Source organism: Calliphora vicina, chromosome 4 (assembly GCF_958450345.1).
Source record: "Calliphora vicina chromosome 4, idCalVici1.1, whole genome shotgun sequence".
In the NCBI taxonomy this organism is placed as follows: domain Eukaryota; kingdom Metazoa; phylum Arthropoda; class Insecta; order Diptera; family Calliphoridae; genus Calliphora; species Calliphora vicina.
In genome coordinates, this window is record NC_088783.1 from 81,974,158 (window position 1) to 82,046,246 (window position 72,089).

At 29.6% G+C, this 72,089-nt stretch overlaps 2 protein-coding genes across 5 annotated transcripts in view; one reads left to right on the forward strand and one right to left on the reverse strand.

Moving 5' to 3' along the window:
• Window positions 1-3,978: 3,978 nt before the first annotated feature.
• Window positions 3,979-43,305, forward strand: LOC135958523 (muscle segmentation homeobox). The gene is made up of 7 exons (XM_065509426.1): window positions 3,979-4,048; window positions 8,258-9,352; window positions 17,696-17,874; window positions 22,797-22,904; window positions 39,838-40,014; window positions 40,098-40,203; window positions 43,073-43,305. Exons 1-7 carry the CDS (start codon window positions 3,979-3,981, stop codon window positions 43,177-43,179), a joined length of 1,842 nt encoding a protein of 613 aa, XP_065365498.1. The 3' UTR covers window positions 43,180-43,305.
• A 10,386-nt stretch (window positions 43,306-53,691) lies between these two features.
• The window catches only part of CoRest, a 24,547-nt gene continuing 6,149 nt past the window's right edge, over window positions 53,692-72,089 (reverse strand). For 2 of the 4 annotated variants that reach the window (XM_065507282.1, XM_065507281.1), the window contains exons 5-11: window positions 71,060-71,274; window positions 70,808-70,981; window positions 64,873-65,240; window positions 64,582-64,783; window positions 62,883-63,047; window positions 62,326-62,808; window positions 53,692-54,754 (exon numbers count right to left, since the gene is read on the reverse strand). In XM_065507282.1, the coding sequence (XP_065363354.1) occupies window positions 54,653-54,754; window positions 62,326-62,808; window positions 62,883-63,047; window positions 64,582-64,783; window positions 64,873-65,240; window positions 70,808-70,981; window positions 71,060-71,274 (1,709 nt within the window). In that variant the 3' untranslated portion in view covers window positions 53,692-54,652. Of the gene's footprint in view, window positions 54,755-62,325; window positions 62,809-62,882; window positions 63,048-64,581; window positions 64,784-64,872; window positions 65,241-70,419; window positions 70,561-70,807; window positions 70,982-71,059; window positions 71,275-72,089 lie in introns of those variants that run through there. The other 2 variants (XM_065507283.1, XM_065507284.1) reach the window with 2 other exon arrangements.

Sequence of the window (72,089 nt, forward strand, 5' to 3'; positions counted from 1 at the left end):
AATATGCAGTTGCGGCAAAAGAAGCCAAACATTTGTTACAAAGGGCTTTATAAATACCGAAATTTACATCAAGGAATGCTTACAAAAGATGATGCTTCCATTCATAAGACTTCTTAATGTGTCCACTTATTTTTGGCCTGATTTGGTATCAGTCACCATGGTAAGCAAGGTCTTGAGTGGTAAAAGAACAATAATGTGGCATTCGTACCAGGAGAGGCCAATCCCCCAAACTGCATGGAGCTAAGGGCAGTGGAGAGATATTGGGCCCTTGTTAAAAGAGAATTGAAGAGTACAGAAAAGGTGTCCAAAAGTGTGGTAGATTTTAAACGGAGATGGACTACCTGTTCGAACAAAGTGGCAGAAAGCATCGGAAAAGTTTCGAAAATTCATCACTAGTGATTAGAACTATACAAATTTTTTTTTTGTAAATTGTACAACACAAGCAAAAATTACAAGGTCCGACCAATAAATTTTTATAGAGACAAAAAAAAATGACACGTGTATCGGCGTTTTGAAAGTTTACATCTGAATTTCATTTGAGGAGGGTTAAATTTGCCCAACTCTGGCACATTCTTATTGTTAATCGGCATAAGAAACCATGTGATTCTTGTGTTCCGGAAAAATATTATACGTGAAATTTTACTATAAGTCCCTGAATACACCAAAATGGAAAATTCAATCAGAAATACAGAAATAAGACACAACAAAAGAGAGCCTAGGGTTAATTTCGCATTTATTAAGAATTTTTTTTAAAGTACCCCAAAAATTTAGCATGAAAGAAAATAGTTCAAATTTAACTAGAAATCACTAATATCTCTATTATTTTACCTTCGATAGCAAATTTGGATAGAAAGTATTCATTAATTAAATTTTTTAGCTCTGTGTAATTCCACTTTATTACCATAGAATGTCCAGCATATTTCAATCCTCCTCTATCAAATTTTATTGGTCGGACCTTGTAATTTTGGAAAAAATTTGATTTTGTTGAATAGTGTAATTTCAATCAAATAAAAAAATTAAAACTATTAATGTTATGTGTGACCCTAACATGACAAATATTTGACGAAAAAGACGTAATTAATAAATAAAATATATTTAAATTCTTTAATTTATTTCAAAAACTTATTTTAGGATGATTCAAAACCAAAATTTTAGTTTTATTTGATGCTGTTTGATCTTACAAAACAATTGTAAGAGTAAACACGTCAAACAAATTTGTGCTAAAAAAAAGTGGTTTCGCTTTTTTGAGCAAATAATTGCCATGTGTGACCCTACCTTAAGTGTAGTGGTTTGATTTTTATTAACAATTATGTATGTTAAGAATTTTTCTATCTCAGTCCTTAAGTGTGTCTGTCATCCACAAAACAATTAGTCTTTAAATGCACATAACTTTGACTCAGTACTTATAAATTTGCTGTTTATTCCAAAAAATATTTAAAAAACACATAAATTTTATTTATTGATTATTCATGATTTTCTAAAAGTATAGAATACAGTGAATTCGCAGAAAATAAAACGTCAAAATTGTTAAATGCAAACAGAATTTTTAGTTTTTTATTTACACTGAAAGAAAAACCTTCGTAAAGACAACGTTTTTCTACGTTATATTAATGATTTTGTTCTTGAAATCAGTCCGATTACCGGTGTCATTGCATTAACGAAAAATGTTTCATTAATCTCAAAATTTTCGTAAATATAATGAAATAATGTCATTAATATAGAATATATAAATAACGTCACCATACGTGTTTACAATGTCAAATATCATTAAACCAATGATACAATTTCGTCAATATAATGAAAGGGTTTCATTAAATTAATGAATCTCTTTCAATACTAATATGAAAAAAATCATTAATTTAACGATTTTGCATTAATAGTATAACGAAACATGTCATTGATGTTAAGAAACTTTATCATATATGCAATGAATGTTGATATTGCTTCACTAATATAATTATATCCTACATTAATGGAACGATGTTTTTACATTTCAAAAATGAATTTTGTCATTGATTTTCCTACATTGTTTCGTAAATAGAATGTGCTCCTTCATTAATGAAATGAAATATATCATAAATATAATGATTATAAGACATTATATTAACAATATTAATCATTATTTTAATAAAAGGTTTCATTCCAAAAACGATTCCTTTCATAATAATAATGAACAAAAATTTTCTATAGAAAATATCCCGGATTTTCTATAGAAAATCGGGGATATTTATAAATTATAATACACTAGGATCCTTTTTAAACACTTTTAGCACTTTTATGGAAATTTCTTTTTAATATTTTTTATATTGTGCACATCTAGAGAAAAATAACCTTTTAAACCATACATGTTTTATCAATATTGGTGGACAATAACATACTTAAAAGTGTACCACAAAAAAACGTGTGTCCTATTTATATATAAAGATATTCTAGATTTTTAAACTTTAATGTTTTAACAAAAATCATGTTTTTTGAATGTTATAATACTATTTAAAATATTCAATGTTTTTCCAATTTTAATACAAAATATTTATAAAAAATTGTCTAGTTTCTATACGTACTTTTAGTTAAACTCCACTCTTCGTAGGATACCGCTAACCTATTCGCAGGTATAACCAACAAAATTTAATTTTTTACGGCAGTTTTAAATCTCCAATTTAAAATTTTTAAAAATGTTGTTAAACTAATTTTAGAATATTTTGATCATCACACAAGGATTTGTTGAGGTTATAATAGGAAATACAAATATGAAAAAATGATGTCAATACCTCCTACAGTTTTTCCGTACCTGCGATTTAAATTTTGCGATTTTCGGGAAAAACTAATTTTTTGGCCACATTTTGGCGAATGATTTCCTTACTGTAGTGAATTTTAAGTAAAGCCTATAATCTTATAAGCAAGATAATTCTAAATACGCTCTGAAAGTTTTACTAAAATCGGACAACGTTAACCCTTAAATCGTAAAACTTGCGAAAACTATACCTTAAGGTCTAAAATTTACAATAACATCACAAAATGGAAATTAACTCTTAATAGCACTTGGGGTCCAAATTACACTCATATTTTAAAATTACTAGAAACTCCGGGGTTTTCATACAAATGATAGGTATTTTCTTTTTTTAAAAAATGAATACCGTTATTTTACTAAAACAAATACTAAACGAAATATCGAGAAAAACTATAAGTATATCCTATGGACTCTATGAACTCCAATGACTGTGTAGTTATACGACCTACATACTTAAAAATTTAGTAAATGATGTTCAACAAAACTTCACTGTTCACACCACAATCATGCACTTATACCTACCACCCGTACAGTTTTACCTAAATTATAATTTGTCAATTACTTTTTCGAAAATAAAAGGAAACTATGCTAATTTAAGTAGAATATTTTAATTCTTTACACAATTTTATAACATAACTTTCACTGGACACAAACAATTGAAATAAGAAATTAAAACGAGATGCTAAAAAAAATACCTAAGTATTTCAAGTTATTTATTGTATGTGCAACTCTTGCTTGCATACATATTTTGTATATTTATTTACATACATATTTACCCCGCAATACAATATTTTTCTCAATTTGATAAGAGAAATAAATATAAAATTGAAGAAAATTTAAATTGCAAGCATGTGGCGCACATACTTTCGTATACTATATTCAGAATGCAGCAACAAAAACAAAATTTAACAAACGGAAAAAGTGTGTCAGACATTTTATATTAACATTCAATAGTATTTTACGCTTGTATTCCCTTTTTCCATATTTTTGTTTTTTGTTCGCTTTTCAAATCTATGCTTTTTTCTTTCTACTATAAAAAACTTGAAAAATGAAACTAAATATTGCAAATATTAACACAGATACAAATGTACCAGCTAACACCCCCCTTTTACACACACACACACACACAAGTATACACAAATTTGACATTTGCTTTTGCAAACTGTCTAAAAAGCAGACAGTTATCAATCATGTGTTTATTTTCGTATGAAAATGAAAAAGAGGAAGAGACAAACAAAGCAAGTGCATTTGTATGTTTGGGTGTGTAATCAATTCAATTCCTTTTGGGGGTTTAATATTTTGTATTTGTACAACAATACAACAACATTAACAATATAAACGATGGCTACACTACTGGTTTTACAACTACAACAAGGACTATGCAAAACATATGAGAAGAAAAAAACCAAAACAAATTGTTATTAAATTAAGGGTGGTTAGAAAGAGACAACAACTCTATACACAGAAGCTTAAAAGAAATATGCAAGAGAAAATAAGCCAGATAGAGAGTAGTGTGTTTCTATCTTGTTTATACAATTAATGTTCTCTTTTTTTTCCATTAGTATGTAGTTTATAAAATCGTATAAGGAGAATTAACATTTGCCACCCTCAACCAGGCTAGAATACTGCAACAGTAGGATGATGTTATAGTGAGGTGAGATGGTGGTGATTTATTTTACGAAAACTTAACCATGTGCAAATCCGCTTGTTACCACCATTAGGCGAAAAAGTTGTCAATATTGTTAATGCTGCTGGCTGCTATGCCGCCACTGCTGCTGACGTTTCCTCAATGCTTATGATCCTTAATTTCGTTAAATGTTTTTTTGTTGTTGTTGTCGTCGTCTTGCTTGTCTTTGGCTGCTTTCCTTGTTTGCATTCATTCATCATCATTTTAAATTTGATCGGCTGCGTATTCGTACAACATTTTTCAACTGCTCACGTTCCAAAAGTGCAATAACAAAACAAATGTGCCAGCCTGCCTGACAAACGAGACCGGATTTTTAACAAATTAATTGTGTTACATTCCGCCTATTTCGTTGTTGTGTCGGTCGTGCAGCGTTGCCAACACTTTGACGTCGACGCTAACGTAAACGCAAGCATTATAGGAAAATTGCTCTTCTGCTGCTGTTGTATTTGATTTTTTTCTGCTTTTTTTGCCTTCGTTATGTCACAATAGTCCATACAACGAAGTTTTGGGCCACGTCCGAAGTTGGCATATGTCGAACTTACAAATGTTGTGTATTTTTTTTTTGTGTTGTGTGTATTCCTTTGCCGCAGTCTATCATCATTAGTTGATGCTGGATCGAGTTAAATGAAAAACGCAAATTTCATTATTCGCCAAACAGTCGGTGTCATCGTATTTATACACACACAGTATATTGTTGTTGGCTTTTTTTGTTGTTGTTATTAAAATTAACTCTTGTCGTTCTCAACTACCCAACCAACAACAACAACCAACGGCTCGTCCGTCTAATACCTGTGATGAAACTTTTCCAAACAACCAACACACACTCTCAGTAAACTCACATACAAAAAACTTTGTCTCGCTGTTTAAACGGAAATCAAATTTTCATTATTTGTAAACATTAGAAAGTATTGGCAAGACTACTCTACTCCTAACTACTACTAGTCTTCTTCTATTACCACTATCAACAAACTACAACGGTTTATAGATTATAACCGTTAGATGCTAATAACGTAACGCCAGTAATACACACGTTCACTACGTTATAATACTCAAGACGCTAAGGCAATTTAACGTAGTCATGTGCATAAATATTTGAAATTATTTTTATCTAATTAAGCCACAAAAAAAAAATATATAAAAATAAAATAAAACAATAACAAAGTTTTCAAATAGTAATTAAAACAAACAGCAACAAGAAAAAAAGTGCAGCTATTTATTTCTAAAAATTAAATAACTAAGTGGCAATTTTATAGAAAATTAAAAAGGAAATAAGATATAATAGAAAAAAGTTTAACAATTTAAAAAAAATTCAAAAATTAAAGAAAAGTGTGAAGTGCAAGAAACTTAAAAAAATAGTTATAAAATTAATAAAATACACAGTTAACCCAAATATCTAAATAAATTACTTAAGTAATTAATAAAATCTAAAAAGAAAAATTCACAACAAATATTCCGGCGGTTGTTAAAAATCTTGCAATAATTAAAAAAAAGCTTAGCGACGGTAATTGAAGAAAAAAAATTTAATTGTGAAAAAAAACTTAAATAAATTTTACCAATACAGAAACAGAACATTAAAAAAAGTCAAACAAAAAATTTTAAAACAAATATATAAATTGGAGTGTCCCGTAGAACAACATTGTAGGAATATCACTCAAACTGAGGAGCTGAATACGGGATAAAGCTGAACAAATTATTAATAATAAGATCTTCCTTCTTCAGTTTCATATTAGAAATTGGAAATCTTGACATCTCAAAATACAAAATTTTATCAAGAAAATGTTTATCAATAAAATGTGATAATTTTATCAAGAAAATGTGAAAATGTTTTTCTTTATAAAAGATATTTTTGTTATCCAATGGAACAAAAACTTTTATTCCCGGAAATATGTTTTTTTAAATTTCTGATTAAAACTACAGTATTATTTATTTCTGCACAGATAAAACAGATTCATTGTGATTTGTTGCCAATCGAATGATTCTATTAAATCCATAGATTTATTCGATACTAGTAACTGAAAATCAATTCACAAGAAGAATACTTACGATTTAAATAACCATATTTTTGCCACCCCAAATAAAATTTGTCATTCATAATATAAAAATTTGGTTATCACAACCAAAACTATTTTCTCTGTGTAAGAAAAACAGAGGAATGTTTATTTTAAATTAACTTTTCTAGTAGGTCGTTTTAATACAAATTAAAATTTTAAGTTCTTAAAAGAATTTTTAAGATACTTCACATTAAAACCTCTATGGATATTCATATTTACATAAAATAATGACAATAATATTGGTTTAAATTTGTTTATATATCGCACTGGTTCCTCTAAAGAGAGTCAACTCTAAAGATAAAAACTATTTTTTTAATGCATTACAATGAAACAACTGTACGGATACAACTGCATTTTTTGACGAAATAGTAGAGAAAATGATAGGAGGTTTTTACAGTTGGTAGATTGACCACTGCACATCTATTTCTTGCAAAAATTTAAAAATTTTGAGTTGACGCTCTTTAGAGGAACCAGTTCGATATTTTAAAAATTTATATTTTTACGGAAGAAAATTTGGAAAATCCCTCCGGAAAAGTCGGAATATTGAGTTTTTGTATGAAATTATTATTCCTTAATGGCTTTTCAAATCAAACAATAGAAAGTTCTTAGTGTAAATCATGGAAATTTGCGGAAAATGCGAAATGTTGTATTATTACTCTAAAGTTTGTCTGAAGGCTTTAAATTGGGGGAGGCGAATTTCGCCGGGTCCGCTAGTTTAATATTACAAATTTCCCGGGAATTCTCGTGGACAAACCCATTTTTTTTAATTAGGACTAAAATGATAATTTTGAACATACTAGTTATTATTGTTCCCACAGACAGTATAAATAAAAAAAAAATTTATAAAATTTTTTTCCTCATTCAGCATATTAATACACATAGTTCCTACAACATATTCCTAAACAAACTGTTCATCGAGACACTCTAATGGACATTAAGGTGGTTTTATATTGTGACACTTGTTTAATACACCAGTGCTGAAAATTTGAGTCAAATCGGCTAATGTTAACCCGTGACGAATTGGCTCTTAAGTTTGGAAATACAATTACAAGGGGAAACATTTAATTTTATCTTTTTAAAAAGATATAATAGTAAAAGATCGGTTAGAAAATGTTCCATTGATTAAAAATTCTCCTGACCAATATCTGTCCTAAGCCACATGCAAAGATAAATTATAAATACAAGTTACCCGTTTTGGGAAATTAAATAATGAAAGACGATGAGCAAAAGCTCTGTTATGAATTTTGTTCTAACTAAAGACATTATCATCTGAAGCCAAAGAAAGTCTATAATGACATTATTCGATAACAAGTGCCGCACACCTCGACGAAGTTAAAAAGCCACCCTAATGTAATTTGTTATTGCCAAATAAACCAATAAATTTACAAAAGAAATCTCATAAAATATTTATTAATAGTTTTTTAAAAAAAGTGATAAGAAAATACCGAAGTCCTAATAAAAATTTTAATAATTTTTTATAAAAACTACAAATTATTAACCCTATAAAAGTAAAACATTACAGTGTTAAAAGTAATTAAAAAATTCCAAATAAAATAATTAAAAGTAAAGTGAACAAAGCATTAAACTAAATTCTCACAGCTTTTAAAAAAATATTCCAAAAGAACCTATTTCCAAAAAAAGAAAAAAAAAAACACATCAAACAACTGTTCAACTAGTTCCCAGTAGTTTTTTTTCGGAAACTTTAAAAATCTCTTTGAACACGATACAAAGTCAAAAGATTTTGTTGTAAATTTCCTCGCGCCTTTGTTTCATTGGATTGTACGATTGATTTTTTCAAAACGTATATCGATTCGCGATTTTACGCCGGCCACAAATTGGATTTCAAACAACAAAATTGTGCCGGCGGCCCTGGTTCAGGTGGTGGAGTCGTCGGCAATACCAACAGCCATCAAACACATTTGACAGCACCTCTGCATGGCCTGGCCACACATCCATCGGCTCATCAAACGACCAGCCATCATTCCCATCTAAATTCGCATCATACAAATTCATCGGCGGCTCTACAGCAACACCTAGCCAACCAGCAACAACAACAGCAGCAACAACAACAACAGCAGCAGCAACAACAGCAAAGTACGCCTGGACCTGCGGTACCGTCTCAATCGCAGTTGCACTCCGTCGGCGGTACTAACGGCCTAAGTTCCACGCCCAACGGTAACACTGTTAATACCGCCGGCTCTATAGGCAACTCTTCTCCCTCGGCAGTGCATCATAGTAACGATACACACTCGGCTTCCTCTGCAGCCGTTCCTACCTCCCTTAGTGCCCCTTCGTTGCCACACATTGCCCCGCCCAGTCTGGGCCTAAGTCCACAATCATCAGCCGATTCACAACAATTTAATATATTTCCTGCCATCTTTAGTCGCCAATTGAATTTCTCAGCTGCCGGTGGCTGTGGTCAAACCAAACTAAGCATGGATGAGTTAAGACCCAATTTGGTGGGTGGCCTATTGGGGCTGCAGCAAGGCTTGCTGGAGGATCATGCCGCCAATATGCAACACGGTGGCGTACCTCAAGACACCAAATTCATGTCGTTTCAAGATAATCGCCTCATGGGCATAAGTTCCTCTCATGAAAATCGCCTTCTGGGACTTGCCTCATCTGTACAAGACAGCCGTTCACCCGCCATCCATAACTCCTCCATCGATAAGAACTCGCTCAATCATCAGCGCAAATGCAGCAGTACGCCGGAGGACTTTAGTTCGCTGTATTCGGGACTACCAACACCTGGCATCGATACATCGTCGCATCATCATACACCCGCTCACACACCGCCAACAAGGCTGTCTGACCACACGATATCCGGTAATTATCCAGCTTATTTAACCTTTTTTTAATCTCTTAAATTCCCTTTAAGTACTTTAGCACGTTCTCTATGGTCCTCTCCAAATGACCATTCACTTACTATTCATTCATTCAATCCTTTCGTTTGTTGTAGGTGTCCTTTTGTTTTCGCTAGTGATTTCTATAGAAAGTTAATCTCCCAATAGGATAATTATGATGCACCCCCTTTGTTTGATCGTTCAATTGTTCTTCATGTCCTCCTGGTTTATTGTGAGTTCGTGTAGTAGGTCGCAATGAACACCAGAAGCAAAGTATTTGAGTGAGAACACGCTTTAGGGATTATCATCATCTGTGTAATGTTTGTATGACTCTGCGTATTTATGTTCATTTTTCTCTCGCTTCTTTTTCATTGATGAAATTTGAAACTTTATTGTTAAGATATGGAAACAAAGAGCTGGTAAAAGGTGTAAAAGATTTGCACTATTTGTGAATTATTGATAAATGTTGCTTAGTTGTTATAAAACATAAATAGTTTAATTGAAGTGTTGACCCTAATGCCTCATTAGTTAGTTTAAGGATTTTCGATACAGCTGTTGTTTGAGCACATATGAAACTTTTTTCAAAGGGTTTTCAATTGAAATGGTTGGTAAAATTACAACTTCATTTCGCAAATAACGTTTGGGCAAACGTATGTTAATAGCAACAACATTTTTCAGAAAATATAATACCATTATCAGGTTGTTTATTAAAAAAAAACTAATCATACGTAAACAAAATTTAAAACTGGATCCAATTTCATAGTAAAAGTTAATAAATTAACGGAAAGTTATATCCTTTATTCTTCTAAATGAATCGTTCATTTCAAAAACCAGTCAAACAACCTAAAAATTACTTTTACAAAATTTAGAAATGAACTTTTTAAACTGCGCCACTTTTTTTTGAGGCGTTCTCAAATAAAAACCACAATACATATTCTTACATTTTTTTCTTGTTTCGGATACTTAGATATGTTGTTATGATCATTTCAATCTTGCCTATCTCATCTTAATATAGAGTAAGTTCGGGTAATGTGGTATACCTATTCTTTATTTGACTATAATTTTTAGAATCTTAATTCGATTGGAACAGTTTTCAGCTGGTGTTTTACTACAAGTGTTTACATCCATGAAAGTAGAAAAGTCTTTTAAGTTCAAGTTTCAGAGAAATTTGGGAAAAAGAGAAAACACCCATAAACAAGCCATTGAAAAAATTGGCGGGTAATGTGGTACACCATGTTCTTTTAATATTGTATACCAAACCGGATAAACGATACATAGTATTTTAATTTGTAAATGAGTTGCGTTTTATTTAAATCATCTTTAATGGATGCGGTTAAAGTTGGTGGCTAACCAAGCTTACCAAGCTTACCAGAAGCTCCTCAATACATTCTTCGATTCGTAGGAGACATTGAATGACTGATGCGAAAAAAATTTCCATTTGTTGTTTCTAATAGCTCAGATAGCGTTCTTCAAATCTTCCGCTGCCCATTTTCATACTTCACATTTCTTTGGCATATTATATACCACATTAGCCGACCACGTGTTTTATTGAAATTATTATAAAATTAAACATATACACTAATGCCCAGTTTTTGACTTGTTATTTTAATACGTATTTAGTTAATTTTAACTTAAAATTAAGTTGTATTTAAATACAGTTTGAGTTTTTCAGTGCTACATAATTTGTCTTATTTAAATAAGATAAAAGTATGGTAGCACTACTAAATATCAAAAATTTATCGATAGTTTTGCTTAAAACAGCTGTTCAACCAAAACAAAAATTGATACATTTTGCCCAATATGAAATAAAAGTTTATTAAACAATAAAATTATTGGTAGGAAAATGCACAAAAGAAGCTCCAATTGCCCCGCATCGGAATTGTAGTTTTAGCAAGACGCTTTTTTTAGCAAGACGCTGTTGTTTGTTTTTTTTTTACTACAATAGAGTGAAAAAAAAACCAAACAACAAAAGTCAGCTGTCAAAAACATATGGTAGTTTATGAAACTTAAATAGAATTTAAATGACCAACGTCGGCCATTTAAGTATCATTTAAAAAAGCACTGAGAAACTCATTTTCGCATTTAAATAGAACTTAAATATAATTCATATTTAAATACGAAGTCAAAAACTGGCTCTAAATATACTATATTGTTGAATGTGTTCTTCAATAGAAAAATATTCCCATTTGACTTTAAAATTAAATTAATAAAGTTTAAAACACGTGATTGTAGAAAAAAAATAATTTTTAACAGATCACAAAAAAAAGTCCACCATAAGATAATGCTGATTTTTTACAACTGACTATTTCTATGACCTGCAAAAATTATGTACACTCACGCAATGTGAATTTTCTGAAATCATAAAACTCTTAAGCTTGGTACCGCTACTCCTATGCTCTTAGTTTTAGAGAAAAGCAGCTATACCACATTACCCGCCTATACCACATTAACCGAACTTACTCTACATATTTTTTTAACATTTCTAGACTGATGAAACCACCCACCCATTTGGTAAATACGCCATAGGGATGTGATTTGTAAAATAAGACAAAAAAATTAAAAAATATAAACTTATTTTACTGTTTTATACCTTAATTCACAAAACAACGTATAATAAACTGTATATTTATTGTTTATTTCACATAACTTAGCAAAAAAAAATTTAAACAAATTGTGACTGATTTTTTCTATATTTTAGCAACATTTTGCACTACATTCCATTTATCTGGCATATGTGGAGGAGTTTTGAGGCTTAATATAAAGTTTATTCATACTTCAAATTAAATGAAGTATGATAGAATGTCACTACAATTGACATTCTATCACCAACCAATATAGTTTTTGTATCACAAAGACTAAAGAAGTTAGCACAAAAAATTCGCACGCTGAAATATTTTCACAGCTTGTTGAAAAACTATTAATCGCGTCTGGGATGATAAATAATCGATAAACGATTACATAACTTGATAATGTAACAAAATCGATTACTTGGCTTTTAAGTTATTTGTTTAAAAAAGTTTATGATGATCAAGGCTAGGATTTCCATGCACTAAAAAATTAAAAATATGCGCTTATAACATGCACTATAAAGAGAGAAAATATGCACTAAAAATTACAAAAATATGCAATAAAGACAAGTTTTTTATTTGAAATATATTTATTAATAAACAAAAAAATATAAATTTCACTAATCGCAAATAACTTATATGGGGGCTAGGAGAAATAATGGACCGATTCTAACCAAATTCAATATGCAGGTGTTATCGAATTACTTCGTTAGCAAAAGTTTAATGATTTCTTGCAAGAATTCATTTTCTGACATTAGGGTGGTACATTAGGGTGGATAAATACTAGAACGGAATACTTGAGGTACATTGGACTTCCCGAGACAAAAATATTGATATATCATATTTTAAGATCTGACTGTAAATGGCAAAGATATAACGAAAAATGTAAAAAGGCGACCCTACGTTCGGCAAAAAAAAAAAAATCGTTCGTACCTGTCTTGCAGAAATACATTATTTTTGAGGTACGTTCTAATGTACAGTGTACACTGATATAAAAATATATCCAAAAGAAAATTAAATATGCAATTAAATGGAAAAATATACTTAATATATGCATTTAAAAGACAAATATGCAAAATATGCATTTATAACAAAATATGCAAAAATATGCAACAACAAATCGATGCCAGTTTGTTGCAAATTCTTCGATTCAGAGAGATATATTGTCAAAAGTGATTTTGAGTTACTGACTACACAGAGAAAACAGATTCGTAATGGCAACCGAATTTGTTGCCAATCGAATGATTCGGTTACATACATAGAATTTTTAGGTTTTAGCAACTGAAAATCAATTGATAAAGAAGAATTTCAGTTGAAGCAACCAAATTTTTGTTACAAGTTCTAAAATTTTGTATCCACAACGATAGAATTCGGTCACCAAGGCAGAATCATTCGATTGGCAACAAATTCGGTTGTCATTACGAATCTGTTTTCTCTGTGTACAAACATGCATTTGCATAGAAATCCTTGCCCTGATAATGAATATTGTAATCCAAAAATTTATAAAAATTATCATACAAATTATAAAATAATTTGTTGGCCAGTTTTAACAATGACGCACTTCGTCAAACAACAATTAACTATTTGAATTGCAAATTCAAAGTTCCAGAACATAGGTTCAGAAACTAAAAATAAATAAAAGAGATATAAACCAACGATACAAAGGGTATACAAAAATCAATGGCTGAATTATGGAATAATATGGAAAGGCAAAGTTATATAGTTTATCTGATATGTGTGAAATGGTAGGCTTTGCGAAAGTTCCTAAAAAACATATCGATTTCGGAGTTAACATTAGTATGTGTTTTTCTCAAATCTTTACCCATAGACATGAGCGTAGCTAGATTATTATTCTGGAGTGGGCAAGTACACCCCCTTCCCACCCCAGCCCTCCTCTATCTACGTCAATGCCCATAGATAATGATCTGAAGCAGCTAAATGTGAAATATTTTATGTGCCAATTTATCGAATTTTGTTGTTGTCAACGAGTTTGATATTAAATCTTTGTTAGTAATTAATTTAGGTTCATTTGTTAGTTCTTAACGAAAAATAAAGTCAGAATCAAATCTAAAAAAGCGCTTGATTAGGAAGACAAATTATTAAACTTCTGATAGTCCGCTAGGGATATTGGAGGTCAACGCTCGGTATTATGCATATAATTAAATTTTTATGTACTATAAGTATAAGAGTTATTCGAAAATGTTTAAATAAAATATTTAACATTTATAAAATTTCTCAATGTATTTATCTCATCAAATTTGTTTGACCCTTGTCCTATTTTACGTAGCGGACAGTAAAAACCTTAAACAAATAATGTATTAAAGTACATATTTAATTCATTTTGTACACATAAATATTTGAGATAAATTAAATGCAAACAAATTTAATTTCATTCCGGAATAGTTGCTGAAAATACCATGATAACACTCTAACCGTAATTTTACTGTTCTACTACATTTTTGGTTATAGCAACTCATAGCTAGTTAGTTTTCCAAAACATTCAGTTATTTTGTCCACTAAAAAACTCTTAAATTTAAAAAACAATTTTTAAATATTTTTATTAAAAATATGAGAAATTTCCTAGTAAGTTCTGGAAAAGTTCACGTAAATAACTACTAAACAAATACGTATTAATTCAACAACTACGAAACAATAGGAATGTTTTGTGATGTTTTTTTTTTGGTGAATATCCTGGAGTTTTGTTTTAAAAATTCATTAAGCTATTAAAAGATTATTTAACAAAAATTATATGATTTAGCAATATTCGCTGAATATATCAGACTTAACAAGTTTGTTTTAAATTCAGATAAGACCACACAGAGAAAACAGATTCGTGGTAGCAACCGAATTGTTTCCAATCGAATGATTCTGCCAATCGAATGATTCTACCTTAGTGACCGAATTTTACAGTTGCGTTCACAAAATTTTAGAAGGGCTAAGTTTGGTTGCTTCCACCGAAATTCTTCTTTACCAACTGACTTTCTGTTGATAGAACTGAAAAATTCTATGTGTGCAAACGAATCATTCGATTGGCAACAAATTCGGTTGCTACTACGAATCTGTGTAGATGTCGCCTTAAATTGTCAAAGCAGCGGATTTGTTTTGCTGATCCAAATGAATACATGTAATGATTTACCAAATTTTTTGAAAACCATTGTATTGCTGTCAACATTTAAAAGAGTATTAAAAAAATGTTTGCTAACCAATCTCGAAACACTTCTTGAGTAATTTTTTGTAATATAAATTTTATTTTCATTGTAAAATAATAAAAACCCGTAACTAATGAATATTTGAATTTAAACAGTTAATAATGAATTAACACTAGTTGCCTTTTACCTTCTTGAATGCCAATATTGGTGCTGAAGCTCTAAACTATTTTTTGTAATATAAATATATTTGAAATAAATAATATAATAATAAAAAAAACTTAAGTTTTCAGAAGAGTAAAATCACTGTTTATTTTGTTAATTCATAAGGAATATTAAGTTCCAAAAAAACATACTTTTTCGAAGATTCTATTTCTAATACAGAATTAGAGGAGATGTACAAGAGATTGGCAACATAACAGATCTCCTGCTGCTAAACAGAGGCTGTCCACTGCAAGTAAGAAACTAAAATAAAGCCTTTAATTTGGTATAGGATCGCAGAAATTGAAAATATATTGAAAGTTTAACCAGTACCAAGCAAACAAACATCTCTCCTTTGGAAGGCAGCTAAGAACATTAAGCCTCCGGTAAAGGGTCAAAGTCCGATAAGATGGTATGATGGGCACGTAGCTCAAAGTATAAGGCCATTGTTTTCGCTAAACTTTTAACCCCTCCCCCCTCCACAAATAATTTTGTATTGATAATTTTGTTCAGAGTCTATTCGCATAGAAATAGACTCTGAACTAATCAATGTTAGTCTAGAAGATGTACAGAAAATTATAAAATATAATCTTCAAAAATCCCCAGGTTATAATTTAATTACACCTTCCATGATTGGAAACCTACTAGATGTGACAATTATTGTGCTCACAGTATTATTCAATGCGATTTTGTCTCAGGAGTTTTTCCGAATGTTTGGAAAATTTCCCAAATTATAATGATATCCAAGCCGGGAAAGGATTTGACATTGGCATCATCCTATATACCGATTAGCTTATTGCCTTGTTTGTCTAAACTATTTGAGAAAATAATCCAATTGAGCAAGTTAACTGCAACTAGAGAGATACGAAAATCATTCGAACTAAAAAAGTTCTGTTCGGCAATATTTCTAGATGTTGCCCAGGCTTTTGGCAAGGTTTGTCATAAAGGTCTTTTACACAAGATAAAATGGCTACTGCCTTCTAGTACACACGAAATACTACACGCACAGAAAAAATATAGTTGGGCATGGTTACTATAAACATTTAAATAGTATTACAAGTTTTTTAACAATATTATAGTTACAGTAACTATTTACATGATTGTGGTAACCATAATATGGTTAATTTATGATTCACATGATTGTATCAACCATATATATGGTTACAGTAAACATGTATATGTTTGTGACAGATAGGTTTTTATATACTACATTTGATATTTCCATAAATGTATGTAAATAAACTTTAGTACAAATTCACGCATGAAAACTTAAAGAGTATTTGGTTAACTTAACGATATGTAAATATTTGAAATATAGTAAGGACATCTAACCGTTTGTATTTTAAAATTATATAAATGTATGTAAATGCAAGACTGTCCAGTTGAAAATTACACTATTTAACAGATTTAACTGTTTTTGGCGTAAACACATTTTATATTCATATAATAATTTGTATGTATTACAAAATTTCTTGCTATTTAGCCATTTAAATTGTTGAACAAATTTCAATTTGCATAAAATCAAGGTTAGAAAAAATTAAACCAACAACAGAAACAAACGAACAAACCTTATAAACATTTGACTAAATACCTGAATGTTGTAATAAAATGTTACCTCGATTAATGAAAAACATTTGCATAAATTATCCCAAATTGCATTGAATATTCATGTAAAAGATTCATTCTAATACCTTTGCCTGTCTGCTCTGCGCTGTCCGTCTTTCCGTCCGTCCGTCCATCCAACCAGCCATTATGGAATTTAAAAAGTCAACAAATCTTTTGCGCAGGACTAAGGATAATAAACCTTTTTACTAATTTATTGTACATAGTTACACGTGTATCCAGCTAAACTTTCTTTCTTAGAGCAGACGTTAAAAAGGAAGACTGCAGCAGCAGCAGCAATAGCAACAACAAAAACAAGAAACCAGTACAGAAGTTAATTTTAGCAAAATGGCTGCGTGCTAAATGTTAAATAGTAAAACGTTTCGGAAAAAAAGAAGACCATCATCATCATCATCAGCAGAGGCCACCAAAACTCATCTTGTGGCCGCAGTGTGGTTGACGCTTTTTACTAATTATTCATCATTTTTAATAGATTCATGTTGCCTTTTCTCACAGGGTCACCCAGTGAGAAGCATTTCAACATGCCAAATGAATAATAAAAAGTTAACTTTCCTCAAGTTTAGAATAATATTGAGGTGAAAAACCCAGTCAGACAGACATACAGACACAGTACATAGGTATTTGCTCTTGAATCATTTTCACTTTTCATCAACTGTGTCGTCAGATGTACATATTTGAATATTTATTTAGCTTGATTATGTTATTTTATGATTATAGCAAAATTAATTATAATATTTAAACTAATTTGTTGTTTATTTGTCTTTCTCGCACACAAAACATGCAAAATAGCGGAAGGAGCCTTTAAGAAGCTGAAACCTGAACCTAATTCGGGTCTTTCAAATGTTTCTGCCGGTGTGACATCACCAGGAAGTGGTTTGTCATCATTAAGTCAACATGCCGGCCACACTCCAACCACAGCATCATGTCCCACACCAGCGAGACGAAGACATCGAACGACATTTACACAGGTCAGTAACACATCGAAATATTTATATTTACACTCGCATGCAGATAGATAGATAGTTGTAAGACATACTACATAAACTTTATCTGAAGTTGGAACACAAACCTAAAACTAAAGAAATAGTTGTACTCGTAGAAGATGAAGAAAGGTGCACGAACGTGCCTCTCCATAATTAGTTCAATTTTAATATAAAACTTTTGTATACGAATCCAAACTAAACTATGGCTACGTGCAACGTACCAAACATGTTGCCAAAAAACTGTCTACACAGCGAAATAAGTAGTTTATTTTGAAAGTGTTTTTGGTACTTGAGTGGACTAGGATTTTTGGGTTTTGGTAGTGGGGGTGTTTATATTTACGTACAAGTTTTAATACTAGTTGTTATACTGCAAACACATCTGTATATCCGTACATGTCCTTACAACATGTGCGAGTGGTCTTTGAAAACTTTTTTTAAAGTTTTCATTTAAAATTTAGAATAATTTTAAGCAATATGTACAAAAGAATATGATAGAAAATAAGTCAAACAAAAATAATACTGAGCCCAAATATATGGGGATTTCCACGATCCCGAATGCGATATACGTGCTCCATTGAAGTGAAAAAAATCTTAAAAATAGTTTTTATGTACATTTGCAACAGATAGGTTTTGTCGATTAGTTCCAATAAACATGGGATCTCAAACGAGACATAAAATACAACTGATTTTCGACTGACCCTAGAAAAGTTAAAAAAGGCGATTTTTTAAATTAAAATGGAATACTGTATAGCTATCTATTGAAAGTTGTCGTGTTGAAATATTTGCATTGATTTTAATTTTACAACTTTTTGTATGGTTTAGCACGCGACATTTACAATGTGACTTATAGTGTTTTCACACTGAGTGGTTTTAATGCAAAAGTTGGTTTTATCGGTAAAACCATTATTAAAACCTGGTTATTATGATAAACCATCTTAAAACCTTTTTTGAATTGGTTTTAAGTAGGTTTTATGAAATAAATTCAGAGCTACCAACATTAAAATGTTGAAAACGGCTGATAAAAGAAAACAAAACAAATATAAAAACGAAGAAAGCCGATGACAAAGTTTAAAAATTAATAAAATTAAATAATAAACTCAAGAGCAACCATAAAAAAATACAAAAGAAAAAGAGCCTTTTGGACAGAAAATAATGAAAATGATTTTATTGAAATGTGGGAGGAAAAAAACAAACAAAAACAGCTGTTGTACAGTTTGTCCAATAAGTGTTAAAACCAGATTTATGAAAACTTACAGTGTGAACGCAAAATTAGCTAATTAAGGTTTTAACGTTAAAACCAGGTTTTAAGATTAGGTGTGAAAACACTATTATGTTTCCGACACGTTTGTAATAAGGATCATTTCAAGTAATTTAAACTTTAAAGACCTTATTCCTTTTTTTTTGTTAAATTTTAATTTTTTTTTGTTTTTTCAATTTTTTTTTTAATATTTAGCGAAAAAAAACTTTTGGTGAAAAAAAAAATTCTGGTTAAAAAATCTTTTTTTCCGATTTTGACCCATTGTAGGTCCAGGTTACTATGGTCTTATATACGTCGTTGCAAAGGTCTTTTAAATATCTATCATTAGATATCCATATTGTCTATATTAATGACTTAGTAATCCAGATATAGGTCAAAAATTGGTCAAAAATCGAGGTTGTCCCGGTTTTTCCTTATATCTCAGCCATTTGTGGACCGATTTTCTCGATTTTAAATAGCAACTGAGCTGGAAGAATTCCGGAGATATTGATGTATGAATCGTGTATGTAAGTTATTTGAGGGCTTCGGCAAGTTGATTTCAACAGACAGACGGACATGGCTTAATCGATTCCGCTATCTATAAGGATCCATATATCCAACTTTATAGAGTCGGAAAATTATATTGTAGAAATTACAAACGGAATGACAAACTTATATATACCCTTCGCATTAAAATTGATTATGAATAAGGCGGTAAGTCTTTTCTGGCTTATTTACTACTATTCCAAATGTTTGGTTGCAGATATAATGCTCAAACGTCTATTTTTCTTCAGCATAAATTTAGTAAAAAACTTTTTCTTCAATAATATTCAATTTATTCCTTCAGCAGCTTGCTGTTTAATTTTGGCAATTTTGATTGCACTTATCTTTATAGAAGTATTCTTTGTTCTTTAGTAACGCATCGCTGCTTCCCTCCTTCTTAAAATAATAAAAACTATTGTTTTTGAAAGAAGATACACTTACGATCGCGAACGAGACACACTTTTAAAATCCAAAAAAATTGTTTCGTGAGATTATTATATGCAGTAAGTCACTAAATTTTGATATGAATTAAAATTTTCAGCCATCTGATTCATATGATCGCGGAATACTGATAGCTAACGATGATTTAAGTACCGGAACGCGACACTGCAATATGAACAAAATCAAATTAAAAGTTTACCGTTAAGCGAGGCCTTTCGGCCTCTTTTAATTTGTTTACATTTGTTTGTCATGATATATGTTAATATGTGAACAATAAATACTAAAGAGAAAATCTCATTGAAAGTAGCTAGGAGCAAGACAAAATATATTTTCAGTTTTCAGGCCAAATTTGTATATGATAACAACTAAAATTAGCTGAAATAATATAAAAAATCATTTGTTATTAATATTTTTAATTTCTATGGTTTTTCCATATGGAATTACAAACTGCTGGAGGGTATACAAATAAATATTTTCCGAAAATGCTTCAAATCTTATTTATACTAAACGCGAGGTTACCAGGTGGTTTTATTAGCTGCCCCCAAACGGAATTAAAAATATGCCCAACTATTGTTTTTCTTTAAGAAAATTTTAAAATCTAATTTTCTTGAAATAGCAAAAGCAAAACCATTTTTATAATTTTCAAATCAGTAAACATTAAAAATTTCTATTGCTTTCATTACACTAGTAATTTGAAAATTTTAAATGTATGTATTTTGTATGTTAAATTCTCAATTAGAATTTTCTCAATTTCGATTAGTTTTTTCTCAATATTAATTTGGATTTCTTGATTTCAATATAAGGGCCTGATTCAGAAACACGACTGGAAAACGATTTTCAATTTTTTGTATGAAAAACACTCAAAGATTATTGTACAAATGAGTGATTTTCATACAAAAATTTAAAAATAGTTTTACGGTAGTGTTTCTGAATATAGAGAAATATACATACATAGAGCGGAAACTAGAATCATAGAGAAACAACAAGAACGGAAACTAGAAAGAAATTCAAACTTTGACATTTCTTTTTGTTTGTTTGTTTTCAATTTCCATATTACTGGCACCTGCTGATTCATATCTGTGGCAAACTAGATCCAAAATAACTTCGTGGAACCAATTTAAAGACTTTTAGTTTTGTTTCGGAAAAATATTAAAATTTATTTGTCAAACAATTCTAATTAAAAAGCAAGTAAGAGAGCTATATTCCGTGCCGAATCTTATATACCCTTCATTAAATTATACTTATAAAAATTAAAATTATAAAATTTTTGAGGTAAACAAAATTTAAAAAAAAAAAATTTTTTCGAATTGTTTTTTTTAAATTTTAAAAACCCATTGTAGGTCCAACTTACTATGGTCTTATATACGTCATTGCAAAGGTCTTTGAAATATCTATCATTAGATAGCCATATTGTCTATATTAATGACTTAATAATCCAGATATAGGTCAAAAATCGAGGTTGTCCTGATTTTTTCCTCATATCTCAGCCATTTGTGGACCGATTATGGGGTCTTCAGAAAATTGATTTCGAAAGACAGACGGACAAAAACATATAAAATCCATACCTAAAATGGAATATATGACAGTTCTTGTCGGATTTGGAATGAATTAATCTATGCATCAACAAGTACGTCAAAAAACATTAATATTGAGTTTCTGAACAAAATGGCATCGTGGAATTTTTTTAGTGGAATTCAAGGAATTGAAGTGTAATTCAAGACTTGAATTACAAGACTTGAATATCACACTTTATTTGAATAGCATTCTCCAGTAAAAAGGAAACATAAATTCAAGCAAAATGTTTTTTTGTTTGAAAACATTTAATTTTTCAAATATTTTCCAACAAAATGTTCAAGTGCTTGAATTTTTAGGACTTTGGTGCTTTTTTCCAAGCATTTTTCAACAGGAATTTTTAATGGATTTTAAACAGATTTATGTAAATAGATTCAGGAATTTTCCAGTAAATATTAATCTTCCAAAGTTTGTATGTGAAATAATGAAATAAAGATTCAAATTTCATAAATTCAGAACTAGTCCCATGTTTGACAATTTCGAACAAAAAAGCATTGATTGAAGAAATAGTTATAGTTATAGGATTTGCATGCATTATTATTGGAAAAAATCACTTATTTGCTCTGAATCGCTGAATGTCCAAATATTATACAATAGAGTTCTCAGCAGATATGACTCTTTAAATTATACTAACAATTAAATAGTTAACAACGTTTTAAAATCCAAATTTGTATGGAAATTTTGCTTTAAAACATTTGGGGTATTCACACGGTCTGTCTATAGTTGTTGTTGTGTTTTAAACAAACAAAAAAAGTATTATATTATGACAAAACAATAAACATAGTTCAAATAGTCTTATTAGATTAGAACTTTTTTGTTTGAAAGATAACAAAAATTTTATTAAACTATCAAAATATATTAGGACATTATGACAATATGTTTTAATTTAAATTTTATTTTATATGAATGAAGTTTTAAAATTATAATTGTTCTTCTAAGGCAACGCAGAATGTTTATAGTCTTTCATATTAAATTTAATAAAAAGAGACTTAACACATTTGCATTCTAAGCTAACGTATAGTACATATAATGATTTTCTGTATGTATGTTTACATTTATAATTAAGACTAACTTTTTGTTATCCTTTTTTTTAAATTAATTTTTAATATTTCAGGAACAATTAGCCGAATTAGAAGCAGCTTTTGCCAAATCTCATTATCCTGATATTTATTGTAGAGAGGAATTAGCGCGAACGACAAAACTAAATGAAGCTAGAATACAAGTAAGTAAACAAACCATTTGCATATACATTTGCTTATACTTATAGATGTTTTATTAACAAATTAAATAGTAATAAATGGATAAATATTTACACAAATACAAAATACATATAAATCCTTAAACAAGAACAATTTGAACATATCGTTGACGTTTTAGCAAACTGATTACTGCGATTAAAAAGCGATTATAACGATTCAGTGACTTCACGCCTGGGTGTCGCTGTAAAGTGCATGTGTCAACACAATCAACAACAACAAAAAACTGGGCCAATATTCTGAAATACTTAATCCACAATAAAACACACACGCACGAACAATCGACTTTGATGTTAAAGGACTTTTGTGCTCATTCGTATTAAATATGAACTGCTGAAATACTCTTGGTTAAGGGATGATTTCGTTGCTCTAATCCCTGTTGGCTTTTTATTTCGATTGTGCTTTGAAAGACTGACAAAAAAAGATGTGCTTTTTGTTCAACTCCATCTACCTATTTCGCTAACTGTTCTCCCAAAAGTAAAAGTCCCGCAGTGCTAATTAATTTATAGTTTTATCGTAAAATTCAAACATACTTTGGGTTGACGACAAAATAATAAGCATTCTTTCATTCATTCTCCTCAAAGAATCAGATTGTCAGATTAAAATCTTAAATACTCTCGTACTTTTATTCCAGTTCATTCACGCTTTTTATTTTTGTTCACATTAACTGGTAGAACTTTTCTATATGAAGGAGTATGATGAGTGGTATGACCCTCCTGGCTGGCATACGGCTTGGTCTGGCTGGTTTGTTAGTTTGGTTGGCTTTTGTGGTGTTCGATTACAGTGACATTTGTGGATGGGTGGGTACGCTGAAGTGAATGTAATTCCTTTCTTTGGCAACTTGTTTTACTGATTTTGAAACTTGTTTCGTTTTCAAAACAGATGTACTAATAGACGGTGGTGTTGTTCACTGAAAATTGCAATACACATTTATTTTTTCCCATCTAGAAACAGTGGTCTAAAGAGTATAAAATGATTTGTGGAAAGTACAGATTTTTAATTTAAATTAATGTTGAGAATAAACAAATTGTGCTGAATTTTGTTTGGATATCTATATAACTAAGAGAAATAATGGACCGATTCTAACCAAATTGAAATCTCGTACTTGAGTCAATAAAGAAGTTTGTGCCAAATTATCTTTGAAAATTGCGACCTGTAGTTTGATTACATGGTAAAATGTACGGAAATCGCTTACAGATATGAAAACAGAGTTAAAACGATAAACTGCGATTATTTATCATTATAAATCACACTAAGGGCCATTATTACAACTTGCCGTTATAGTTAAAGTTACTTTTAAGGGTACCTTTTTCTATTGCTTAAAGTTAGTTACCTTTAACTATAACGGTAAGTTGTAATAATGGCCCTAAGTAATAAAACTGCAATAAAATATTTAATAAAATATTTAAACAGAAGATTTTATAATGTTTTATGTCCTCCTGTAAAATTTCTAAAAATATCTGAAATCCAATTTAATCTAAACAATAAGCAAAAATCTATAACTGATACATTTTTATCAAGATAAATGTGAAAATCGTTGTAAAGATAAAAAATTATCAGATATGAAAATTATCCATTTATTAGTATTATTGCTTCGTTATGACAAAATTGTTAGTGCTTTTTCTCAGGCAACTTTGTTTTGACAACAAACGTCATTAACTGTTATGATAAATATTTGTCAAGTATAAACAGGGGGTAAGAAAATAAAAATGGATGACGAGAAATTGAAATTTTGTAAGACATTTTTTTAAATTTTTTTTATAAAATACGTTGTCTTACGAATTTCTTATTTCTTTAAATCTAATCGAGTTTTAATACCAGTTTAAGTTGTATTTTCTCAATTTCAAATTTAATTTTGTGAATATTAATTTCGATTTCCCAATTTTATTTGGTTTTTTCTTAACATTAATTTGGATTTCTTAACCCCCTGGTTATACTTGATAAATTTGTATCATGATAAACTTCAAAATGATTGTCCAAATAAAAAATTATTAGGTATAGTCTCCATTTATTAGTATTATTGCTTCGTTATAATAAAATTGTTAGTGCTTTTGCTTAGACAACTTTGTTTTGACAACAAATGTCATTTATTGTTATGATGAATATTTGTCAAGTATAGACAGGGGGTAATTTCAATTTGTTATTTTTTTTTAATTTCTCATTTTTATACCCTTCACCTTCGTGAGAAGGGTATATATTAGGGTGGCCCCGTTTGTATGGAGAAAAAATAAGGTATCGATGTTCCCGCCTAAAATGAAAATTTGATTCATTCTAAGACTACGTTTTGAAATTTTTTCGTCCTGGGGTCAATATTTGGCGAGCTGGATCAAAGGATAAAAAGGTCCTTTTTTGAGGTTTTTTACATTTTTTCCATATTTCTTCCAAAGGAAGTATATGTAAATTTGGTATCATATGAAAGGTCTTTGAGAGACGCATTGAATTAGTTAAAAGAAATTTAAAAAAAAAAATTTTTAATTAAAAAATTTTAAAAATTTTCGACAAAATTTTAGTTTTTTTTAATTTTTTCATAGAATTTATTCAAATACATAGATGAAATTTCTTGATCATAAACATCATGTAATTTCACCGAAATGGTTTTTCTCGTTTTTTAAAATTCAATCCAGTTCAATGTTTATTCAACTTTGTTTAAACCTAATTTCATCCCTATCTGACAATCTCTGTACTCAATTCATAGTATATGTATGGGCATCAAAATAACTCAAATTTTATAAGCTTTCCATCGATGTATAAATTCTTATACTTTTCTTTTGTTACACTACGAATATTTAAATTTAAGCTAAAACATTTCCTATACATCGCGCTATAATGATTATTTTAATGTTATTCCTTTGGAATGTTGTTGTTAATTTTAAGTAACATGTGAAAAACTGCTTAACAGATAGGGATGAAATTGGGTTTAAACAAATTTGAATAAACATTGAACTGGACTGAATTTTAAAAAACGAGAAAAACCATTTCGGTGAAATTACATGATGTTTATGATCAAGAAATTTCATCTATGTATTTGAATAAATTCTATGAAAAAATTAAAAAAAACTAAAATTTTGTCGAAAATTTTTAAAATTTTTTAATTAAAATTATTTTTTTTTAAATTTCTTTTAACCAATTGAATGCGTCTCTCAAAGACCTTTCATATGATACCAAATTTACATATACTTCCTTTGAAAGAAATATGGAAAAAATTTAAAAAACCTCAAAAAAGGACCTTTTTATCCTTCGATCCAGCTCGCCAAATATTGACCCCAGGACGAAAAAAATTCAAAACGTAGTCTTAGAATGAATCAAATTTTCATTTTAGGTGGGAACATCCGCAACTAAAATTTTGGGGCCACCCTAGTATATATATATAAGTTTATCATTCCATTTGCAATTTCCACAATATAATTTTCCGACCCTATAAAGTATATATATTCTGGATCCTTATAAATAGCGGAATTGATTAAGCCATGGCCGTCTCTATGTCTGTTGAAATCAACTTTCCGAAGCCCTCAAATAACTTACATACACGATTCGTACATCAATAAATTCGTACATCGAGAAAATCGGTCCATAAATGGCTGAGATATAAGGAAAAAACCAGGATAACCTCGATTTTTGACCTATATCTGGTCATTAATATAGACAATACCGATATCTAATGATAGATATTTCAAAGACCTTTGCAACGATGTATATAAGACCATAGTAAGTTGGACCTACAATGGGTCAAAATCGGAAAAAATATTTTTAACCCGAATTTTTTCTTTTACCAAGTTTTTTTTCGCTAAATATTAAAAAAAAAAATTTAAAAAAACAACTTTGGAAAAAAAAATAATTTGGTTTACTTAAAAATATTTAAAATTTTTATTTTGAAGTATAATATGGTGAAGGGTATATAAGAATCGGCACAGCCGAATATAGCTCTCTTACTTGTTTATTATTTATCTTTCTTTTAAGACATTTCAATTTGTATTTTCTCAACATTAATTTGGATTTCTTAATTTCAATTTATCAATTTAAAAATGTACATATTAAAAAGTGTGAAAAAATTTTTAATTTCAATTGAGTTTTTCTCAATATTAAATTTCTATTCTGAACTTCAATTTAATTGGATTTCTTTCTCATCTTCAATTTTTAAAATAGGTATTTTTATCATTTCCAATTATTTATACGAGTAGAATATCGGTAACGGTATTTAGATTATATTGGTAACGACAATTGCAGTTATTTCGGTAAAAGTTAGGTGAAAGGGTATTTTAGGGATAACGGTAGCTTAGCGGTAACGGTATACAACCTTAATATTTATTATTAATTAATAAATTTGGATTTCTCAATTTCAATTTGTTTTCCTCAATACCAATTTGCTTTTCTAAATAACAATTTGTATTTTCTCAATATTAAATTGATTTTCTCAATTTGAATTTGATTTTTATTACCATATTAATTTGCTTTTATGAATTTCAATTTTTTATGTCCCAATATTAATTTGGATTTCTTGATTTCAATATGTATTTTCTCAACTTGAAATGGTAAAAATGATAAGGCGTCTTTTTTTCATTTTACAGAATTCTTCATTTCAAGACTAAGAAAAATTACCCGCATAAATTTAGTATTACTTTTTATTGCTGAACAACTAAATTTTAAATGATCTGCATTACTTGTAACTAACTCGGTAATGACTAACATATAATCTGATATATAAGTACATGTTTACGCAATTCAGAATGAAGTCATAACAAAATTCATTCAACCTTTAAATGGTTACATTTTTGTTAATTCAATTATAATCCAAATAAATTTAAAATAATTTTTTAAGACAATTGGTAATAGATTTAATAGTACTAAATTATTTAAGTTTCTATTTGTAAGCGAACGTAGTAATGACTTATTGAACTCCATATTTGTAAGCCTCCAATTACATCACCGTATTAAAATAATGACTTAAAATGCCAATGTATAAATAGTGATTAGTAATTATATTAGCATTTATGAGTTAAACTTTGTTATATACGTTTTTGTTAGGGACTCAACGAACAAAAGTTAAAAGCTTCAAATCTTTTTTCCATGTTATCGAATTCGTATCTTCAAGAATAAGAGAAATTATATAAATAAAGTTTGAATTTCGTCATAGGAATTAAAGAAGTGTCAAATTGTTAACTCTTACTTTTTCCTATATTCTTAACGGAATTTGAATGAAATTGCTTTTGTTTTGAATTTCAAATAAACTACGATTCAAAACACTGTGCAACTTAGGGTAGACTGCATTAAGATTCTGCCACACATACAGAAAACAAATTGAAACCTAAATAAAACAATATTTCTAGTAAATTAAAATACAATAATAATCATAGAGGTTGAGTTGTCAAATTACAGGGGTTGTCACTTGATTATTCTATTTGTTTTTATTGAGTCTAGTAGTGTGTTTCACTTCATTTCAGCCTTTGTTGGTCTATTTAAAATATTTGAACATTTGTCAAATGAAAAAAAAGTCGAAATATGTTTTATGCTTGTTAATGATGACGTTGATAATCATAATGATGTTGTTATACTACATGTGAAAATAAAAGGGAGTGATGTTTTCTTCTTTTTTTGTTCGTTTTTGGTACTTTGTCATTTGCTACAAAGTGTTGACAAGTATCACAGCATTTGTTATTTGATAGAGAGATGTTGTTTGTTGAATGTATGTATGTACATATGTATGTAACAAAAGTAGTCCTTTAAAGCATAATTACATACCAAACACATGCATAAATTCCTAGTGATATTTATGCACTTTTTCTAGCTTTTTGAAAATATTTTATATCAGATGTTTAATCTGTGATTATGGTATTGATGATGATAAGATTACATTTATTAATGTCTATGTACTTTAATAAATATTATTACCCTCTTCATATATACATATTATGTAGGTACATTAAACAAAATAGCAGAAGATTTAAAATAACATTTGTTGTAATGAAATGAAATAATGTTAACAAGTGTTTGTTGTTCATCTTTTTTTTATAAATTTTAAAGGGGTTTTTCAACACATTGTTTACAGTATGTATATAAAAGTCGATATTGGATGAAATTTCTACAATAAAGTGGATAATGTTTTTAATAGAGTCGTTGTTAATATTGAATTGCACTGTTCGCAAAATAAATTTTATTAAATTTTGGACTTCTAAACTACTTAAAACATCAATAAAATAGAGTTGTGATACTCAATACTGTGTTTTTACATGTTATTTTTATATGATTATATCATTGTGGCAATCATAATATGTTAGTTAAATTACGATGACGATATAGTCATCTAAAAGCCTTTCAAAGAAGCTGAATAATTTGTTTTATTGAATAAATTGCTGACACTGATGATCTTTGTTTGCCACAGTGCTGATCCGTTTTGGTCATTAGTTAAAAGCATAAAATACAGTGAGCCTCAGAAGTGAGTATGCACCAAAAATTATTTGATTTTTTTTAAGATAATGAAAATCCTAAAATTTATTCATCGATTAAAATTTTAATGTTTAGGTTTGTTGGAGATTGAGTTGAATAATAGATTCGGTTGTGAAAAAAAAAGATTTAAGTCGGACTATAATGTTATTCATGATCCTAAAAAAATCAAAAAAATCGCGGGTGTTTACTCACTTTTGATGCTCACTGTATAATGGTAGTTGCTCAATTCATACCCTAATCTTAAGTCAGGCGCGGATCCAGGTCAACCATTTGCGGGGGGGGGGGGTTGGTATATTAAAATTTGTTCTACATTTTTCTTTTTATTCCTTTTTTATATGAAAACTTTTCGGTTTTTAGGATGAAAATTTCCTATTTCACCCCCTCTGGATCCGCGCCTGTCTTAAGTGATGGCCAACCATTCACTGACCCGATCGATAATGTTAAACTTTTGTCTGAATTATTTGAATATTGTCTGAATTCGATCTTACCGGAATGCAATGAACCGCTACCCGAGCTTGAAATAGTATCAATAAATATACCGAATGTATACTTTGTCTATACATATATAGTTTAGATATCGCAAAATTTTTACATATCTACCCACTGTAAAAATCTTAGATCATTTTCTCTAAAGTCTTCAACTTTCATTGTAATGTATTAAAAAAAACAGTTTTTTTGCCTCTACAGAAAATTTTAAAATTTTGATTTTAAAGGATCCAGTGCGATATGTATATTTCCAAGGAGTTTGATAGAGTTTTGCTTTTTGTTATTGGTATTGGCGATAACTTCTCTCGATTTATATCAAGCTTTCTCAGATGGGATTTTATCGATTATTTCTTATTTTTCTAAAAGACCGATGATAGCAACATTTGCCACTCATATTCATTTAATTTAATTATATACGAAGATTGGAGCAATGAGGCTTAGAAGTATATTTTGGAGTTACTCGACAGTGTAAAGAGGAGGGCGAAGATGGTTATCGATGACAGTAGGGTATCCAAATCTATTATTCTCTGGAGCATCGTTGCAGTGTCTGTATCTATGTTTTATCGATACTACAATGTAATGTGTTACGCAATATATGTACCAGTAATTATCCATTCATGGTCCAATGTACAGTGGATCATACAAAACATTACAGGGAAAAATAGTTCTTTAGCTGTACCGTATTACCTATATTCCTAGTTCGAACACAACACATTGCATGAGTAGAGGTCTTATCCACCCCTTTGCGCGAAATTATCGTATGTTACTAAAAACAAATTTTACAGGATAGCTTTATTATTAAATTTCTTTACTTTGGCTGGTATCATCAATACCAAATTTTAAATGCGATTTAGGCCGGGTAACTTATAAAAATTTTAAACATAGTTAAGGCTTAATCAATGTTTAAATAAATTTTTTCCATACCAAAAATATATTTAAACATTGATTAAGCCTTAACTATGTTTAAAATAATGATAAGTTATCCGCCCTTAGTAAATTAAATTTCACATAAGTTAAAATTAACTTAAGTAGTAATATTTCCATAAATATAGCGAATATTGATATAATATTTTATGATGTATAAATGTAACATACGATAATTTCACGCAATTAGGACGATATCCTTAGTGCTGGTCCAAGAAACAAATTGTGTAAATTGAAAACAACTTTTTTGGGTGGTTAATTTAATTTTAATTTAGGATTAATTTCCGGCATATTCAGCAAATTATGCATCCTATAAGAATTTATTATCAGGAATGTAATTTCCGTTGAACACAACAGATCTGGCTGTGTACTGACAATGAAAAATTGTTAGCAAAAGGTAATGACGATATCCAGACAATACATTTATCTGCCAACGAAAATTGTCAGTTCACACGGTTGTCAGATTGTTGTATGGCAAAAATTGCCAGATTCGTTGTTGGACTTTGCCAGAACTGTCAAATAAACAATATGAAATTGTTCATCAGTGCCTTGGTCTAACTTTTTTCTTCTGAATTTTTCCAAATTGCAATTGAATGAGGTGCAGCGATTTGCCCATTTTCCTTTGCGATCGTTCAGACTTACCTGGATGGCATCTGATACCTCTTGTCATAAAATATATTTGGGAAGCATCCCATAAACTTCGCCGTCAACATCCTTGATAAGTTTTATAATATTTTCGTGTGACCACAAGAGCCTTCAGAGCCTCTTGGCGACTGGATAAGAAAAGTGAAGTCAATTCGCTCATAGTTGCAATCTATGACGCTATCCATTTAATTCGTTTTACAATTTTGTTTCACTTTTGTTTTTTAATAATATTAACCCCCATTAACACGAAGTCTGATTAGGTGTTAGCTAATGGTTAACTGTTGGTTAAAATAATTTTTGTATGAAAACTGTCAGTTTACCTATTAGTTAACACATAACTTGACTTCGTATTAATGGGGGTAATACGAACTATTATTTGGTGCAATTGTCTTACAATAATCTGACAATTGCAATGTAATATGTTCACAGGATTGTCAGATGTCTGACAATATTATTGTCTTATCCCCAGTAACACGAAGTCTGGTTATGTTTTAACTAATAGTTATATTGATAGTTTTCATACAAAAATAATTTTAATCGACAGTATAACTATTAGTTAAGGCACTACCAGACTTTTTGCTAATGGGGGTAAAAATGTGCTTATTCAGACAACGTTGCAAGACAAAAATTGTAAGTTCACACGGTTGTTAGAAATTTTTTTTTAAAAATTGTCTGATCTGACTATATTGTAAGATCACACAGCTATGCATTTTTAAGTAATAAAATGTAAATGTCAGACATACATATATTTTTAATGACTCTCATGCATTAAACAGATTGAAGACAGTAGGCTACAAACTGAAATCTGTCAAACATAAAATACACACGTTTATATGAAGACGATTCTTTTGACGACAGCACAGCTACACGACCACTCGACTGCTTTTGCCACTGCAGCCGAATTACGCTAATTTTTTATTTTTGTCAACTACAAAAAATGTTAATCAAATTAGTGCTTAAAAAATATATATTTTTTTAATTAATTAAGAGAAGTTTCTGATAACCATATTGATATAAATTAATAACAGGTACACAATTAATTATAACCATATATACATATATTTTCACTCAAAATAATTGTTTAAATCTTAATTACTTTGGAATTATTTTTTATTAAAGTAAAAAATAAAAAAATGAAGTGGAATTATAAATCAGCTGTTTACTTTGTAGCTGCAGTCTTTAAAAAAAGTCAGTAGATGACACACGACTGCAACTGCAGCCAGCAGCATTAGTGTTCATGTAATCGTGTAGCCTGCTGTCTTCAATGTGTTTAATGCAACAATTGCAATGGAATTATCCAAATTAGCTTCACCGTTACCTATTAACCGTTTTGAATCTGTAGAGAACCATTAGAAAATAAAATTTCATTTGACAGTAATGAACATAGTCCATGTTTCACTAAGCGAAATAAGTCGAAGCATAAATTCCTCTATATCTAAGCAGATTTGATATATTTTTTAAAAAAATCGGTAGGATTAAAAATGTTGGATGTACATGTATATTTAATTTCAAAATAACTTTCAAAAATCGTCATTGTCCAGATAAAATAGAGTAGTCTAAAAAAATCTCATGTCCCATGCAAAAAACTACCAAAAATTTACTAAAATAATGCTGCCTTTAAAAATTTAATACATCCACGATGATTTCAGTTGCAGCTGCTAAATGTGTGTATAAATATAACAACAACAAAAAATAAAATACTACAATTTTCAACAATTTATTGAGGCCACTCAATTTCATTAAAACGTTCGTTTGAAATGTAAAAATTAATAAATAATAACAGAAATTTTTAATTTAAAATAACATTTATTAAACAAAAAAAAAAGTATTCATATAATGTGAAATGTGAAAAAGAACAGAGAACATTTTCTATCTTAAATTATATGAAATACCGACCGAGTACGCTGGCACAACAAATACAAATTGCTTTCTTTTTTTATTTTTTTTGCAACATAAAAGTACTTTTAAACAAACATCCATAAATACAATATTTGTGTGCACCATCAAATGGATCCTTAATTGAGTTACTCCGCCCACATACATACATCGAATACATACAGCAACAGAATATGAATGTATATGAATGTATGTATGTATTTATGTAGAACATACAAACATACGCGCAAAAATAAAATGTTAAAGTAAAATAAAAATGGTTTATTTTTCTGTATTCTGCCTTTACTACAAGTGGCACCACATTAACATCCAGCAACCCAAAACCCACCCACTGACGACTACTTAATATGAACCATCCATCCACCATCATTATTATTTATTATTATTGCAACAAATACAACAACAACAGAGCATCATCATCGTGGCATTCGTTTGAAAGAATAGACAGACAACTGCCATAAATAAAAAGGAACAAAAATTCCACGGCCACTATAAAGTGAATAAATGGTAAAAAGAACCCTTATAAAATAAAATAAATAAATATACTTGCTGTATATTGTATGAAGTTAGTGTTTCCTTTTTACCATCTTACGATGAAATTCTTATGATTTAGATGAGTTTGTTTTTAACGTGGAGTCTGCTTAACATCCACCATTTTTACCAGCGTTTTAAGGCGAAAGAAAAAATGATTGACTTTAAAAAAAAAACAGAAAATAAATAGAAAAACAACCATCTTTAACAACGCCATTGACAAAGTAAATTTTTATGTTGCCTTAAATGCCTTAAATACAGTATTAGGTAAAACAGACATGAGTTTTTAATCCAATCTTCATAACATGCTTTTCTAAAATTTTCTTTATTCAAAATATTATGATTTTCAAGGTCCTTCAAAAAAAACCCATTGACTTCCGAGATAACTTCTGTATTTGTTATCAATATTATTATAGGTAGCTGATTTGTTTAATTATGTGAAACTATTAGGAGAATATTGTATTAGTGGGCGTGGCTCCAATCATACAAAGTAAATAGTTATTTTTTAATATCTCGGGAACTATAATTGTGAAAGTATTCAAAAGTTTAAACAAAAAATGGGAGGGATCGTCACCGCCCATACAAAGTAAACAGTTATTTCTAAATACAGTAAAACCATGATATTCCGGTCGGCGTTAATCTGGATTAATCGGTAATCCGGACATCAGTTTTAATTACATTGTGTACTCTATAATCCGGATAGATTGCATCTTTATAACTTTATAATCCGGATTTCATACAAACTTTGGAAAAAAGTTTGAACGGTTCTCGACAAAAAACATTGAATTACTATTATACCAAGCAAAATAAATAGTTTTAATTTTTATTGTTATTTTCTTGACTTGTAGAATTGAAATATGTTAATACTTTTTTATAAAATGTACACTCTAATAAATTTTCATGTAAATTTCCTACATTAATAGTAGGAAACTTTTCTCCTTCTATAATTAGGGTAAAAATACATGTTGTGTGTAAATTCAAATTTTTTTTTTTGATAACAAATGGTTTTTGTTTTTTTTAGAAATAAAATATTGACAATTTGTATATTAAACGTTTAAATTAGTTTACACACTTTATGTGTAAAACTTCAATTTATGCACAATATATGTAATTTTAAACATAAAATGCCTATTATGTTATAAAAATTGAGAATACAACATTTTGTTTGTATTTTTGCTGAAAAAAGTATGTAATTGATTTTGATAAACATATTGTGCTTAAATTTACGCATATTGTGTAATTTTACATGAAAACTTACTTATTTTATAGTAGTAGATTTACATGCATTTTTTAGAGTGTACATACATACATACTGTAAATGTTACTTTTAAATCTAATCATTTATAAATATGTATAATATATCATTAGATATGCATTTTTAATACAAGAACAATGTTTAAAATTTTTATTCGATAGTCCGGATAATTCGATAATCCGGATTAGGGTCTGCAATCAATTATCCGGATTATCAAGGTTTTACTGTGTATAGAGAACTATAATTACTAGATTATTCAAACTTTGTCTGAATAACTCTGTCATTTCACATATATTTTTAACTTTGAACATTTTATTTCATTACGATTCGGGTAGGTTTTAGCTAGCAATAAATTAAATGTTAATGTTATTCCAAGTACATTTTTGGAAAATCTAAAAATTAATAAAACGATTATTCCAGCCTTTATCACAGAAATGTTATTCATTGTTTTAAAATTAGACTTATTGCATCCAAACCTCCATGACTCGAAGGTCAAATTCCTACATACCGACATTTGTAACTCCTAAAAATATTAGTCCAATGGCGAAGATAACCGATTTTCTTTTCTTCTTGGACCAGCACTCAGGGTATGATCCCTACTCAAGAAAAGCATTGTGTAAGAACTAGGAAAAGAGAGAGTAGTGTTTGTGGACATTCGATTTGAACTTTCCCACATACGGCCAAAGAACGAATTTTCCTTGTAGTGCGTTGTGCAGTCCAATGGACAATCGAGCATAAGGGGATGTGCTCTTGATGAAAAAATTGTAATACGTATTTTATAGGGTGATCGATTCTTCGACATTTTTTAGAAATCGGTTTTCGGCTATTGTTTTCTTAAGATATTCGGGTCAAATTTGACACATTTTGAAATTAAAATTGTGTTTTTTCTAAAATGAGTGGTTTATTTAATTTCAAAAGATCTCTTGTGACATTTTTCTAAATATAAAAAGTCTTCTAAAATAGTTGGAGTATTTTTTAATGTTTTTTGGATTTTGAATATTTTTTTTAAAGATTTTAATGCACTAAAACCCTAAAAACACTTTTAGAAAAATACGGTTTCTTAGATATTCGAAATGTTAGATTTTCAAAAAAACCGAAACGAAAACCGGGCAGATCACCCTAGTATTTTATCAGATCACATTCCATTGTAGTACCGATAGAACAGTGAAACGCAGCCCACATTGCGACGGTGCTCCAACGTATCAATACCCTACTATCACCAATAAACACGACGTCTAGAAGCTCCATTTTCGGTAGGATATACATAGGTAGTGTAAATAGTGAGGAGATTCTACACCGTTTTAGAAATCCGATATACTTGAATGCTTCATTCAACACTTGAAAACACTTGTCTAGACCAGCGGACATCACATTGTATTCTCATGCCCAGAACATCAAGAGTGAAGTGACATGGTGTGTCGTTCGTTTATGTGTCAACATACAACACAGAGTCTTCCGAGCGTTGAAAACGACCTTATTCCCAAGACCCCATTCCGAGATTGTCAGAAGGTTCCTATAAAGGGAATCATTAATGTTTTGCCTCATTGCCCCAATTCTCCGACAGGCTTGGTTTGTAATATAATGAATATGAATGGCAAATTTTGCTGACATCTGCAAAAGAATAGATATGGTTGGAAGTTTAACGTAAAAGGTCATTTAGAAAAATAAGCAATAGAGTAGGAGAAAGAACGGAGCCTCTCAATTTATCTTGAACTCGTTTGATGAGTTCTATAATCTATTACAACTCGTATAGTGCGATCTCTGAGAAAGCTAAAGGTTTAGCTAAAAGCGCACCCTGCCATACTCTATCAAATGCCTTGGAAATATCTAAAGACACCACTTTACTTTCGCCAAAGCGCAGTATGGAACGACACCATTTTTCCGATAGGAAGGTTAGCAAGTCTCCGGTAGAGCGTACTCTGAGTAAATTGTTGGACTCTAAATATTTCACAAGTTGGTAGTTTACCATACTCTCCATAACTTTGGAAAGTTCAGAACAAATTCTATTGGGCTGAAATTCCTTATTCACGATTTCCTTGTAATAATATTTGTATTACTTGAATTACTTAAGGTGAAGTAATGTAATTCCTCTCGTATGCGAGGCAAGGAAGCCTCTAATCCATATTTGTAAGCCTTTTAATAATAAATGTTATCAATTCATTTAATAATATTAATCAAATCCCCTTTACTCTGAGTAAATGGAGTATTTCTTGTAGACTGGCACCTTTCACAAGCAGCTAAAGTTGAAAACTTTTATCCATCTAAGCTAAATGAAATCAGGCCGAAATAAGGGATAGCGCTAAGTATGGTATGGTATTATTCTGGACAGCAGATTATATTGAAGTTTCAATATCTAGAAGAGGATAAATAGGGCCAACGTGGTCATATATTCAAGCAAAATGCAGTACGAAATGAATGATCGGTCCGAGGGGTGTAGTCAAACCCACCTTATTTAATGAATTAATAATGGTAGGGCACAGAGAAAACAATCGAATGATTCGGTTGCACACATAGAATTTTTCGGATCTATCAACAGAAAGTCAGATGATAAATAAGAATTTCGGTTGAAGCAACCAAACTTTTGTTACCCCTTCCAAAATTTTGTAGTCACAACTGTAAAATTCGGTCACTAAGGTGGAATCATTCGATGGGCAAATCAAATTCGGTTTCTATCATGAATCTGTTTTCTTTGTGTGATGAATCTCAGATACATTTACTCATTCATCAAAGAATATGGTTGGTTCAGTATGAAAACTGTAGAATTATCAAAGACTAGATTAAAAAAACTGCCTCTTTTAATGTCTAGATTATTATTTTATCCAAATCAATGTCTAGGTATTTAACTAGTTGGACAAATTATTTCGTAGCCTTTTTATATGATGTCTCTGAGTCCATAAATTATGTTTAAAATGCTTTGTATTACGTATTTTTCGAGTTACAGTAGGGTTTCAACTTTTGCTCTTTACTGTAGATATTGTATATTTTTTTAGCTTATCAAAATAAGAAAGAATACAAGAAAATGTTGTATCATTTAATCTACTCTATTTTAGTATAAGCAGCATCTAAGTACTTATTGCCCCCATAAAACCAAATACTCCTCCAACACCCATCCAACCATACACCCAACCAACCACTCAATAACAACGTGCTGATGTTACAAAAAAAATCCTCATTTATATTTTAATAATTTTTTTCAGTTTCTATCTGCTTGCAAAACTTACATACACACATAGTTATAGACAAAGATAATGACGCTAAAATGAAATTGTAAACCCTCTTTGCACATCCCAAAATAAAATTACTTTTTCGTCCTTCCTTATGTTGGTTGGTATGGCAGGAGTATCTATCCATGGACCCTTCAGGCTGTTTTCATTTGATATTTTGCCTTCAAATGTCGAAATTATTTTCAATTTTCTTTTTTTTTTCTTTTTCCTTCGTTGTTTTCTTGGAAGGAATTTTATATCCTTCGAAGTTGTTTTTCTTAAAACAAACCTTAAGAAAATATTTTGCTTTTTATTTATTGTGTATCTGTACATTGTTACCTGGGCTTGGATTGAAAATATTACAACTATTGGGGTGGATAATATCCAAAATATACATGGTTTCCACAGTCTCAATATCCTCGACATCCTTCAAAAATATGGGGTACCGTTGACCTCTTTACTACTTATATCCCCGATTAAACAATGACCTGTTATCCAACTAAGGCCATATAGTCCTTGTCACTTTGCAGTACGTTCTACCTCTCAGATTTTACCCAATAGTGACAGATCAGAAATGTAAAGTCGTGTGTCCACTATCAAGTTTTCTTGTGGAAGTAGCTTCCAGAAGTGACACGATTTCAGCTAGTCCCCATAAAAATGTCCCCCCGGAATACTGTTTGAACAGTCATAAATATGTTGATTATGCTGCAATCCTGAGCAAATTTTTGCTCAAATTAGTTCCAAGTATCTCTGAAATTATACAGTAAAGTATGGCGAACATCGACTTGCTAGTGAACACACGGCTTAAGCCTCTGCATTTGTCGGGAACTCTATATGTTATCCGAGTATCAGTCTCATCTATGCCTATATCCATCTGTGAATACTGCACACCCATCAATCAGTTCCTCTGTGCTGGGGTTGTAATACCGAAATCAAGTATCAGACAGAATATCATCGGCTCCAAGACATCCAATATCCTAGAAAATCCTAGTACTTTTCTCTCGCAGTTGATTTAATAAAGCAGATTCAAAAAAGGCAGACTATGTAAAAAATTTTAAAATAATATCAATTCCTAATATAAAAGCAAATTTACTTACAACTAGCAACTTGACTTTATACAAACTTTAAAGAACTCCTGGAAATATACATCCTTGCAAACATGTTTAAACCTTAAAACAAGAAACCCATCTTGGTAAAAATTCCTTTAAATAATTTCCTTTACCCGCAATACACGAGCTCAACCAAATGTCTTTAAATTAACTCGTGTATGGTTATGTGGATGTAAAAGGAAAAATCTCACCATCATCAATATTTTAAACATGCTGTAAAAAATGTAAAGAAAACTTTTCAATTACGGTTTTCAGTTTTTACCCACTCTATAAGCATCCTTTTCTCCTTCCATCCATCCTAATAAACGTGAATATTTTGCTAAAGGTCTTCTTTTCTTTTTTTTTCTTCTAAAAAGTTTAAAATTTAATTTTTATTAATATTTCTTTAATTTTTTTTGTATAATTTAAGGTTTGGTTTCAAAATCGTCGCGCCAAATATCGCAAACAAGAGAAACAATTACAAAAGGCATTGGCACCATCTGTGATACCATCGTGTAATGGTATGATGAGAAACATTCAAGGTTACAGCGTGTCGCGAGGTTATCAACCCTATCCTCATCATAATTCAATAAATCGTTATCCTCAGGTTGGTTACATTTCATATTTTTAATGCTGCAAATAAAATAAATTCTCTATTTTTTAAATAAATGTTTTTTGGTTTTTTTAAAGGATCTCTTCCAAATGGGCGCCTCATCATATCCCGGCATGTCTCAACCTTTTTCAATGAGTCATGGTGCTAATATGGGTTCAGTGGGTGTGCGACAAGATTCAATGGGTATGTATAAATTGAAAAACATTATTATTTAAAATTATTATTATTTTATACTATTTAGGAGTAACTTATAATGATTTGTAATTTGTTTAATACTTTAGTACTTTACTCTCAGCTTGCTACGCTTTTTACTAATCATTTAGCTTCGATTTTTGAATCCGCCTAAGAATAATGAGGGAATTTATTTTTCACTTTCTTAAGTTATGGATATGATAACCTACACAGAGAAAACAGATTCGTAGTGACATCAGAATACAATTTTTCGGTTCTATGAACTGAAAGAAGAATTCCGGTTGAAGCAACCAAACTTTTGCTACCCCTTCTAAAATTATGTAGCTACAACTGTATTCGGTGACTAAGATACAATCATTCGATTGGTAACAAATTCGGTTGCTACTACGGACCGGGTTTCTTTGTACCATCTTGTTAATTTTTAACTCCCCTATTTTTATTTTATTCGTATTTTTATTTATTGTATCCTCACAAAATAATGTGAACTAACAATAAGTTGTTCAGATATTAAAGCAGCTGTTCTTAATATTTTATTATGGAATCTTTGAATTTTTTCAATACTTAATAACGATTATTAAAGTTGTCAAAGGTTTATAACAGGAATTTTTAATGGAAAAAGTGATAATCCATTATTAACATTATTAATCGTTTTGGAATATGGGAGTTAAAGTCCCACTTAACGCCGCATTAACGAAAATAAACAGATAGTTCTGGATATTTTAAGGCGTTTGATAGAAGCTGCATTCCGCACTTTTATCAAAACTTACGCTTTTTGAATCGATAATAACTTTTTTAAATTCATATTGAGCTTTCTCAGGGAGTTGTTATAGATGAATTCAAATCGACTGTATTCAAGATAAATTTTCAGTTCTTTTGGCAGAAAAAATATCCTGATAAAACAGAAACTATACCTTACTTACCAACAAAAAAATCTAAGAGAATTTGGATTTGAATTTGGAAAAAATTGTCGGAAAGGTCTTTTAAATCTCTATTCTTTAAATATTTCTCTATACTTTATTAGTCTGGGTGTAGACGTTCTCCTAGTTCACCACTAGTAGCACCTAAGATGTTTGGGGAAATATACTGATGGGAATTAAATAAAATTAAACGCCCATTTTGCGATAGTTCTTCTTCATTTTCGAACAGTTTGAAAATTACTGCTGCTTTCGTGGCTTTCTAAAATCTGGTTCGAGGAAAGCCCTTCTTATAGTATTTCACTTGTAATATAGTAACGACTCTACTTGACTTCAACAATTCGACTGTTACCAAATTGAGTGTTATGACTCAATGTAGAAACACAAGCTTGCGGATGAATGAAATGAAGCATTGTTTGAATAATTTATCTTTTCGGATTGCATCCATAAGCTGTATTTAAGAATAATTAGTTATTAGCCGACTGAGAACCGAAGCATTTATCTCGTCGAATTCTACTCATTAGCTAGTCATAGTCAATAAGTTGTAGTTAGCCGACGAGAGCTGAAGAATTTATCTCCTCGGATTACATCCATTACCCATATTTAGTCATTAGCTGACCAAGTGCCCGAAGCATTTATCTCGTCGAATTATGCTCAGCTAGTTAGTCCTAACTTATAGAGCCAACGAATTCATCTCATTGGATTGTATCCGTTGCATTTACTTTATAATAATATAAGTTGTTAGCCGACCGAGTGCCGGAGAACAACATATAATGATAAAATTATGTATCATAAATATGGTTGTCACAAACATATACTTGTTTACTGTAACCAAATATATGGTTGATACAATCATGTGAATCATAAGGTAACCATATCATGGTTACCACAATCATGTAAATAGTTACTGTGGCTATAATATTGTTAAAAAACTTGTAACACTGTTTAAATGGTTACAGTAACTATGCCCAACTATATTTTTTCTCTGCGTGTATGTATTAAATTTCATTTTAAAGTATTTTTCGGAAATTTTGTGGAAAAATTTCTGTATAGACGACACTTAAGCCTGTATATACGAAATTTCAGTACGTATTATATGGGAGCAATGTCAAGTTATTGACCGCACCGTAAAAGGGTTTTGTCCGTATATTTCAGATATTAATGGCCGATAAAGTCCTTTTTCGGAAGGACTTTCCCAATTATGTTCGAAATTTCGATCTTTAGTTTAATTAAATGGTTCATATGGAAATATTGGTATGTTTTAAGGTGGGTTTGGACCAATATTTGTGGACGTAACAATCGCATTATACCCTTACCACTATGTTGGAGTTGGGTATAAATGATGATCTAAATCGTAGTCACCAAATATGTTAACAAGCGTTAGAATATAAACTTGAATTTCCTTATACATATGTATTTATATAATTTCTATTAAATACTACATAATCTTGCTATTAATACTATGTACTACTACATACATATACATATATTTTATTTTATCACACATTCCTGTCTGTCAGTAAAAAAAGAAGAAATAAATTGGCTGCTTAAGAGGCGGAAATTATGCAATCAGTTTAAAAATGTAATATAATTCTATACTACATATTTATTTTGTGAATTCCCTTCTTATGTTGAAAGACGTTTTTGATTTATTTTCTTGAAATGAATCTTAAAGAAAATCCTTTAGATTAAAATCAAGGATATGAAGATATTAAATGTAAATAAGAAAAACTAAAACTATTTGGGTAGATAAATCTAAAACATATGAATGACTCAATGTTATTACAAATTAGTAATAACATTTCCTGATCAAATATAGAACAAATTACATGCTTAAACATCTATTATGACAAAGAGAGCATTCAATTAGGAAATAACAGATTTTATACTTTAATACGTTTTTGGATAATAATTTAATAAATTCTTTTATTTTCTTTTCTTTGAAGGTATGTCACCCGAAGACGAGTGGTACAATAAAAGTTTATCGGCGCTGCGCATGAATAGTTCACACCACCCCAACTTATCGGCGCCAATGCTGCAATACCAAACATAATCAAAAACCTTTGACGATTTCTTTTAAAGTGTAAAATATTAACAAGCATTATAGACCAGCCAGGGAGGAAGCGCTGTAGCTGGAATACTTTTGGACCTAAGCGTAAAAATTTTAAATATTTTAGACTTTAAAAGAATTGCGTCATAGTATTTATGGACATTCCATGTGATGTGATCAAAGGTCACATATTCAATATGAGAAAACTAAAGAGCTAAATACACATTCCAAAGATTTTTTATTTTCTAAGAAATCAATCAAATATCTAAAGAATTTAATTGTTAATAATTAATACACAAATAGAATGAATATATTTATAAATATATAATTAATTAACACTGTAAAACTTAGATTTTTAACGATAACATAATAAAATTTATAAATTGTTTCCTACACTAAAATATTTATAAAACAAAAATGAAGAAATATTAACACATTTTTAAGGAACATTTACTTGCAAACATACATTTAATTACTATTTATAGACATTCTAAAATACATTTTAAGTTTTGTAAATACTATGTACAATCATTTATTACTGAAACAAACATCACTGCAGCCAAGGAGAGGTTTTCAAGAATTATCTGGTTTGAGTTCTAAATGTTCATGAAGTGAAACATCATATATGGTTTTGTTAATTTAAGCCGTCTAACTTCTGGAAAAATGTTGAAAAAAATCCTGGTCGTCAAACTTTTGAGATATTTATTAAGAAAAATACTAAAAATAATATTAACATTTTAACAAACAATTAAAAAATTAACAGTTTTAATTCTGTTTTTATTAATTGAAATAATTTGGTATTTCGGAGAGTTTAAATATATTTTTAAAATATCAGCTATATTGGCGATAAAATTCTAAATAAAATAAAAAAACTAAAAGTCGGAACATGAAAAAGGGCCGGATAGAGAACTTAAGCGGACACAACACCCCACAGACCTATCAAAACATAGGTTTGAATAAAAAATTATAAAAAGGCAAAGCACCGATCCTTGAAAAAGATCCATATTTGTATAACCCTATATGTTTCTTAAATATTTAGAATGTGTGATTTACGATCACATGGCAAATAAAGTCACAGTAGGCACTTTTCTAAAAAAAACTCAGTTTTTGGAACACATTTTCCATGTATTAGGAATTTCAATATCTCAAAATAAAAAATTTCAAAAATTCTAATGTCATTGATTTTGTCCAAATTTTGTTACGATATCTTTAACCGTTTAAATTTTACATTGAGGATATTCATTTCAAAAAAAATTTAAAAAAAAAAAAACAAGAGAGCTCTATTCACCAAATTATACTTCAAAATACAAATTTTAAATAGTTTTAGGTAAAAAAATTAATTTTTTTATACAAAGTTTTTTTATTTTTTGAAAATTTTGTTTTTTCGAATTGTTATTTAAATTTTTTTTGGCTTTTTTAATTTTTTTTTTGGTGAAATAAAAATTCGGGTTAAAAAATATTTTTTTCCGATTTTGACCCATTGTAGGTCCAACTTACTATGGTCTTATATACATACGTCGTTGGAAAGGTCTTTGAAATATATATCATTAGATATCCATATTGTCTATATTAATGACTTAGTAATACAGATATATGTAGGTCAGAAATAGGTCAAAACTCGAGGTTGCCCTGGATTTTTACTCATATCTCAGCCATTTGTGGACCGATTTTGCTGATTTTAAATAGGAAACTTCTCGAAAGCATGTCTGACAGAATTATTGAAGAATTGGATCCCGAAGATATCAGGGGTCTTCAGAAAATTGATTTCAACAGACAGACGGACGGACATGACTTAATCGACTCCGTTATCTATAAGGTTCCAGAATATATATACTTTATGGGTCGGAAAATTATATTGTGGAAATTACTATATCAAAAAAAAGTTGTATTTTTTTGTGGAATTTTGTTCAAGTTTTTGTTGTGTATAAGTGTAAAAAATCAGTTTTCATCAATATCCTCAGAAGTTTTACAACCTTGCCCCCTTGGACAAATTTGTACGTTTTTATAAAAACGTACGTTTTTATACCCTTCACCTTCGTGAGAAGGGTATATGTATATAGAAGTTTGTCATTCCGTTTGTAATTTCTACATTTTTCATTTCCGACCCTATAAAGTATATATATTCTGGATCCTTATAGATAGTGGAGTCGATTAAGCCATGTCCGTCTGTCTGTCTGTTGAAATCAATTTTCTGAAGACCCTAGATATCTTCGGGATCCAAATCTTCAATAATTCTGTCAGACATCCTTTCGAGAAGATTGCTATTTAAAATCACCAAAATCGGTCCATATATAACGGAGATATGAGCACAAAACCGGGACAACCTAAATTTTTGACCTATTTTTGATCTATATCTGGATTACTAAGTCATTAATATAGACAATATGGATATCTAATGATATATAATTCAAAGTCCATTGCAACGATGTAGATAAGGCTATAGTAAGTTGGACCTACAATGGGTCAAAATCGGGAAAAATATTTTTTAACCCGAATTTTTTTTTCATCAAAAAATATTTTTTGTCATAAATTTTATTTCAAAAAAAAAAAAAATTTAAAACAAATTTGGAAAAAACTTTTTTTAAAAAAAATTAAATTTTGTTTACCTAAAAATATTTAAACAAATTTATTTTAAAGTATAATTTGGTGAAGGGTATATAAGATTCGGCACAGCCGAATATAGCTCTCTTACTTGTTTCGTATATTTTTGGCGATTTTTTTAAAAAATTTGCAACTTTGAGGGGCTTTGAGAGGCCCATTTCCAAAAAACGTTTCAAAACCACTGATGTTTGCACTGTCAAATTATCTTGTGTTTGTTACGGCGAATGCTACAGCTAACGTAAGAGTAACAAAAACAACATGCAAACTTTTTCAGCTCAAACCACATAAAAAAAACAAATGGCATGTTCTTTTTATAAATGTGTTATTTGTTGTAGAATTGACTTCACCTTATAATAAATTCGCCTTGGTTTGATCTGCATAACAATCAAAATGATGATGATTTTCTCCATTAATTAATTAAAAACTCTCTCCTTGATGATAAATAATGTGTACTCAACTGTTTAATGTAAATATTTTCAAATATACTTGTTATTAAATCTTTCTCTATTTTAGTTAATGTAAAAAAACAAAATAAGTCATTCATATTTGAAAAAATATATTTAATTTAAGCTAATTTACGTTATTATTTTATTTTTAAATAAGTATTCTATAATTCCAGTAGTTTATTCAAAATCTACAGCAAATCTATAAAAAAAAACTCTAGTCACTACATAGTAATTCTTTTTGTTTTTTACTTGATAATAAAACAATTATTAATTAAATTAGATCACATCACATCACTTCCCTTACAAATAATAACAAACAAATATTAAGTAAAACAAATAAATAAAACAATGAGCATAAATTGTAAAGAAAGACACCCATATACTAGTCACTGGTTACAAAACTATTTACTTTTTACCAATTAACTTGTGCCATGTTTCTTCTATTAATTTAAGTTTTCTTTCTTTTTATACAAAATTTTCTTTCTTAGTATTTTCTTTATAATTTTTCTTAGCTAAGCAATGTTTAATGTCAAGTTATAAATAAATAAATAATTGATTAAAATATAATTATATATATATAAATGAAAACAAAACAACAACAAAAACAGTATTTAAAATTTAAGATAAAACATTAATAAAAACCGTATAAATTCATTAAGAAGAATTTCAGCCAATTTCTTCTTAAATATGTGTTGTAATATAGTTTAAATAATTATAACAAAAAGAACTAAAAATTAATTATTTAATAATTATGGAATGGAAGAAAACATTACCGATTTAAATAATAAAAAAAGAATTATGCCAATAATAAAAGTGTGCCGTTTATGTTTTATTTCATTAAAATGCTGTCATTTAGGGTATTCCCCTGAGAATTTCCATTATTTAATATCATAATCTCAAAATAATTTTCCATACAAATTGGTACTTTTTCATTATGAAATAAATACCAATGCGTTGGGAAAAGAAAATTGTTAGGAAACCTATATTCGGCCATGTCGATTCGTATGTACCCTTCACAAAAGGAAATTTTAAAAACTATTTTTGGTACAAAAAATTAATTGGAACAAATCTAGCTTATGGGCGGTAGGAAGGTGGTTTTGGAAAACACAAATTTTTTTGTCTCCGGTCTATTTTTATTATTTGTTATCGGATTGGATTTATATCATTTGATACCTTTTCGAAATATCTTTAAATGGGATTTATTAACACATTTGAACTCAATTCCGGATTTTCGAATTACAGCTAATATTTACAGCTTTAATTTAATATCTTAAATTAAAGCTATATTAACCAAATTAACCCCATAACTTTTAAAATATCGGTTTTATTGGTAGTCGAATATAATTTTCTTTAATGACCCATACCTCCGGAATAAGATTTAACGCAGTATGATACGTTAACTGAGAGCCAGAAAGAAGTCTTGTGAATAAAATTATAAAAAAAGGAAAAGGTTTTCCAACAATTATGAGGAAAAAAACACAAAATTTTAAACCTAATGGGTTCAAAATATTTATGATTTACTATATCTGATATTAATATATTTTAAAAAGCTATCCAATGACGTATATATTGACCAAATCGGATAAAATACATACAACAAAAATACATTATATCCAATATTCCAACTTTGAAGGCCCATATCACGGGAAATATACACAGACGAGCAAAACTACCAGTGAACGAAACAAAATATAGCGTTCAACATAAAAAGATGTAACTGCTTGAAAAATTTTGGTAGTTGGTAAACTAACATAAATGTTTTTTGTTTATATCTCAACCATTTGTCATCCGATTTTCGAGATTTTAAATTGCAATGAAAGTTGGACTATAACGGATATATTGATGTAATGTATGAATGTTATTTGGGGGCTATCTGTAACGATCCAGAATATATATTAGATTTAGATTAGATTTCTTGAACGATATCGGATGCTATAATCTCAAATAAGATAATTACGAATGCTGTAATTCGTCCCCAGGTATTTGTGTTGTTTTTTGTACTTCTTTTTCACTTTTGACTTCACTTTTTACCTGGTTATAGGGGTTCTACCATTGCACAGTGGGGCAGAATAAAAATAAATTTGGCTTTCCTCTCGTGATCCGATTGATATGAAATTTCAAGTATACGTAGCCGAGCAATAATCGAGTAAGTATTGACGACAGACCCATTAAAGACACAGTATCAAAATATATTTATAAATCTATACATTTCTAGAAAACAATGCAGAAATTTAACAAGTTTCACCTATTTATTCCATATAAATAGTAAAATTTTGCATATATCTGAACATTGACCTCGATGCGCGTCCAGAAATCGTTGCCCGATTTGGCTCAAATTTTCAGCACTTAACTTTTAGGCCTAGTGTCACAATATTCCACCCGGCACTCTTCAAAATTTTAACAAAAAATTTTTTCCATACAACTGATTGTCACTCTAATATACATATAAATTTTTTATGTACATTAACTAATATATTAAACAAAATGTTTTTTATACTAGCCGGGTATCCGCTAGTAGCAAATATAAAACTAATATAATGTATTCTAAATCATTCAAAATTAAAAAAAACATCGAAAATTTCGGGATTTGCTTTACATAATTCGTATATTTGTTTCCACCTTTACGTTTTACTCTTTTAGAGGTTATTAAGAGGAATGGCTATCCTGATAACCAGAGCTCTGCGTACGACCCCAACGAAGTCACTCTGGAGATTGTATGGCTATGCTCCATCTCCTAGCATAACGGATCTATATATTTATACGGACGGCTCGAAAAAGGGTATGTAGTTAGCGGAGATGTCTACATAAAGGAATTTGCGATGAGGATATCTTTTAGACGCCCAAATGGGAGTAGTATTCTTCAGGTATCAGCTATTAAAGGATCATCTAACTAACTGTCTTAACAGGATATCTGCTAGGGATATTCATATAGAAAATCACTGCCAGGTGTATACACAATGCCAAAATGCCGGGATGGAAAAACTCATATGGACACGTGGACCCTGGGATATTGAGAGCAATTATATTGGTGATGAATGGCGAAAAGAGACGCCATGTTGTCCGAAGATGATATAAACTACCTATGTGGCATTCCGTTGTTCCCTATATAAGTATGCCAATAATAATGCCTTTACAGCATGAGTATACTCATGCTGTGAATGTGTATACACAAAACTGATCTTTGCTAAGTTTCATCATGATTGCAAAAGCGTTAATATATTATGAGTATGTAAATGCAATTCCGAGTAGAATTTGTCTGGGGCCTAGGCGAAACCAAGAGCGTAATCTAAATGTATAAATAAAAATCAAATGTCGTTCGTTGGTAATTGCATCAGTTGAGAACGGCTGGACCGATATAGACAATTTTTTTTTAATTGTTGGTCATAGTCCAACTTATGTTTTTACGGAATGAAAAATTGACAACGCCCACTTTTTTCGGCTACACCGATTTGGCTATTTTTTCTAAAATCGCAGGACGCCTTGAAAGATTTAACTATTTTTTTTAATGTTTGCAATAGACCGCAAAAGTTTTTACAGAAATTAAAATTGTCCACTTATACGCCCACTTATTAAATACATCTGCAAAATACATCGATCTGTGATTACTCATATTTCTGGCCAAAAATCGATTTTTTTATATAAAAACTCACAATATCTAAATTCGCTAATAACTTGGCCAATAAGCGTTCAATCAAGAAAAGGAGCTCGATCTGTGATCACTTATATTTCTGACCAAAAACTCAAAATATGTGAATTCGCTAACAACTTGGTCAAAAAGCGTTTAATCAAGAAAAGGAGCCCGATCTGTGATCACTCATATTTCTGAACAAAAGTTTTTATATAAAAACTCAAAATATCTTAATTCGCTAATAACTTGGCCAATAAGCATTTAATCAAGAAAAGCAGCTCGATCTGTGATCACTCATATTTCTGAACAAAATTCGATTTTTTATATAAAAACTCAAAATATGTACATAGAATTGTTTTATGCAGGGACATAACTGTTATAACCAATACTGGAAAAAATCCTGAAATAATTGTTTATCAAGAATTTTTGAAAAATGGTCCCTGAATAACAGTTAAAAATAAACAATATTATTTTGGTATTTGGTAACCATTATAAACGATTCTTATTTCCTTTGGTCTTCAATAACCATTATGAAAGATTTTTATTTTTTTAGGTCTTTAATAACCATTATAAAAGATTTTTATTTTTTTTGGTCTTCAATAACCATTATAAAATATTTTTATTTTTTAGGTCTTTGATAACTATTATTAAAGGTTTTTATTTTTTTGGTCTTCCGTAAATATTATGAGTACCAACAAAGTTTTTTGGTCGCATGGACCTGGTTTTCTTGTAATTTAAAATAGACAGAGAAAAATAAATTGTTCCAGAATTTCATAAGAATCAAGAATATTTATGATTATAAACAGTTTTCTTTTAAAATGTGCAATATGTGATAGCTATGACTAATTATGGACCAATCGGCATAAAATTAAGTGACATGTCTTCTGTATATATGAAAGTTATTTGTGCTAAATTTTATTTGAATACCAACATTTTTAAGAAATCTATACTCGTTAAAATGCTTTTCGGAAGTGGGCCTTGTATGGGAGCTATGACTAATTATGGACCAATCGTCACAAAATTTAGTAGTGAGAGTTCGGCTTATATAAAACTTATTTGTGCTGAATTTGGTTTGGATATCTATATAACTAAGATATTTAGGAGGGATTATCTATTTTCAGATAGGACAATCGTTTGGGGGCTAGGAGAAATAATAGACCGATTTTAACCAAATTCAATAGACTTCGTCCTTGGGGCACTATACGCTATATCACTATGGTGGTGTAGGGTATAAATATTTGTAATGGCTGTGTCTATCGAAGACCAAAAAAATAAAATTTTTTTATAATGGTTATCAAAGACCAAAAAAATAAAAATCATTCATAATGGTTATTGAAGACCAAAAAAATAAAAATCTTTCATAATGGTTATCAGAGACCGAAATAAATAAAAATCTTTCATTATGATTATTGAAGACCAAAAAAAATAAAAATCTTTCATAATGGTTATCAAAGACCTAAAAAAATTAAAATTTTTCATAATGGTTATCATAGACTAAAATTTTTTTGAGTTATTTTTAATTGTTATTACGGGACCTATTTTTTTGCAGTTATTTTTTCTATAACCAATTGCTTATTTAAAAAAAAATAACAGTTATTTCGGGTCCCTGGTTCTATGTATTGTAGAAACACGTTGTGTAAAATATAAGGATGATAGGATAACGTTAACTGCTCGATTTTAGAACGACGCTGGGGCAAAAATGCAATTTTTTCAGTTTTTGTAAAAATTTTGCCATTAAGTAATTACTTTTGCAAATTAATTTAAAAGAATACTTAATTGTAGTTCTAATAGGATATAAAACACAAAAAATGTTAAAGTTATTAAAAAATCGCCTAGCCATTAACGTGTCTCAGGCCACTAGAACAAGATATGTAGGAACAAAATTTACATATTTCGAGAAATATTAAAATAAAAGCTTATTTTTACTTAGAATATATCCATATTTACTTGTATATGAGTTTTTGTCTTCGTAGGATACCGTTAACCTAATCGCAGGTATAATCAAAAAAAAATATTTTTTTTAACGGAGTTTCAAAACTCCAATTTCAAATTTTTAAAAATTTTGTTAAACACACATTGGGATTTATTAGTTTTTCCGTACCTGCGATTTAAATTTTGCGATTTTCGAGACAAACAAATTTTTTGGCCATATTTTGACGAATAATGAATTTCCTTTCTATTATGATTTTTAAGTAAAACCTATTCAGAATATTATAGTAATTTGTAATTTTAAATATAGTCTGAAAGTTTTACTAAAAAAAATTCCGAAATTTGTTTAAACAAATTTTTAAAAATTTGAAGTTGGAGTTTTGAAACTGCCGTTAAAAAATTATTTTGGTTATACCTTTGAATAGGTTAACGGTATCCTACGAAGACAAAAACTCATATACAAGTAAATATATATATATATTTTTTTTTAAGTAAAAATAAGCTCTTTTTCTAGTGGCCTGAGGCACGTTAATGGCCTGGCGATTTTTTAACCAATTTTTGTGTTTTATATCTTATTAGAACGACAATTACGTACACATTTCGATTCTTTTAAATTAATTTCCAAAAGTAATTATTTAATGGCAAAATTTTTCAAAAACTGAAAAAATTGCATTTTTCCCCCTTGTAAATGCACTTCAAAACATCAGCGTCGTTGCGCCACCAGTTAACGTTATCCTATCATCCTAATATTTTACACAATAAGCCCAATTATGAATAAAAAATGAAACCACTTTCAGTTTTCAAAGTGGAATTGATATTTCTTTGTACCAAAAGCTTCCCTTTTGTTTTAATATAAAAAACGCTTTCAAATTTAAATCAGAAATATAGAATTATTAAATATTTTTGGAATTAATAAATTACACGGAATCTGAAGAACCTAAAACGAAATCGATCGGAATAAAAACTACGAAATTGAAACCATTCCGAACAAAATGTGTGACAGGCCTGTATATTAAAAATTAAAATTTCCGAAATTTTGAATTTTTTATCTTACATCTCCTGAAAATTTCTAATCGAATAAAAAAGAAATCAACCAAATCGCTCCAGCCGTTCTCACGTGATGCCATTACATACATGGACCATATATAGATTGGGCTGAATGTGTTTCTACAATACATAGAACATTCTAGTGGGGGGAACCTAGAACATTTTATTCGTCCATACAATCTTGGAGCACTCTAATGTACATTGATTTACATGTATTCTGTTGTTGCAAGACTTAAGTTTTTGACAACAGACTTATGGATGGCAACCGAACTTCAGTTGCGTTGTCAGTTGCCTAAAAGGTATTACAGATGGCAACTGGCAGCATCATTTTCTGTTGCCAAATGGCAACCAGAAATTTGTGGTTGCCCTCTGGCAACGCAACTGAAGTTCTGTTGCCATCCATAATCGACACATTAGGTTCTTTGTCTCTCAGTATGTATATTTTATTCTATGGTCTATCTGAATAAAAAGTTATCATTCAACAATACGTTTTTTTTTTCTTTTTAACTATTTTTACCCATTTCAAACCGCTTCTGACAAATCGAACAGAAGAATTTTTTTTAATTTGGACAAGACAACGTCTTTCGGGTCAGCTAGTTAATCATAAAACTATCAAAAAAATCCAGCCTTTATCTCAAAAAACACTTATAATGCTCCTCTGTGGACCAGTGGAAAATCGCACCTCATTGTGGACCTGAATCCGTCGAATGGCTGGCACATCCAAATCTTCTCGATCTTTTCTGCGGCATTTCAATACTACTTCTATACTAGACTATCTTTACCACTCACTTCTTATAAAATACTTTTATTTTACACATCGCATAGGCCCCCGATTTAACAAAAACATATAAATAAAACATTAGATTTAGTGGTTGTTGTTGAAATGGCAGCAGCGTTTCTTATACACCATTTATTAAACGAAATAAATTTAGATTTATTGAAAATTTTATATTGTATACAACATAAGTATTAAATTTTTTATTTATATTTATATAATACATCTGTGGCTGACAATGAAGCAGCAACACAGCATCATTGTTGCTTAAGAATAAATTTTTCTCTCTCATCTTTTAAGTAGAATAATAAAGTTTCAGTGTATTTAGTCATAGTAGGTATTAATAAATTTAATTTGGATTGATTTATAATTAATTAATGGTACATAGTTGTTTTTTCAAAAAAAACTTTTTTGTTTTATTTTTTAAAAAAGTTCAACTATAAGAATAATTTTCGTACGATAAAAATAAAATAAAAAGTAAAATTTGTTTTATTTCTATAGTTTTTCACAACGTTATTTTTAAAGTAAAAAAAGCGAAATAATGACTATATTATAAAACTAAATAATTCAAAGTTATTAATTAATAATTCCAATCAATATAACCAAAATAACAAATGGTACAGAGACAGACGGATAGACCAGTCTGGCGGAACAAACAGAAAATAAACATAATAAAATTAAAAGCTTAAAATAAAAGAATGATTAATTTTTGTGTTTGTGTTTGTTGGTGTTGTTGTTGTTTTTTTTTTAAAAAATTTAATATAAACATCATCTGCATTTGGCAAACAATTTAAATAAACAATTTATGTTGAATAGTGCAAATATTTGTTTCAATAGTTTTGCGTATGTGTAGGGGTTTTTTTATCTGAAATATTTAATTTTGTTGTTGTCTTGAACCAGCAATATTTTCATTTAGTTTTTCAAAGTATTAAACATTTTTTCTTCTTATCGTAAAATTTATAATATGTATGTATAATATTAAATTATATGTATTTATGTATGTATGTATATTAAATGTAAGAGTATAATCTGCATTCGAGGGTTTCTATTTTAAGCAGGACTTGATTTAGGAAAATCCTGATTTGAAACACTCAAGGCAATCCTTTTAGCTGAAGGTGGTTGTATCTCCGTTGGTTCAGCATCTAAATCGATCTGAAATTTACAAAATAATTATTTAATTACCAATTAAAGTTTTCATTTAAATTGAAAAAAATCCATATGTCCCGGTACACACTGTGAAATAATTGCTGCAAAACATTTTTAAATTCTCTTTTGAAACTGCATTCGTGTCCACACAGTGAAGTTTTTGCTTTTCACTTTTTGACATTTATGTACAGAACAAATGAGAGCGAATAAATGTGGATGACATACTCAACAAAAACTTCATGTACATGAAACAGAGTACCCTTTCTTATTCCTATTTCCCCTTTCATCAACAAACTCAAATGTTGTGCAGCAAATGTTTCACAGTATGGATGAGGACTATGAAATTGAGAATTTATAACTGAAATTGAAAAAATTCCCAATGAATTTTAGAATTTCATATTGAGAAAATAAGAAATTAGACTTATTAAATTATATTTATATTAAATCCAAATGAATTCGAGAATTTAAATTTTAAATAAAAGAATTATGAGAATTTCATTAATTTCAAAACATGATTTCTGGCATGTTTACGCCGGGGGTAGCGCGTACATGGCGTAACCTGGAAGTCCAATTTTCACAAACTTAGAGCTAGTTTCTGGGATAGAGATAATCTACATTCTTCGCTTAAACCTAAATTAAACTAAAAATTGTGTTTCTCACTTATTGTTTATATGCTATATAATCTAGGTTTAACTGAGCATCATTGGTGAGTTAGACCTAAGTATAAAACGCCAAAGCACAAACAGATGAAAAATAAAATAAACAATTCAGCACAGCAGCTCTTTGTTTATATTTGCTTTATTAACATCAATATAATTTTTAATATACATTTTATATACTTTACTTTTAGAAAGTTAAAATTTACAAAAAAAAGTTATGTAACGCGGTTGTTTTTTCTTTTTTATAGTATTGCCATATTTATATGAAAAAATTTGAAGAATAAACCAGGGTTTCGATATTCAGCTCTAGCAACATATTTCTTACATTTGACTATGCAATAAATATGAAATTATCTCATTTCATCACAATCAGCTAATATAAATATTCATACTGTTCGTTCGTATTACTATTAAAATTGCAATGCTAGTCTGCAATTTTTAGTAGCAAACACAATCCATTGCATATCCACCAAAATATACACTGGCGAGCAAAAGCGAGTGCATGTTCAGTATACTTATACTTAAATTGTCATAAAATGGCAAATAATAAAGCAAATTTTATGAAACTTTCAGCGATTATTCTTTATTGTATTAACAAAAAAATTACTAATATTTAATATGATAATGTAAGAACAAAAGCAAAATATTATAAAAAAAACATATGGTAGCTCCATTCACTCAGTTTTGCACGTTATGTTCGATATGAGAAAATGTAGGAATTACTTCTCTGACATAATAAAAATTTGCCGTTACAACATGCAGCTGGTAATTTATCATCTACTTCTTGAAGTTAGTTTTGTTATGTGCAGTTGTTTTTGATTTTATTAATTAGTAAAAGAAGCTAGAAATAAAATATAAAAAAATGAGGAAAATCAACATCGACACTGAAAACAGCATAGTAGCTTTGACTGAAAGTGGACATTCATCGAGAAGAATTGCTGAGCAATTAAAAGTGAGCCAACGTACAGTGATTGTTGTGAGAAAACGTCGAAATGTAGCTTCGGTGCCGAATATTGGAGGTCGCCCAAGGTTATTAAATGATTCAGACGCGCGATTAATGGTACGCGAGATGAAAAAAAATGCTTTGAAAACACCCAAGCAAGCTGCTAGTGCTATAAATAAACACGTAAGTGAATGGACTGCTAGAAGAGCACTTCACAAAATCGGTTTAGTGGCAGCAGTAAAAAAGAAAAAGCCAGCTCTATCAGATAAAAATATAAAAGCGCGTCTTGAATTTTGCAAAAAACATGAACATTGGACCATAGATGATTGGAAACGGGTTATTTGGTCCGATGAAACAAAAATTAACCGGTTCCAATCTGATGGAAAAGAATACTTCTGGAGCAGACCTAATGAAGCTATTCAAAAGCATCACGTGAAACAAACTGTCAAACATGGCGGAGGAAGCTTGATGGTTTGGGGCTGTTTCACTTGGTGGGATTTAGGACCGATTGTAAGAATTTATGGTACAATGAAGAAAGAGGACTACCTACAAATTCTTCAAACACATTTATCCGTTTTTGTGGACCACAGCGCCTATCCCGAGGATGAAATTATTTTCCAACAGGACGGAGACCCCAAACACACGGCAAAGGTTGTCCAAAATTGGTTGTCTGAGCAAACATTTCAGGTGATGAAATGACCAGCACAAAGCCCAGACCTAAACCCAATCGAAAATTTGTGGTCCATATTGAAGAGGCGATTGGGACAACACAATCGAGCCCCTACTAACATAGATGAGCTTTGGAGTCGTGTAAAAACAGAATGGGAAAATATTCCTAATGAATTTAAGGAGAATTTGGTCATTAAAAACAAAGGATTATGGATACCGTACTGAAATGAAATACTTTATAGTTGCTCCATAGAAACGTGCAAAACTGAGTTAATTGAGTTGTCTTATGTTTTTATATTGAATATATTTGTTTTTGTTCTGTCATCATTGAATTTAATATTAATTGAATTTAATAATATAATAAAGAATAATTGGTGAAAGTTTCATAAAATTCCCTCTATTATTTATAATCTTATGACACTTTAAGTATAAGTATACAGAACATGCACTCGCTTTTGCTCGCCAGTGTATGTTCGTGCTTTAGTAGCACACACAGTTTTTTTGTCGTGCTAATATTGCACTCCATTCGTTTTATTTTGTTGTGCTGGCAAACTTTTCTAGCAAAAATACACACTTCTGTAGTTGTGCTATAGCACAATTGACATTTCTGCAATTGATGCTATCAGTTGCTGTTCTTGATAAGTGCATAACAACATATCAGTAAACACACCCAATGTACAGTTGGGTAGAATCAAAATTTGTTTGAAATAAATCTGGCATTTCTAAACGGCTGATCTGATCAGGATAAAATTTGACGCGGGCGTAGCCAAGGAGTATTCGAGTTTAAATTATTGAAATGGGCCCTACAAATGCCCCAGGGGTTTCGCTATGGGGGCTCAGAAAGGGTACCTTCGACATGCAAAATTTTTAAACACCTTCCATTTTTTTGTTTCCCATTCGATTTCAAAGAGTTTTGTATGTTCGCCTATGTCTTGAAAAAATATGCTTGCGTGTGCTATTTATCTCTTATACTTTTCGAGTTATAGGCATTTCAAAATTGAAATTTTAAAATTTTGCCATACCTTGGTCCGCTTTTTTAAAAATATAGGTCGTACTTTTGTACCGAACGGGCTCGATTTTTTTTTGTTAGTTAGATAAGTAAATTATCAGTAATATACAAAATATTTCAGAGTAATATCGATTATAGATCCAAAAATAAACGATTTTCAATTTAAGAATTCAAAAAATAGTAGATTTTTGCTGTTTTTTGGATGAAAAGGTGACTTAACTCTTTTTTATTAAAAAAAAACTTTCTTTAAGAACATATAACAATGTTATGTTTTTCTGTAAGGTAGCTTTACAGAGAACATTTTGGTATAAAAAACATGTCCTATTTTTTGAACATGTTGCCCTTTCGTCCTGCGGAATTTGACCTATTTTTTGATAAAAATTTCAACTTTGGGCCACATGTTCTAAAATCCCAAAGTTGGGATCAAAAAACGGAAAGCAGCTTTAGAAACCTTGATGTGTTCCCTATTTATCCCCAAAGTATTTTCCTAGCCCCGAAGGAAATGTAGACCCTATGGTTAAAATTGTAAAAAATACCATTTTCGGGATTTTCGCTTAAATTTTTAGGAATTGTGGGATTCCTTTTGACCTTTTCAAAAGTTTTTTTACACTTTGTAATTTGGAATGACAAATTTAAAAAACGTTGAAAATTTCATTGAGTTTTGCTATAAATAAAGATTTTATTACATATTACATATTTATTGAGTTTCTAAAACTAAAATTTTTATCAAAATTTTAATATGATTGCAAATACATATTAGGAACAATTTGATCCACATTTATTCCGAACATTTTTTTTTCTTGTTTAGATATTTTAATTTTTGGTCTTACAAAAAAAATTCAAGTCAATATCTCAGTTAGATTCAAAAATATTTACACTAATGAATAATCGTTATTTCGTATTACATACTTGACAATAAAATAACTAGCAGCATCCAAATAGCCAAAAAACAAGAAATATCAATGCAACCATAGCAGAGCAACCAAAGAAATGTAAATTGCTGCCAGAGAAAATTGCTAGCACAACAAAACAAAAACTAATGCTGACGCGCAATATTAGTTCGGCAAAAAAGTGTGTATGCTGCTATAGCAGGAACATACACATCTGCTCAAAATAATAGATACACCTAATTGGAAAAAATTTAAATGGCGGTAACATTGAAAATTTCCTCGCAAGCGTTAAGAATACATCATATTATTAAAATTTCTATCTGGCAATGTCATGTCAGTCAAAAATCTGGCAACTATTTGCTTTCATGTTGATTTTTAAAAACGAATTTATTTGAATTACAAAAAATTATTTGCTCATAAAAATAGATACACATCAGTAATTAGTAATTTGTTTATATACAATTTTTTTTTTGTGCAATTTTTTGTTCCTATTTACGTGAAACAGTAAGTAGAATTTAAATTTTAGCAACAATTTTATAAAAAATAGGACTCTTTTGAAGAAAATGGGACGAAATCATCATTGTACCGAAGATGAGAAAAAAATTGTTCAAACGATGAGAAATCAAGGAAAATCATTACGGGAAATAGCAAAGAGCATAGGAAGATCTTTACATTTTGTCCAAAATGCTTTATCTAAAAAACAAAAAAGAGAAACTCGCGGTAGACCAAAGAAAACCAGTCCAGAAACAGATAGGCGGATCGTCCTTATGGTTAAAAAAGACCCTTTCATATCATCGAAAGCTATTTCTGCGGAGCTATGTAACGAAATCAGTCCACAAACAGTTCGTCGTCGTCTTTTACAAGCTAAATTGCCGGGAAGAATTGCCAGAAAAGTGCCACTAATGCGCCAAAAAAATATCAAGACAAGATTAGAATTTGCTAAAGAGCACTTACAATGGTCCGGGTGTGAAGGCGAAAAAAATGGAGAAATATTTTATGGAGCGACGAAACAAAAATAAATTTGTTTGGAAACGACTGCCAAAGAAATGTACGCCGACCAAAAGGAAAAGAATTCCACGTTAAATTTACAAAAAAGACGGTAAAACATGGCGGGGGAAACATAATGGTTTGGGGTTGCTTTTCATGGAATGGTGTTGGTCCGATATTCCGAATAGAAGATACCGTGAATGCTAGTGGGTATAGAGACATATTGGAAAACGTAATGCTTCCATATGCATCGGAAAATATGCCATTAATATGGACATTCCAGCAGGACAACGACCCAAAACATAGTTCAAGATTAGTTAAAAACTGGTTCTTGGAGAATAACGTACCTGTTTTAAGCTGGCCCAGCCAATCCCCTGATTTAAACCCAATAGAAAACTTGTGGAGTGAATTAAAGATAAGGCTTTCGAAGGAAGTTTTCAAAAATAAAGACGATTTATGGGAAAACGCAAAAAATATGGTACGAGATTCCATTGGAGAAGTGTCAGAACTTGATATCCAGTATGCCCAGAAGAGTGAAGAAAGTTTTACAAAACAAAGGTGGATATACTGGATACTAGCTTTACTTTAATAATAAACTAATTTTTTTAAGATAAAATTTATTAGCTTTTGTTTAATAAGAATTTTTAAAAATGTATCTATTATTATGAACACCAAATTTTTCGAAATTTAAGAAATTTAATTTACTTTATAATATTTATTATTAATTATGAAATATTTTGTTTTTGTTTTTTACTCTCCTTTTAACTATAAATAAAAATCGACTGAATTTTTTTTATAATTTTACAATATACCATTATTTTTTTTCGTTTTTAAAAAATAAATTTTGGTGTATCTATTATTTTGAGCAGATGTGTATATTTTGGTTGTTGTGCTACAATAACGAGTTGACAACTGGTTGTATCTGCTACTAGAAATTGCAAACTAACATTGCAATTTGTATAGTAATATATGAATAGTAACAGCAAATTTATATTAGCAGAGTTATACAAAATTATAATAGTAACTATATTTTTAGTATGCAGATTGATAAAAATGTATATTTACTGCAATTGACGGCTAATATAGTAGCAATTGTAAACCCTGGAATAAACATGTGATTTGACTGAAAAGTATGGCAATGCTAACAAAATTAATCCACTAGTGAGAACAATCATTGGTTAAATTCCGGCAAAATATGTTTCAGGATTAATATAACAGCGTGTTAAGCTGAGTTTAACTGACAAGTAGGAAACTGGCTCTTAATCGATATGTTTAATAACAATTCATTTATATAAATAAAAGTAAAAATATATATTCGCAGTAAATGAGGCTGTATTCCGTCAAAAACTCGTCGAATCTTAGCTTCCAAGTGCTCTATAGTTTCTGGTTTATCTACATAGGGGACTTTACATATCCCCAGAGAAAATAATCTAAATGGCGTTGAATCACATGAACGAGGTGAGGTGGTCATTTAACAATTCCATCATTCGTTTGCCAAATGTTTCTCTCAGTAAATTGATTGTAACACTCGCTGTGTGAGATGTGGCACCATACTGCTGAAACCACATGGCTGCAATACTAATGCCTTCCATTTGTGGAACGCAAAAGTTAGTAAGCATGCATGAACCAATGATTCTGTAAAGAAACAGAGATGGTGTTTCGACAAGTGCTTGAGGATTATCATCGCTCCAAAAGCGGCAGTTCTGTTTATAGACATGACATTTAACCAAACTGAACAAAATTTTCAAATGAAGGATGTGTGTGCGCTAGCCGCGACGGTCACGACCATATTTAAACAATGGCATAAAATTATCTAATTAATAAAGCCAATTTGATAGTTTAAATGATACGCCTATATAAAAAACCTCTTTATTATGACCGTGTAAATAAATATAGCGTACACAAATTGTAATGAGTGCAAGTTGAATATTAGGCCGCTCAAAATCATTTCCACGACTCCATGTCAGACCTAACTGTGCCATCAAAACTATGGAGAATCGAATCCAACAAAATCTATTTATATAAAAAAAAACATAATTGGGACTTCGCTTATAGAAAGACATACCGAAAGCATGGAAAGCAGATGACCTGGATAGACGAGACCAACTTTAATTTATTTTGTCGTAGACAACATGCTTGGTCTCATGTTGGAGACCGAACAGTGTTTTCGATACCTACTTGTTGCCGTGGCCCAAAAATGTACCTGATAGTTGCAATTATTGAAATGGTATTATTTATAGTTTTTCTTAATTGAAATTCCTTATTTCAATTTGATTTTTCTCAATTTCACATTGAAATTACCATTTTCAATTTGAATTTTCTCAATTTAAAATTGAAATTCACAATTTACTTTGGTATTTTCTCAATATCATGTATAATTTTCACAAATACCATTAAAAATGGTGTAGTATTTTACTTACCTCCAATATAATATTATCTTTTATAGGGATTAAGCCACTCAAACTGCTTTCACTTTTACGCTCATCAGTGGTAGTGGTGATTGTGGAAATCGTTGATTTAGAAATAGCAGTTTCACTCGATGTTGTATTATCCGATTCTTCATTAACACTATTAGGTACGATTTCTTTCTTTTTTAATAGAGTGCTACTGCTGCTGGTACTGGCTGTGACTGAGTCATATTTTTTTACACTGCAATTGCTGCTGACGCCCCCACCACCACTTCCAACAATTATTGGCTCAGCATTTGTGGAGGTACTATTGGCGGCATTCAGAGATAATGATGATGACGATGAGGTAGTATTAGCCGATGTGGCTGGAGCATTAACTTCTTTTTCGGCCTCAAATTTCTTAATGATTTGATCTAGATTATAGCGACGACGATAATTTACATAAAATGTTTTTACATGTGCTTCTGTTTTGGTGCCCAGAGTTTCAGCAATTGCCTAAATTTATTGTGTGTTCAACAAAAATGTTAATTTTCTATTGTATGCTAATATGAAATGAGGGCTTTACTTACTTGAAAATCTTTTCCATACTTTCGTACTCCCTGTACAGCTAATAAAATTTCATCATTAGTCCATCGTGCATTAATGCGATTTGTAATTTCATTTGGACGTATCTCTTCCAAATTATCAGAGTTTTTACGTTTTAATGCGGAGATATTTTGCTTATTCAACTGTACCTAAAAACAACATTGACATTTTGATAATCATATGATTTTAAACCTTTTGAAAATGAATGTAAATACATAGTTTTTCATATTCATTATTCGTTATTTTCGATAAGGTTTTCATATAATTATATCTAAAGTAGTATGTATTTGCTATACGATATTTGTTTGTATGACATCGTTTTATGATATTGATTATTATGATACACCAATGATTGTTTCATGAATTACAGAATTCTTTTATAATGAGTTAACTGAATACCCAGGCAGAAAGACAATTAGCACAAGGTTGTTGACCAACAACGCCACTACTTTTATTTTAAATGTTGCCACAACATCGTAGATATAAATTTCAAATATTGGATTAACAAATTTGCGGCATAGAAATGAAGCAAAGATAGCACAGGAATGTTTAACATTCAAAAAAACTGTTTTTATACAATATTGTGCAAACAATTTAGATTTATACAATAAAATAGTTTTTGTATTCTAGTAATTATATGTCCTTTATAAAAATTTCGAATACAAGTATTAGATTTATTTTTGGCCTAATCCGCAACCGAATATTCGCTCGGACTCTAGAAATAACAAATTTAGCGCTAGTGGGTTTCAAAAACAAATCATTTATACAAATTGATGTTCTTGAAATAACATGATTTTTTACTTTGAAACAAGTTTGTTTACTCGAAAGTAAAACGAGTAAATCATGTGAATTTCATTTACAGAACACCAAAATATGTGAATTCGTTTTAAAATCAATACAGGGGGAAATGTCTGATTGAATTATTTTCAAAACGACCTGAAGAACTTTTTGTTTTTAAAAATAATGTTGAAAAAACTTTCGCTTTAATTCCCCAATTTCACTGGCCTATTTTGCAAAAACTGTAAATATGCAGAACCATTAACCTAAAGTTTATTCTTTATTTATTCTTCCTACATATCGCACTGGTTCCTCTAAAGAGAATCAACTCAAAATTTTAAAATTTTCAGTAGGACCAAAAAATATTTTTTTTTAAAACGTTACAATGAAAGTTGAAGACGGATACAACTGTATTTTTCGGCGAAAGTGTAGAGAAAATGATGTCAACTATACATCGATTTCTTGCAAAAACTGAAAGTTGAAAAATTTGGAGATGAGTCCGTAGAGGAACCAGTGCGATATAATTTTGAAGCAGTCTAGAAGTAAATAATTTAAATATTTTCATCTTTTGTAGTTATTATTGAATATATCAAGTGGCCAACAATTCGATTTACTATTGTACTTCAATAGAACTTTGATTCGCTACATTACAATTAATTAGGATGTTAAATACTGGACTATTTAAGTTTTTTTAAAATGGAAATTTAAAATTTTCTTAATTAAATTCTCTCCTTAGTAGTTTAGGCAAGGTGTTAGGGTAAGGTGTTAGTAACATAATACAAATTAAAACAAAAAAAATGAAAACAACTAAATTAAAATAAATGAACGAAAATATAAATGAATGAAATGAAATGAAATTATGTATGTAGAATGAATGAATGAATATTGCAAAATAACAATTCTTACTTGACTTAATAGGGAGACAATTTCACGATCAATATTTGCCAGTAACTCATCTTGATTATCATTTGCACTGGCCAGAGCCACAATATCATCATGATTAATGTACATGCCACGTGGCGGCTTGCGTTTATGGCGTTCAGCATTGCGGTCACGAGATCTTTTGCTAAAATACGGACCCGAAGTGGGACGTTTATTGCCAGTGCGTCTGGTAGGAGTTTCAAGAATTGTTACATCATTAATAACAGAAAGAAGAAAAAGACAAGACAAGAAAAGAAACAAAAACTAAATGTATACCTCCAATGATGATGGCAACTGGAACAAAGTTTACCGTGTGGCGAATTATTCAATATATTACAGGCCACACCACAATTCGAACAATAGCCGGCGGCACTGGTAGAGGAGGAGGAGTTGGAAGTCATAGACGATGTATTATTTGTATTGGTGACATTTTGTATGCCATTCGAGTTAATGGAATCGTTATTCATGTGGGACGGATTTATAGAGAGCAGTTGGGATTTATTGGCAATATTGTTTGAAATGTGATTCGATTCGTGTTCGATGCCACCTTCACCACTGTGGCCAGCCATATTATAATTGGCGGCGGCACCATCGTTTGTTTGATCAATTAAATTTACTGCTTGTAATGATGACAATGTTTGTTCCTAAATTTCGTTTTTAATTTTTTCGTTTGGTTTTTTTTTTTTTGTAAATAATGTTGTGGCAGTTGTTGTTGTTGTTGCGGTAGCCAGGCGGAAAAGAGAAAGAAAACATACATAAGATTTTTTGTGGTAATTTTTATAATTCGAAAATTGAACTACAAATTAAAACAAACAAAATAGAACAACGAAAAGAACAACAAAAATCTTATGGTTTTTTATTAAATTTAGGATTTCATTTAGTTCTTCTTCGCTTAAAGATTTAAATAATGAAAAGTTGGTTGGTGTTTTTTAGGAAGACGAAGAAGAGAAGAGCTTGATCAAACAAAATTTATGTATTTTTCTTTTAATATTTTAACAAGGTTAAATTTTATTTTATTAATTTGTATTATTATTTAATAATAATAATACCGCCAACAACAACTGATTTTACAAAACATTATTTTTGTATAACTTTATAAATTAATTGTCACGTGGTGGTCGTTTGGTCGGGACGGTCTCATTTTCAGGTTTCCTAATTTCGAAATATTTTTCTACTTTTTTTTTCTCAAGTAAAATTGTATTTTGCAGAAAGACAAGACATTATGAGATAATTCTAATTTAAAGGAACAACTGAAGACAGTCTAATTGAATTGAAGATGATGGTGGAAGCACACAACAACTCAGATGAAAGACAGAAGGTTAAGATAAACAAAAAACTACAAGGAAACGATGAATGTTGAATGAATGTATGAAGTAATGCATGAACGTTAGTAAATAAAAACAGAGCAGAAGTAGAAGGTAGAATGAGTATACGATTCTTATTAAAAAATTTCCCAATTTCAACATACACAAAAAGCATAACAAAAACAAGAAAGAAGAAACAAAGTGCTAAAAAATGTACGAATAGTTTTTTAAAAAATGCCAATTAATTTATTTATAGTATTAAAAAAGAAACACATGAATTTTGTTTAATCTTCTCGCAGACAAAACATTAATTTTCTTTTTTTATTGTTATTTTAAATTTTTTTTCTCTTATGATTTTGGTTGAGGTGATTTTTATATTACTATTTCTATAATATTTATATATATATAATTTCTTTTCAATAGTTTCTTTAATATAACTATATATGTATTATTATTATTATTCATATTATTGTTGTTATTTATTATTTATATGTTTTTGATATTGTATATTTCTATAGTTCTATAGTAAGTATAATAAAGTATGATGTTAGTTTAAAAATATATAAACAGTCTTTTACTAAAAACTAAGCAATTTAAAATTAAACTTATGATTATTATTATATTGTTTATTATATATATTTTTTGTTTAATATTTATGTGATTTATTTTGTTTTCATTTTATGTATTTCTTTCTTTTTTCAATTTTAATTTGTAGCTAACAATAATAAATACGCTTGTAAGGAAAACAAAAAAAAAATAAGATCTCCAAACAAATTATTTGGCTGAGCACAAACTACTCTTTTTTGCCTCTATTTTCTAAAATTATAATTAAATAAAATCTTGCTATAATTGCTGTTGCATAAACATACATAATCTGGTGTAGTTTGTCTCATATACACTATAAATTTAGGAATTTATTGGAAATTTCCATGTAAAAATATATTAAAAACAACTTGTTATTGGTTGGTAAAGTGCTTTTAAAACTTAATTTTTATTTAAATATGTAAACTTTGTAAATGAAAATGATAAAAAGTAAAATATGAAATTCAACTTATTTAGTTTTTTTATTCCTCCAATTTTTTTTTATAAATTCAACTGGGAATTTTGATACCTGATCAAACTGTAACAGGTTACAAATCTTTCCACTGCAGCTGCAGAAATACAGAAATACATTATTCGTTAAGAAAGATAACATTTTCCAATTTAATATTATTATTCCTAGAAATACGAATATTTTTTATTATAAAATCGAATTTTAAAGTGTTTCCTTCACCCTATCAAAATGTTACATTTTATACCCATCACCAAAATGATGGGACACGTATAAATATTCATCGTAGACCCACGATGAAGCTATTTCAATCCGCCTGTCTGTTGAATGCACGATAGGCCCAACAGGTATGGACTTAGGGGGATGAAATTTCCTCAAACATTATTTGTTGTTCAGAAATGGGTAAAATCGGTAAAGTAAAAACAGAGTTATGAACCAAAATGTGAGGCAACCTTCAAAATATTTTTCATAGGATCCATACATATCTATTATATAAATAGTACAACACTTTTACTTGTTTATATTCACGATAGAACAAAAACAGGTCGCTTTTCATTTATGGAAGTAATAGTAATCAGCTTTTATAATACGCCTGCCATTTAGCAGAGTCAACAGTTCAAAATACAAAATATTCCTCACATTTTGATAGAATTGATAATATTTTGTTCCTCTTTTTTTTATTTATTGTTTTATAACTACATTGTTTTTCGAAAAAGTTTTCTTTCGAAGCGAATAATGGAATAACCACTCAGAGCTATGGCGAATGTTTGGTATTCCCCCATTTTGTGTAAATCGAGTGATTTCAAAAAACGAGCGATTTTGATATTCTGTAAATTGCACGATTTTATACATTGAAACAAGTTCGTAAATTATATGGATTCAATTTACACCAAACTATGTGAATTAGTTTTAAAACGAAAAAATTATTCGGTTTATAGGTTCCATCATAGAGCCAGATACAATTGAAAATGTTCTGAAAAATTCAGTTGGTATGATGTGAAACAAGATGTCAAACAAGACCGAAACGAACTTAATATTCCGCCTAATTTAAATCAAGTCGAAACTTTTCAAATGTAATATTAACTTCCAAAATAATTTAAATATCTAAATTTAAGAGCACCATAGCCCCAAAAATTCAAACACTTGAACATTTGGTTGGAATTTGACTTGAATGCTAAATATTTGAAAAAATTAAATATTTTTCAAACAATAAACATATAGCTTGAATTTATGTTTCCTTTTTACTGGAGAATGCTATTGGAATAAAGTGTAATACAACTGTAATTCAATTGCTTGACTATGATTCAAGGCATAGACAACAACTAGATAGGTATCTGAGAGCCAAAAACCAAAGTCTGTTGTCAGAAACCTAATTCATGAGAATGTATTGCATGTATTTTTCACACCCGTATGTGTGAAAAGAGAGTAATATTTTACTTTCTCCTTCCGTTCTATGCGTTTATTCTATGATTCAAGGCTTGAATTACACTTGGTTTCAACTTGAATTCCAGCATGTTCTTCAGCTCACTTTTAGGTGTCTCGCATATTGTACAGAAAATAATTTTTAGAGAGAACAGTTTTTCTGGTTGGTTTTTTAATCAGCCTAATTATGAATAAAAAATTCCGCCGGAGTTTGTTCCCAGGGAGTGTTTTCGCATTGAATTTGAATAGGAAAAATGAGAAAAGGGAAAAAACCGAGGAATTTTTATACATAATTGGGCTGAATATCTATTATATTTTACAATATTCAAAGCTTGTTTCTTCCTTAAATTTTTAATAAACATTGGATTTTCTTTGGTTTCTGTATTCGGGTATATTTTGCTCGAATAGCGAATTTTTTTAATCTTATACTGAAATCACATATTCGTTTGGACTCCAATAGCCACTTTTGAATGCAGTGTGAAATAAGTCTAAGCCACAGAATGAAATACAGTAAATTAAAAATTGGTTAAGTCATCAAAAATTAGTTCGACGCTAGATGAGATATTAGATTAGGTCAAAGGTCACATTTTCATTTAGCTTGAATATACTAAATCTTAAGGCTGTGTTAGCTGACCGTTGATGGAATGTAACCGTAATTTTGACTTAACGTAAGACTTTAGTGCGATTATAGAACATTAAACATTTTTGACATGAATTTCACGTAATTCGAAAGTTGTTTTATGTCAAATAGAAAATAAATAGTTTTCTTCAAAAACACTTGGCAGATGTCACGTAAAAACGTAAGGAAATTATATTTTTAACAGATTCAGACGTTACAGTTACTATACATTTTTTCACTATAATACTTTACACACAACATTACTTTACGGTCGGCTGACGCAGCTATTAGATATGTCGTTTAGAGTTAATTTTACCTAAAGTATATTTTTCACTATTCCAGATATTGTATGTAAAAGATCACATTTTTATCATTAGTAAAAATTACATTTCTTTTCATCATCCTTTTATAGCATAGTCTTCAATTTTGTTTGCGGAAACATAATAAAGCGCGCCAAAATTTATTTCGAAAATTAGAGTAACAAAACACTAACAGAAATGAAAAAGTGACCTTCGACCTTAAATATCTCAATTAGCGTAGAAGTGATTTTAAGTGGCTTTTACATGCTGTTAACACGTCAACATAAGTTGCTCTAACCAACTTCATTCTACTTTTTGAATGAAGTAGAATGAAGTATTAAATAATTTTTTAATATTTAATATAATTTCAAATAACTCTAGTCTTTAATTATTATAATTTATGTTAATTTCTTAACATAAAGTTATACTGTCTGTTAAAATAATGTTTGTATTGAAACTGTCCGTATAACTTTAGATTAACAAATTACTAGACATTGTGAAAATTTGTGTAAATAACTTAAGAACAGAATTTGATTAAATAACACCAATTCCGATATTATTAAGTCCTTTTGGATTGAATTAAATATCAATTAAATTTAATAGAAAACAGGGGGGTTCACTTTAGTTTTTCTATTTTAGAAAATTTTAAATATTTTAGATGCTGCGTTTTTTTTTATCATTTTCAAATAGTAAAGAATACAATAAAAAATATATAATTTAGGAAAAACACAATAAATCTTAAAGAAAAGTGAATAAGTGATTTAAGTGTTAAATAAATAATTCAATGAAATAAATGAATCTTACAAATGGATTAAAACAATTTACACTTAATTTAAAATAGAGCAGAGAAAAATGTCAAACAACAAATTAATGTAATAATATATCTTCTAAATACATTTATACAAATTTCTGTGATCTATTTTAAATTAACTTTAAATTGCCCATTAAGTTTTTCTTTGTGATTGTATGTTTTTTGTTTTACATAATAATAGTTTTGTATTTCCTTGTTTGAATTCTTGTTCCAATTTATAATAATGTGTATATTTATGTAGTATTTATAATTATGTATGAATAAACAAAAACTAAAATTTACTCATAATTATGTATATGAATATAAAAATATTGACTATATTACATTTGTTTAAAATAAAATTAAAATAAAATAAAAAAATCATTAAAAAAATAGGGATAAATTTTGTTTTTGTTTCGTTTTTATTTTTTATGTTTGTTTTTTTAAAAAACTACACCTAAAGTTAAGCCACAGCGTAACTATAAAAAAGCCAAAATGATTTATCGTTTTCAAAAGAGTTGAATTGTAAAAAATTTAATAAACTAAACTAAATTAAAAAAAATAAAAAATAATAAAAAATTGTGATCATATAAAAACAGAAAAAGGAAAATAATAATAAACTAAAGTTTACTAACTCAAAAATAAAAATAATAAAAAAAATCAAATAAAAAATTTAAAATAAATGTATAATTAAAATGAATTAACTAAATTCTAACTAATAATTACCTTATCATCATTGTCGGATTCTTCATTGCTGCCATTGTCGCTACCGTTTTCTGAAGAACCACCCTCTTTGTTGGCTTTTATTTTCTCCTGACGATCCATAACACTTTGACGATGTCTTGTCTTTTTCCATGAATAGTAATATTTAACCAAGCTGGCTATTGATTTATCGGGTAACTACACAAAATTAAGAAATATTTCAATTTAGTTTTATAAAAGTTATTACAAAGAAATGTTTATATGAGTTTAATTTACCATTTGACGTATACGATTGAAACTTTTGCCATGAAACTGAAATGCTTGCTCAAAAAGTACTTTATCTTCGACAGTCCATTCATCGGGAAATGGTGTAAAGTTTGCCAAATCCATTACAGCTCTTTCTAAATCATGTTTGTGCCAAAACAACATACCCAGCGCCTGTTCACCATTGTAACCATATTTCTCTTTGGCAACTGATATGTATTCCTCAACTATTAATAAAAGATAAAGAGTCAGTTAATAATTGAAAATAAATGTTTTAATTTAAATATGTAATAATTTTTGTATAAAAAGTATGGTAATAATTAATATTTAGCGGCAATTGTAATAAAAATTTACAAAAATTAAAAGAAAAGATTTTCATAATTTACAAATTTTATTGTTTATTATTGCAATGATCATAATTACCCCCAGTAACACGAAGTCTGGTTATGTTTTAACTAATAGTTATACTGACAGTTTTCATACAAAAATAATTTTAACCGACAGTATAACTATTAGTTAAGGCATAACCAGACTTCGTGTTAACGGGGGTTAGAGTGATAACGAGTAAAACGTTTCATTATATTATCTGAATATAAAAATGCTGATGGAAGACCTCATTTTTTTAAAGCGAAACTTTTTCAAACTTAAGAAATTTGGAAAAAAGGACTACGAAATTTTTTCCATAAAATTGTTGTCAAATGTTTGCCGCTACGTTTTATAAAATGAGCACCTCAATATAAAGGATATTATAACTTCTTTATATAACTCTTCCAAAATATGATTTAAATCCGTAATTATAGCTTATATGGGTCATTTGCTATGGATCCCAAAAATATAAATCGATTTTGGATGTTACGCCCTTAGAATAAAAAAAACTGTATATTTGATTGCAAACCTTTATATTTGACATTTATGAGATTCTTACGACGTTTTAATTTGGCAAATATAAGTTTCTTGTAGAGATATTCGGGTTCTCTCGTATAAATAATTTTATAGATCATCAATATATGTCATAAGATTTTCACACAAAATCATTCTTACA

Coding starts and splice junctions, on each gene's coding strand:
- LOC135958523 (XM_065509426.1), top strand. CDS start 3,979: ATGTGTTTATTTTCGTATGAAAATGAAAAAGAGGAAGAGACAAACAAA. Junction 9,353..17,695: donor GTCTGACCACACGATATCCG/GTAATTATCCAG, acceptor CATGCAAAATAG/CGGAAGGAGCCTTTAAGAAG. Junction 40,015..40,097: donor CAATAAATCGTTATCCTCAG/GTTGGTTACATT, acceptor GTTTTTTTAAAG/GATCTCTTCCAAATGGGCGC.